The 60,948-nt window shown below is 42.8% G+C and overlaps 1 protein-coding gene and 1 non-coding gene across 3 annotated transcripts; one reads left to right on the top strand and one right to left on the bottom strand.

Moving 5' to 3' along the window:
- Positions 1-4,174: 4,174 nt before the first annotated feature.
- Positions 4,175-51,170, bottom strand: RPF2 (ribosome production factor 2 homolog). 2 transcript variants are annotated; one of them, XM_015448406.4, is made up of 10 exons: positions 50,892-51,170; positions 47,817-47,949; positions 43,892-43,929; positions 40,276-40,315; positions 34,210-34,291; positions 31,557-31,633; positions 23,014-23,113; positions 15,348-15,450; positions 8,138-8,282; positions 4,175-7,049 (listed from the first exon to the last, which is right to left on the bottom strand). In XM_015448406.4, exons 2-10 carry the CDS (start codon positions 47,871-47,873, stop codon positions 6,870-6,872), a joined length of 822 nt encoding a protein of 273 aa, XP_015303892.1. In that variant the 5' UTR covers positions 47,874-47,949; positions 50,892-51,170; the 3' UTR covers positions 4,175-6,869. The 2 variants fall into 2 exon arrangements, with proteins under 2 accessions (XP_015303892.1, XP_005551651.1); XM_005551594.5 differs by having other exon boundaries at positions 51,080-51,170.
- On the top strand, positions 22,782-22,885 carry LOC123573176 (U6 spliceosomal RNA). Its single transcript, XR_006697918.2, has one exon. It is a non-coding gene; the product is annotated as a U6 spliceosomal RNA (small nuclear RNA).
- Positions 51,171-60,948: the final 9,778 nt, after the last annotated feature.

Here is a 60,948-nt window from a genome sequence, read left to right as displayed (position 1 = left end):
ATGGGAGGACTGCTTGAGGCAGAGTTCAACCTGCTTGAGGAACATAGCGAGGCCCCATATCTACCTACAAAAATATTTAAAAATTAGCTGGCCCTGGTGGTGCGCACCTGTAGTTCTAGCTATTTGGGAGGCTGAGTTTGGAGGACTGCTTGAACCCAAAGAGTTCAAGGTTGCAGTGAGCTATAATCACACTGGATGACAGAGCAAGTCCATATCTCAAAAAACAAAAACAAACAGATGTTTTTCAGACTCCGAATTCCAACAAAACAGCTGATGCCAACGAGTTTGAAGATCCCACCAGAGGAAGGGGATCAGCGTGAGAATAGTTTCTTCATCTCCCTGTCCTACGACTTCACTCTGCACTCTTTGATCAATTAACAATCTCTAAAACCCTAAAAAATCCTAACCTCAAATTCCTCAGAGTTGTATCTGAGGTTTCTTCCCATCTCTTTGTTCAAATTTTGCTTTTCTTTTTCTTTTTTTTTTTTCTTGAGACAGGGTCTCACTCTGTCGCCCAGGCTGGAGTGCAGTGGCATGATCTCAGCTCACTGTAACCTCCGCCTCCTAAGTTCGAGCGATTCTCCTGCCTCAGCCTCCTGAGTAGCTGCAATAAAAAGCTTGTACTACCATGCCCAGTTTTCGTATTTTTAGTAGAGATGGGATTTCGCCATGCTGGCCAGGCTGTTCTTGAATTCCTGAGCTTAAGTGATCTGTCCGCCTTGGCCTCCCAAAGTGCTGTGATTACAGGTGTAAGCCATCATGCCCGACTTCCTGGTTCAAATTTCTACGATTCTTCTTTCTCTGTTGCAACCTGGTGTCCCAGCGTATTGACTTGCTGTGTGCCTCAGGCAACAAATTTATTATGGTTACAATTCTTTCTCCCAAGTAAAACAAATTTAGAGATTAGTCTCTACAATTTTGACTTCAATGCTCTATCTACCAGGAAAGTACCTGTTTTAAAAAACGAAATAGCCGGGCGCGGTGGCTCACGCCTGTAATCCCAGCACTTTGGGAGGCCGAGGCGGGCGGATCACAAGGTCAGGAGATCGAGACCATGGTGAAACCCCGTCTCTACTAAAAATAGAAAAAAAATTAGCCGGGCGCAGTGGCGGGCGCCTGTAGTCCCAGCTACTCGGGAGGCTGAGGCAGGAGAATGGCGTGAACCTGGGAGACGGAGCTTGCAGTGAGCCGAGATTCACTGCACTCCAGCCTGGGCGACAGAGCGAGACTCCGTCTCAAAAAAAAAAAAAAAAAAAAAAAAAAACAACACAAAAAACGAAATAGGTTAACATTCTTAGCTCTCAGGGAACCCAGGCTGGCTCCTACAATGACTATTTCCAATTCTAAGTAAGAGCTCATGAGGCACATACCTAATGATTTTTCTTATAATTTTGCCAGAGTCAAAACCAGAAGATATGTGTCACCAGTTCTCTGCCTCATTCTACATCCCCATAGTTCCTTCAAGATTAACTGAATGTGCATGTTTGGAACGCAGACTCAAAGTTATTTCAAGCAGCCTGGTGCTTTCCATGCCATATTTCACCCACCTTGAGGTTAGGATAGAAGTACTTTCTGGAGCCCCACTTCTCAGTCAAGATGGCCACTCCTCTCATTTTCTAAGAATGGAGATAACATGGGAATTTCATTAGCCGGTATTATGCCAGTTGCCTTATCAAGTCCCCTTTTAAAATTCTTTGTCATACTGCTACTACTACTACCACAAAACAAAGCCACATTGATTGTCCTTTGCATTTCTTTAGTCTGCAAACATTTTCACTCTTCTTAGAAAACCGTATTACTAATTGATGCTGCCCATGGTTTTATGCACTGTATCTTTTCATTGTCCGTTTAAATCTCAGCTGAGCTCTCAAGAGTAGCAGGCGAGGGTTGGGTTGGGTTGGTTTCATTTAACGCCACACAGTTTCCCACAACACTGCCCTGTCTGCCACTCCCACATACTCTGCTGCCCGTATGGTGATGCTGCTTTTGAGGAGCTCTCATGCCACTTGAGCTTTGATTTTTCAAGATTCTGTCTAATCCTTCCCCAAGGTGTCCCTTCACGGAGGAAGGTGCTGGGAGTAAAATTCAAAACATATTTGTGGCATTGACTAGCTTTGAGTGAGGAGCCAGATGGATGAAATGGGGCCTCATGGGGACAGTAAAGAATTCTCATGCTCTCCCAGTGCCATAAACCCAGAGCGGCCTCTGAAGGGCTGAGCTGGAGGGGCTAATGCAGGTGGTGTCATCTAAACTGATGTCTCTAATCAGTCAAGTCACTATACTATTTGCTTTGTCAGATAAGTGACTCTGGGGAAATCAGGTCGGAGAGTGGGAAAATAAACTGTTTGCTCAAGCTGATGTGAATCTTCAAAATCTATTTCAAATGCAGAAATTAAATAGGCTGTGCTTTGCCTTTCAGGAACCTCCTTCAGAACTCAACCAGTGAGTGAGAGGGACAGAGGGAGTTACCAGAACACAAGCTCGACTTTAGCTTGGCTCTAACTCTGGTTGCAGGTTCCTCCTCCTACTCGATGATCTAGTGTCCACAGATGGTGCCTGTGCAGTCCTGAGTTCCAGCTGGGTCGGAGGGCATGCCTCACAGAGCCAACATCTGCCACTCTGCGTCTGTCTGAGCCCTCAGAAGGCTGGTTTTCAGTTTGAGGAATCAATCTCAATCCAGGAAAGCACTTACAGCTCAGGGGCTTTGATCTTTGCTTGGCAAATGCCCTAACTGCTGAGTTCTACATACTTTGCCATTTCTCCCTTATCTGCCTTCTTTCATACAAGCTCCAGCTTGTATGAAACCAGAGCCAGAGTTTTCTCCGTGTTTGGAACCCACTTTCTGATTCCTTGAGCATGGGTGAGAGGAATGGGGGTGGGGATGAGATGGGTTGGGGAAGGAAGGACAGAAGTTTAATGGAAAAACAAGAACAGAAATAAAATGCATTTATGGGCTGGGCACTGTGGCTCACGCCTGTGATCTCAATTCTCTGGAAAGCTGCAGTGGGAGGATTCCATGAGGTCAGGAGTTCAAGACCAGCCTGGGCAACATAGTGAAACATCGTCTCTACAAAAAAAAACAAACAAACTAGCCCAGCTGTGGTGGCATCTGCCTGTGGTCCCAAGTACTTGGGAGGCTAAAGCGAGAGGATGGCTTGAACCCAGAGTCTGATGCTGGAGTGAGCTATGACTGCACCACTGCACCCCAGCCTATGCAACAGTGACACCTGATTTCTAATAAACAAAATGTATTTATGCTATATTTAAAAACTTTCTGAGCTGGGTGCGGTGGCACACACCTGTAATCCCAGCATTTTGGGAGACCGAGGTGGGTGGATCACTTGAGGTCAGGACTCCAATTCCAGCCTGGCCAACATGGCAAGACCCTGTCTCTACTAACAATACAAAAATTAGCTGGGCACAGTGCGCATGCCTGTAATCCCACCTACGCGGGAGGCTGAGGCACGAGAATCGCTTGAACTCAGGAGGCGGTGGTTGCAGTAAGCTGAGTTCGCACCACTGCACTCCAGCCTGGGCGACAGAGCAAGACTCTGTCTCCAAAAAAATAAAATAAAAACTTTTTCTCAAAGAGCTCTGAAATGGAAAGAGTGCACAATAGCTTCAATTCAATGATGGCAAAGTTAAAATTCCTAACATGGTCTCCTGGCACACTCTGGATGATACGGGAAACACAGTGACATCCTTGCTGTTTTTAAACTTGAGCAACTCAAGTTGTTAGTATGAGAGGCAAATAATTAACATCTAAATGCAAGCTGACTTTCTTCTTACAGCTAGCATATACCTCAAGTCAGTAAGCCCATTTCATCTTCTTTTTCGAATAGCTTCTGTCAATGAATTCTCTACTATTTCATAATGTATACATGCTAGGATGCATTTGTCTTAAATGCAGTTATGTTTTGACTATTTCTAAGTAAAAGTGCATTCAGAACATAATGAAGCCCGTATTTTTTTGCACTGTCTCTTAATTTTATGGGATAAAGCACCAATTTCTGAAATTCAATAAAAGCAAATCTTCCTTTGTTGTTCAGATCTTAGCAGTGGGTTTAGTAGTTTTAACCTCTTCCATTTTGAAGCTTTCCATTTTTAGCCTGAAGTAGCTAAACATATAAAGGAAGGAGAGATCATCTAAGTAGCTAATCAGATAAAATGAAAATTGACTTGAAGTTAGGCTTTATTCTCCCTTTCTTTTCTTGAATTGGATAATAACAGCTCTACTTTGGATTATGTTCAATAACCAAGAAAACAAACAGCACTTTAAAAAAAAAAAAAAAGAAACCCAAATTCCATGAAAAAATAGCTTGGTAATAGTATTAATATTCCAGAAAAAAAATATAAGAAGTTTGGTATTTAAAACAAAACAAATAACCAAACTGCTTTCCTCATCTACCAAAATCCAACATTAAGTAACACTTAAAACAGGCAATTTACCACCTCCATTGAAATGAATACATAGTCTCCAATTTATATATGTTGTACTCTAAAGTAAGGACAACTGAAAATTAAGATGTGCTTTCCACAGAAAGTGATATAAATGGCAGCTCAAGAGTACCAGATGGTATAACACTACAAGGTGTTCTCAACAAAAAGTCTTTGTTAGACTTCAGCAATACTATTTGGTACTTCTAACAGCAACTAGGAAGCATTCCAATACTTATTAGATCCTCTACCATCAGACACAGAAATTACCTAGAAAATAGAAATGTATTGCCAAATCTCAAACAAGAGGGCTACTGATTAAAACAAACAAAAACACCCTTATGACATCTCACATACAGAAAACATGGCCGTCTTTGGGTTACGATTGGCTGATTTTCCAGTAGTGCTCGGGTAGGTCTTCCTGATAGAGGGGTCCGGGAATGGCAGGGTCCCATAAGCGGCTGGTGAGGAGGACCCACTGCTTTGCCTCCTACCAGTGAGGAGCGAGGATTTGGGGAAGGACTATGCATCCATCGCTCCTGATGTTCTTTTCATGGCTCCCCTTCTCCTCAGTTATTGTCCATCTACCTCCAGATGGCAGCAAACGACTTATTTTAGCCCTTTCTTCTCATTTAGATATAAAGTGCAAATGTCTGATTCAGATACAAGACTGTATGGTCTTCGGTTAAATGTATAATCAAACTAAAAGTATAAATGATACCAGCTCCCTGATTTTTCTGGCAAGAGGGGAGTAACAGCTATCTAGAGAGGACTAGGGAAAGCTAAGGAATGGATTCACAGGAGAACGGAAAGGTAAAAGGTAAAGCTGAGTGAGGCTCGAACTTTTGCTTAGTGCCAGCATTGTTGATCTGCACCTGAGCAATCTTACATAAATGCATGTACACACAGGCACGGAGCTCTCTAACATGGAATTGAGGTGAAACCCTGTCTCTATAAAAAAATACGCCAGGTGTGGTGGTGGGCGCCAGTAATCCCAGCTACTCGGGAGGCTGAGGCAGAAGAATCGCCTGAACCTGGGAGGTGGAGGTTGCAGTGAACTGAAATCGTGCCACTGCACTCCAGCCTGAGCTACAGAGTGAGACTGTCTCAAAAAACAACAAAAACAAAAGCATTGGTACTTCACGTAACAAATTATGATTTGCATATGTCTGTACTTTTACAACATAACTGGCACTTGTATAAAGGAAATTCTTTGTCAAGGACTGAATCAAGGAACTTAACACCCTATTCTGGAAAAACAAGTATGCAATACTAGTAGGAGGAAGTAGAAAGCTGCTTTCTGTTTTCCTAGGCACAGGGCCTGTCTTCAACTTTCAAAACAGGTAGTTAGGCTTTGGCTGGCTTCTACACCATCTGCAAATGCCCAAGGCCTTCATGCAACCTTTAGCTACCTAGGGCTACCCAGTACCCTAAAGTGCCCTGCACCTTAAAACTCACCTGTTTTCTCCTTTTTCATTTCTGCCCCTATCACTGCCTTTCTGCTAGGTGCAGTGGACTAACACCTGTAGCTCCAGCTGCTCAGGAAGGTAAGGTGGGAGCATCACTTGAACCCAGGAGTTTGAGTCCAGCCTGGGCAACACAGCAAGACCTCACTGCTTAAAAAAAAAAAAAAAAAAAAAGTAGGGCTCAGTGACTCATGCCTGTAATCCCAGCTACACAGAAGGCTGAGGCGGGAGGATTACTTGAGCCCAGGAGTTCGAGACTGTAGTTAGCTGTGATTGTGCCACCACACTCCATCCTAGGTGACAGAACAAGACCCCATCTCTTAAAAACAAACAAACCAAAAATCACAGGCTTCCTCTCAGAGAAGGGGGGTGGGGCTCTACTTAGTAGCAGAGTCTCTTAATCAACAGTAGTGTAATGTATCAATAATCAGATACATCACTTTCAGAGATCTATATTTTCAGCCACAAAGCTTAAAATCTCAATTGTCAACTAGTAGGATTTCCGGCAAAATAACAGAAAAGTAGAAAATAAAAATCAGGTTGTAGATCTATGTTGGGAAAGGAGGTTAACTTTCCAGGTAGTTCATATTCAACGTGTCTACACAGCTCCTGCGGGTCATTTCTGCTTTCTATGTCTTCCTTTAGCTAAGGTCATTAATTCAAAAAAATTCAAAAAAATTCCATTGGTTATGGAGATCCCTCTTCACCCACCCATTCACTCAATGAGAAAGAAGAATTTGTGGAAGGCAGGGGATATCACAAGAGAAAATGGCACACCAGAGTGTAATGTCTCAAATAAAAGGCTTACTTTACACTTAATACTAGTATATTACTGTTCATAATATTGTAAAATTATCATGTTATAAAAATATATAATAAGATCTCATAAGAAACTCTGAATGGACTGACACTTGATAATTCTCTTAAGTAGAACACAATGAAACAGTAGTGGCTGGCTAAGTTCCATCAATTTTTTTTAACTCTTTTTGACTTTTTCTCCTGGTCTTCTGTTATCCTTTCTGCAGGTCGCTTCTTCAACCCCTTCATTTTCCTGGTTTGTAGTTTGCTTAGGTCTTGCTTCTGCATATGAATCCTTCCATAAGTTGTACCAAAAGTATCATGGGAGATATTTTTCTTCTTCTTTGGCTACGACAAAAGAATACGTATATATTTAATGGCCTTCTACTATAATGAGCCAGTAAAAACCTAGTCTGTAACAACTATCTTAGTAGCAATTTCCATTAGTGCCTGCCCCTTCAATGACAGAGTATATATAGCCCTATATACTTTTCTTCTCAAACTTAAGTGTACATACAAATCACTTGGGATCTTGCTAAAGCACAGATCCTAATTCAGTATGTCTAGGGTAGGGCCTGATATTCTGCACAATTCCCAGGTAAACTGTCAGGCCACGCTTTGAAAAACAAAACTATAAACTACACTAACCACTGTCAAACATCAAGAAAATATCCTGTGTGTAGCTTAAGGAGTTGTGACTATCATTTCAATTTCTATTGGCATTTTAGGGATTACATTTCTGCTTGTCTTTTAAGACTACTTAAAAAGTCAAAACACATTTTATGCACATATGGTTTACATACCCTGTGCTCTAAATCCTCAGTCTTTACAGCGTCCCAAACAACTCTCTTCCTTTTGTTGAAAACAGCAGTCTTGACTATCAGAAGGCACTCAGCCAAACCTCACGTCTGGGTTGTGCAACTCTTTTTTTTTATTATCCCTTATTGTTGGCTTATTTGGTTCTCTGTCCTTTTCCTGGCTCTGTGAGTCCTAGTTTAATCTATCGTATTGATCTCTTTATGTATGTCCTTGTCTTTTTTTTTTTTTTTTTGAGAGGGAGTCTTGCTCTGTTGCCCAGGCTGGAGTACAGTGGCGCAATCTCGGTTCACTGCAAGCTCCACCTCCCAGGTTCACACCATTCTCCTGCCTCAGCCTCCCAGGTAGCTGGGACTACAGGTGCCCACCACCACGCCCGGCTAATTTTTTGTATTTTTCGTAAAGACGGGGTTTCACTGTGTTAGCCAGGATGGTCTTGATCTCCTGACCTCGTGATTCGCCCGCCTCAGCCTCCCAAAGTGCTGGGATTACAGGTGTGAGCCACCATGCTGGGCCCATCCTTGTCTTTTAATACAATATGCCACAAATCCTTTTTGGAAACAAAAAGGATTAAAGTAGAATATACAAATAAATATGGCACCAAGCTCTAAGTCATATACCTTGAGAGCTTTTGGCATTTTCATAGATAATTTATAAAGGTCATCCGATGCCAGGTGTGTCCTCCTCAGAACGAGATCCAATGAGGGTCCCATCTCTTCCAATTCAATCCGTGGTGTTCTGCAACCAGATTTCTTCAACAGCAACCTTTAGGAAATAGGTAAAAAGAAATGTTGCTATGACTTTCATAAAAGTCCTCTCCACCAAATATTTTTTGTTCAGGGGATTTACAGGTCCATTAAATGACATAAAATGTTTAGAGAGACTTACTTGAATACTTCATACATTCAAGCCAAGCATATCCTTTGGTTCACTTTTTGTTTTATAAATTTTTTTTTTTTTTTTTTGAGATGGAGTCTTGCTCTGTCGCCCAGGCTGGAGTGCAGTGGCGCAATCTCGGTTCACTGCAAGCTCCGCCTCCCAGGTTCACACCATTCTCCTGTCTCAGCCTCCTGAGTAGCTGGGACTACAGGTGCCCACCACCACGCCCAGCTAATTTTTTGTATTTTTAGTAGAGATGGGGTTTCACCTTGTTAGCCAGGATGGTCTTGATCTCCTGACCTCATGATCCACCCGCCTTGGCCTCCCAAAGTGCTGGGATTACAGGCATGAGCCACCGCGCCTGGCTTTTTTTTTTTTTTTTAAGTCTTTTATCCCTTTTTGAGCTAAAGGGTCGCACAAATATCAAATTAAAAAAAAAAATTTTCCCTGAGGTAAAGGACAGTTTGCTTATTTTTAAAAATCAGAAATAAAATTATACAATATTGTTAAGAAACAGCAAGTGAGATACAAAATTCTCAGAAATGAAATAAAATCCTTTGATTTGACTTCATCTTACTCATAGACTTATATATGTATAAAAATAATTTTAATTGGCTTTTTCTTTGAAACAGTATGTTTGTACGATTAACAAGTTCTTATCTAAGACTGTAGGAGTTAAATCAACCCATTTGGAATCAACTTTTCCTCATAGCACAGATATTTACTAACTTCCTTACATTGAAGTGAACTTTAAAATCTTAAAATAACAAAACCACAACTTTCTGAATAGCCTATGACTAAACAACTCTGGATCTGGAAACACTGGTGGAGGGGAACTGGGGAGTACAGGCAGGATAAAGGGATGGTGGAGCAGCCTGGCGCAGTGGCTCACACCTGTAATCCCAGCACTTTGGGAGGCTAAGGCAGGCAGATCACCTGAGGTCAGGAGTTCCAGACCAGCTGGCCAATATGGTGAAACCCCATCTCTACTAAAGACACAAAAAATTAGCTGGGCGTGGTGGCGGGCGCCTGTAGTCCCAGCTACTCGGGAGGCTGAGGCAGGAGAATTGCTTAAACCCGGAAGGCAGAGGTTGTAGTGAGCCGAGATAGCGCCACTGCACTCCAGTCTGGGTGCCAGGGCGAGACTCCATCTCAAAAACAAACAAAAAAGAAATCAAGGACGTGTATTTACATTTTCAACTAAAATTTTTTCTTCCACTTAAAGTGCTAATTTTCAGCTAGTTAGAAAACTTGTGAATTCAAAACAGCTCATGGCATGTCTGATAGATTCAAATCACCCAAGTACTACTATACACTGCCAAAAGCACTTTTGAATTAACTGAAGCCCCTTTTAATTAACTAAAAATAATTTTAAAAATTGATGCATAACAGATGTACACAGCTTCAGGGTATACATAGTAATTTAATATAGTGCCTTTTTATTCACACAAATGTCCTAATGAATTAATTTTTTGAGTGGTACATAAAATTAAGATTTCCAAGTAACTATGTATAACTACCTATGTTGCTGTTTCATTAAAGAGTTAAGTACAATGCCATACTTGTCTGTGTAGATGATGTGATCTTAATCATTTCAGTGAGTATGTTTACTGGAACAGCAAACTGATTTAAGCAAATATTCGCTGGCTTTTAGTTATCTGCAAATAGAACCCAGTTCTTTCTCTCTCAGATGGATTCAAGCTGGTAGATATGCTAACTGGTAATTGCTACATATTTTAAAATATTATTTGCCTATTTCTTGAGGAAGAGTGACATTACTACTACTGTTCAAATTGTAATTTCCTCATTTTTCTCCCTCTCATACACTTTTCTGGCTGAAACTGTGTTTTCATTAAGTAAACTCCTCTATTAGAATGTTGTGTTTGCTTTTCAAAGTACGCTAACACTTTGTTTTGCATATTCCCCCCCATAAGGCCTAACCATTGTGCAAAGGCACATGTGGCATTACTAACATTTTGTTTCATATTCATGGCCCTGACTCTACAGTGAATAGAATTTCCCAAGGGATATCAACAGTCACTCACATATAAGGAATAATTACTACAGGATGTATAGGAACAGTGGTCAGTAACACTATGATTTATTCTCCCAAAAGATCATGTTAAAGGTTATATTAATATAATTTCATGTTTAGAGTTCCTTTCATCCAAAAAGCTCAAAACCATTTTATAAGCCTCATTAATCTTCACAAATAAAGTGTGTGAATATTAAATATTACCATTTTCAAATTGCTTAAGGGCTAATTTGCAGTAAGAGAGAAGGAAAGGGTTCCACAGTATAGCCCAAAGAATGCCTGGGGAGCCGAGTTAAGTCAGACACACTTTCTGGTATATGCCCATCTATGAGTACCTCTTTACTCTTATAAAGCAGTACTGTCAATCTTACGGGGACCTCAGAATTACCTAAACGGTATTGCTATAGTTTGCAGAGGAAGAAACAAAGACCCTGAGAAGTGGTGACCTGCCCATGTCGGGTGGCTGAGCCCAGCTCAGAGCCAGGTCAGTAGGCTCAGATGTGATGCGGAATCCCTGGACCACCCCTTCCTCCCATCCTCAATGCTCCTCAAGTGTGGCACAGCCTCTGGAAGCTAAGCTGATCCACGTGTTTAGTGATTCTTTCAAGTAGCAGCTCACTCTCAATCACACTGTCCATTTATCATTTCAAATTAATAGCTAACAAGTATTACAGGCACATATGGAACATCTAGTGATCAAAATTACATACTGGGGTCTCTGATTTTAAAAATTCAAACTTTTCTTTTTTTCATTATGAAAGATGTCATGCTAGTGTAAAGGTGATTCTAGCAATCGGATTTTTGGTGGATCTATGCATTATAGTTACACTGCTAGTTTTTTGTTTTTGTTTTTGTTTTCATTTTTATTTTTTGAAATGGAGTCTTGCTTCGTCGCCAGGCTGGAGTACTGTGGCACAATCTAGGCTGGCTGCAATCTCCGAATCCCTGGTTCAAGCAATTCTCCTGCCTTGGCCTCCCAAATAGCTGGAATTACAGGCATGCGCCACCATGTACAGCTAATTTTTTGTATTTTTAGTATAGATGATGTTTCACCATGTTGGCCAGGATGGTCTCGATCTCCCAACCTCATAATCTGCCCACATTAGTCTCCCAAAGTGCTGCTGGGATTACAGGCATGAGCCATTGTGTCCGGCCTTACTGCTAGTTTATTCTTTTTTTTTTTTTTTTTTTTGAGATGGAGTCTAGCTGTCACCCAGGCTGGAGTGCAGTGGTGCGATCTTGGCTCACTGCAACATCTGCCTCCCAAGTTCTCCTGCATCAGCCTCCTGAGTAGCTGGGATTACAGGCGCACACCATGTTGCCCAGCTAATTTTTGTGTTTTTAGTAGAGACGGGGTTTTACCATGTTGGCCAGGCTGGTCTCAAACTCCTGACCTGAGGTGATCCACCCACCTCGGCGTCCCAAAGTGCTGGAATTACAGGCATGAGCCACCACGCTGGGCCAGTTTATTCTTGTTCTTTTTTTTTTTTTTTTTTTTTTTTGAGACGGAGTCTCACTCTGTAGCCCAGGCTGGAGTGCAGTGGCCGGATCTCAGCTCACTGCAAGCTCCGCCTCCCGGGTTTACGCCATTCTCCTGCCTCAGCCTCCCGAGTAGCTGGGACTACAGGCGCCCGCCACCTCGCCCGGCTAGTTTTTTGTATTTCTTAGTAGAGACGGGGTTTCACCGTGTCAGCCAGGATGGTCCCGATCTCCTGACCTCGTGATCCACCCGTCTCGGCCTCCCAAAGTGCTGGGATTACAGGCTTGAGCCACCGTGCCCGGCCTATTCTTGTTCTAAAGTCTGACTTGATAATTCTCTATTTTGTTTTTCTCTGTATCCTTCTTTACAAATAAATCCTTTTCACTAAATACAAGCGAATACTTTCTATGAAACTGTTCAACACAGAATAGTTTTAGGCTACTGTTATTATTCATTTCTTATTCTCAACAATTGTTTATTGTTATATTTTTATCTCCCTTGTATCCCCTCTATGTTTAACACAGAGGGCATACATATCCACCTAAGGCAGGAGAATCGCTTGAATGCGGGAGACAGAGGTTGCAGTGAGCTGAGATTATGCCACTGCACTCCAGCCTGGGCAATAGCAAGATCCTGTCTCAAAAAAAGAAGTGTTCCAGGCCGGGCGCAGTGGCTCACGCCTGTAATCTCAGCACTTTGCAAGGCCAAGGCGGGTGGATCATGAGGTCAGGAGATCGAGACCATCCTAACATGGTGAAACCCTGTCTCTACTAAAAATACAAAAAATTAGCCAGGCATGGTGGCAGGCGCCAGTAGTTCCAGCTACTTGGGAGGCTGAGGCAGGAGAATGGCATGAACCCGGGAGGCAGAGGCTGCAGTGAGCTGAGATTGCGTCACTGCATTCCAGCCTGGGCAACAGAGTGAGACTCAGTCTCAAAAAAAAAAAAAAAAGAAAGAAAGAAAAGTGTTCCAGATTTCTGTTTTTTTTCAGATTTTGAAATACTTGCATACACATAATGAGATATCTTGGGGATGAGACCCAAGTCCAAACACAAAATTCATTTATGCTTCATACACAGTTTATACACATAGCTTGAAGGTAATTTTATACAATTTTTATTTTATTATTTTTTATCTGAGACGGAGTTTCTTTCACTCTTGTTGTCCAGGCTGGAGTGCAATGCCGTGATCCAGCTCACTGCAACCTCTGTCTCCCAGGTTCAAGCAATTCTCCAGCCTCAGCCTCCCGAGTAGCTGGGATTACAGGAGTCTACCACCATGCCCGACTAATTTTTGTATCTTTAGTAGAGACGGTATTTTGCCATGTTGGCCAGGCTGGTCTGGAACTCTTGACCTCAGGTGATCCACCCGCCTAGGCCTCCCAAGTGCTGGGATGACAGGTGTCCAGCCAACATAAGGTTTTGTTTTTTTTTCAGACAGTCTTACTGTGTCGCCTAGACTGGAGTGCACTGGCATGATCTCAGCTCATTGCAACCTCTGCCTCCCAAGTTGAAGCAATTCTCGTGCCACAGCCGCCCAAGTAGCCGGGATTATAGGCGTGTGGCCCAGGCTCAAGCAATTCTTGTGCCACAGACTCCTGAGTAGCTGGGGTTACAGGCGTGTGACACCATACCCACTTAATTTTTGTATTTTTTAATAGAGACGGGGTTTCTCCATGTTGGCCAGGCTGGTCTTGAACTCCTCATCTCAAGTGATCCGCCCACTCTCTGCAACCTCTGCGTCCTGGGCTCAATTGTCCTGCCTCAGCCTCCTAAGTAGCTGGGAGGACAGGCGTGTGCCACCATGTCCAGCTAATTTTTGTATTTTTAGTAGAGATGGGTTTTGCTGTGTTGGCCAGGCTGGTCTTGAACTCCTGGCCTCAAGCAATCCACCCACCTCGGCCTCCCAAAGTTCTGGGATTACAGGCGTGAGCCACCATGTCCGGCCTGAGTACCTTTTTATATTAGTGATTTTTCATCTTTTATTTCTTGTTCTCTAAATAACAGTCATCTACTATATAGTATAATATATACTTAGAAGCCCCCAGATCACATATGGAAACTCAAACAGGAGACTTAGGGCTTTCGATCTTAACTAGCTAAAAATTATAAAGTCACTAACTACATCTTATGATCATTGGGTATTTTATTGCATTTTGCCTTATTATTTTATTTTTAGTGAGAGGAAAATAGAAAAACAGAAGTGGTTGTATTAATCATATGGAGAAAACTAAGTGTCTCTGATTTAATACGGTTGAGCCCAAGATGGAAATTACTAGCTGACAAGAGGTGAATATATAAGTTTCATTTGGACATTTCATTGGACATCAGTCATGTATTTCATTGTGAAGGAAAACAAAAACCATGCACGAAATGCTAGATACAAATGGCTGCACAACCAGCACGACTGGACGGAAGACACTGTCAACACCAAGCTGTCAGCTCTCAGGCTGCGGCGCCAGCCACACCATAGCTCAAAATGTACAGCAAAGTCTAAACTCAATGTACAGAGAAAGGCAATTTGTGGGAGTCAGTGTATTCTTTAGGAAACTGTGTGCTCTGTCAGCCAGTACCAACGCCTTAAAAAAGAGAAGTCACACGCTTACCTCAAGAACCACAATTATAGCATGTCATTAATTCTTTAATAAACATAGAATCTGCTTAAGAGGTTATTTTTTTGTTTTTTTTTTTTTTTGAGACAGGGCTCTCACTTTGTTGCCCAGGCTGGAGTGCAGTGGCACAATCATGGCTCACTGCAACTTGCACCTCCCGGGTTCAAGCGATTTTTGTGCCTCAGCCTCCTGAGCAGCTGGAACTACAGGCATGTGCCACCACGCTGGGCTAATTTTTATATTTTTTTAGTAGAGATAGGGTTTTGTCATGTCGGCCAGGCTGCTCTTGAACTCCTGGGCTTGAGTGATCTGCCTGCCTCGGCCTCTCAAAGTGCTGGGATTACAGGTGTGAGCCACCGTGCTCAGCCTGCTTAAGTTATAATATAGTTATACTGTGGTAGGGGTAGAAGGCCTAGGCTAGAGAGACAGGGTGAAATGAATCTAGCCACTGAATCTTCTTATTCCTTTTAGACTCAATTGTTTAGACTTAGGGTTTTGAGATTTGCTTCGGCTGGCCAAGGATTTGTGGCTTAGTGCTGCGAATCCAACCAAGAACAATAAAGAGATGCTGCATAAAGCTAGGAAGAGCTGGTGCACCTGGCTCAGTGACACTGCAGTATCAGATGCTCTGGGGCACTGGAAAAGTAGGGTTTCAGAGGCAAAGGACTGAGGATCAGCAGAGAGCTGGTGCCACTGCTATCCCGCCAACTCTCCAAAACACCTTTTGGCCAGATACCAATTCTAAGTTTGGGCTCTATAAAACAGTCACACAGTTTTAAACGCTAACCCTGAGGATTAAGAAAATATGCGAAGAAATGCTCTTACTTATAGCTTCGAAAGTAAATCTTCCCATTCAGTGCAGTGAAGTGCAGAACATACTCTAATCCAGCCAGGCGGATATTTGATACTGTGGGGCCTCTGAAGAAATCTAAAAGCACATATTAAATTGTTAACAAAACAAAACAAATACTTGCAAAATTCAGTTACAACTGCATTCTAAACAGTTTTGTTCCAATACTTATCTAAAAAAGCATAAAAAACGATTCCTGAAAAATGTCTGAAGGTCTCACCCCTTAAGCATTTAATCTCATGACTTTATTTCTGTGTTCAGTTCACTGAGACATTTAATGTTTCAGTTTTGAAGTTCTTCCTCTGAGTCAGCTCGGCAACAAAAAATCATATCCATTAAAAAAATGTAAATCAAAGCATAAAATTTTAACCTATAGGTAGATGAAGGTAGCAAATTTCTGTAAAAATGATTGTTCAAACTGACTATTAAAATCAAATTAGCTTCAATTTTTTTTTCTATGAGGGAAGTCAACAAGAAAAAAATTCTAAGAAGAAATTTTGATTATATAAGCAAAGGATAAGAAACTTTATAAACTGTTAATGCCAGAAAAGAAACTTGGATATCAGGGATAGGCTTTTTTCTCACAAAGTGGTAATCATACCACTGGTGGCACATGCGAGCATTTTAATGATACAAAGCCAGATATAATTTACTACATATTTATTTTATCCTGTACCATTCTCCATTTATGACAGGGACATAAAGTTTCCTTTTAAAAAGAGTAGTCGGCCAGGCAGTGGCTCATGCCTGTAATCCCAGCACTTTGGGAGACTGAGGTGGGCAAACCGTTTAAGCTCAGGAGTTTGAGGCCAGTCTGGGCAACACGATGAAACCTCATCTCCACTAAAAGTATAAAAATTTAGCCAGGTTGTAGTCCCGGCTACTGGAAGGGCTAAGGTGGGAGGATTGCTGAACCACTGGACTCCAGTGAGGGTGACAGAGCAAAACCCATCTCAAGCAGTAACATAAAAAGAGGAGTAATTAAAAGAAAATCTCCAGTGAACTGCACGCTATAGATACTACACGGACTTGGCTATGAAAGAAGTTTGGAAAACAAGTGTGATACCTTAATTTTACAGCTGAGAAAATCGAACCTCAAGAAGGCTAAATGGAAATTCATGAATAACATTTGACTAAGATAAAATTCTATATAAAAATGTATCCAAGTTTGCTTAGGAAGAGCTGCCCAAGGCAGGTGACGTAGTAAGTAGGAAATTTTATTCTAGTCCCATTCTGTAGCCACCTAGCATTTTCCTTCCCTCTTCCCATTAGCCCATAAGATGCAGATGATCTCCATGTGCACAGATGTACACATCTTTTGTTGTCTGCTTTTCCCTTCTTGTGGTTAACCAAAAGAAAATCACAGGCCGGATGCGGTGGCTCATGCCTGTCATCTTGGGAGGCCGAGGCGGGCGAATCACGAGGTCAGGAGATTGAGACCATCCTGGCTAACACAGTGAAGTCCCGTCTCTACTAAAACTACAAAAAATTAGCGGGGTGTGGTGGCACGTGCCTGTAGTCCCAGCTACTTGCGAGGTTGAGGCAGGAAAATCACTTGAACCTGGGAGGCAGAGATTACAGTGAGCCGAGATCGTGTCACTGTACTCTCCAGCCTGGGTGACAGGGCAAGACTCAGTCTCAAAAAAAAAAAAAAAAAAAAAAAATCAGCATTAATGTGTATAAAACAAACACAAGTGTACAGGCACATTCATATATTACCCTTCTCTACTCCCCCAAACGAGAAAAAAAAACAAAAAACCCTAATGAACATTTTTAATTTAAAAAAAAGTACATATATTACATATATTTATACATATATAGAGATGGGGTCTCACTATGTTGCCCAGGCTGGTTTCGAACTCCTGGACTCAAGCACTCCTCCTGCCTTGGTCTCTCAAAGTGTTGGGATTACAGGCATGAGCCACCATGCGCCTGGCCTGGGACATTTTTATAAAACAAGTTTGTACTTTTCAAGATATTTTAATCTAAATATCATAATAAAGAGCTTTCCCATAATTTTGCCAAAGCCTGGCTCTCCTTTAGTGGCCAAGTTATGCTTCGGTAATGCCACACCAATGCCAAGCCCACTCATTGGTGTGGCATTACAGAAGTCAGAGTAGTTCTGGGGAACAAAATATGTACATTCCAGTCTGCTCCGAAACAACTTTCATAATGCAAAATTTTCAGGGCATCTGTGCTTTTTCCATAAGCTTTGGGAGAAAACTTTAGGAACACAATAAGCACATGGAAAAGTACTCTTTAATAGGTCAAAATTTCTAAGACTATGAATATAAAAGGATTTTCAGTCTGTATCCAATAGTTTGAAGTAGTCATCCTTTTATTACAACATTTCTCTTAACTGCCAAACTGAAATTTCCCTAAAGTTTGCAAATCATCAAGGTAACACAAACAAGTAATGAATGAAAATGGGAGGGCATAAATGGTAGTACTTAGTAACCAAAAGCAAATACAGCTAACAGCATGATATTTTCTGGCTAGAAACAACAGAGTATTGTTTATACATGAATACCATTGGCAAGAATCCATTCACTTAACAAATTCTACCAGAGCACCTATTATGCATAATGATAAATGACATATAGCATCTTTCTACCAGGGGCCCCGCATTCTAGGTAGATATGAATACATACAAACAACTGCAATTTAAAATAGCACATTAAAGGAGAACAGTATAAACCATTCTGGAAGTTCTGAGGAGAGAAAGATCATTTCTAGTTGGGAACGATCCCATGCAAGTGGTACATACATTGTAAGGATTTTGACCAAGAAGTATGATAAACAACTTTATGAACCTGAGAACCTGAAGTATAATAATACTGTATAAATAAAAGCATGGCTGGGCATGGTGGCTCATGCCTATAATCCCAGCACTTTGGGAGGCCAAGATGGGTGGATCACCTGAGGCCAGGAGTTCGAGACCAGCCTGGCCAACGTGGCAAAAACCCATCTCTACAAAAAATACAAAAATTATCCAGGCATGGTGGTGAATGCCTGTAATCCCAGCTACTCAGGAGGCTGGGGCAGAAGAATCGCTTGAACAGCTGATGCAGAGGTTGCAGTGAGCCGAGATTGCACCATTGCACTCCAGCCTGGGCGACAGAGTGAGACTCCATCTCAAAAACTAAACAAATAAGAAATAAAAGCATGTACTATAAAAAGACCTAAATTCAAAACTTTAATATGCCACTTGGTAAATGCATGACCTTAGAAAAGCTACTCACCTCTTCAGGCCTCAGTTTTCTCAATTATATAATGAAAATCAGAATTAAAAATTCCTCTACTCCAAATTTTAAAAAAACCACATAAATAATATGCTACCATTTAAGAAGGGAAGAATAGGCCAGGCACACTGGCTCACAACTCCAACTTTGGGAGGCTGAGGCTGGAGGGCTGCCTGAGTCTAGGACTCTGAGACCAGCCCAAGCAATGTAGCAAGACCTCATGTCTACAAGAAATAAAAAAAAAATTAGCTGGGCGTGATGACATCTACCTGGGATCCTAGCTACTGAGGGGAATGAGGTAGGAGGATCGTTTGAGACCAGGAAGTTGAGGCTACAATGAGCCATGATTGTGCCACTGCACTCCAGCCTGGGCAACAGAGTGAGACCCTGTCTCAAAAAAAAAAAAAAAAAAAAAAAAAAAAAAAAAAAAAAAGATGCAAACAAATTCAGAATGAACAAAATGGGTATCTTGCATGAAAAAAAAGGTCAATTTTTCTTTTTGGTCAAGAAAAAAAAGAAAAGGAGCTTCCTAAATGAAAGCCCTTCATACATTTCTTGCTCCCTACTGATATTTCATTTGAACACACAACATAAACCAAGGAGCAGTTGTTTTACTTCATATTTATACTGAAAACCCAACTTCCCTTAGTGCCCTACAGTCTGAATCTGTTCCTCTTCTACCTTTCTGCTTCTGTACAGATTCCTTTTTGGTTTTCACTCCCTTCCACTCATCACTGCATTATGTGATTATTCCTGCCATCTAGTGGAAGCACAAAATAATGAGAAGGTGGGGCTTATTAAAATACAACAAACATTTAAACAAATGCAAACAAAAGCTCTCTCTGTTATAACAAATTATAAGTATCTGCCTCACTGACAATAAACAATTATATGGGAGACCTAGGGGAAAGAGAAAAAGGCAAAAAATCGGGGTCAATGGAGTACAAGTAATGGAAATCTTAGCTGAAAATCTGGCTGACAGTTTGGTTGGAAAAATATCCTTGGCCAGGCACGGTGGCTCATGTCTATAATCTCAGCATTTTGGGAAGCCAAGGCAGGCAGATCACTTGAGGTCAGGAGTTCAAGACCAGCCTGGCCAACATGGTGAAACCCAGCCTTTACTAAAAATATAAAAAATTAGCTGGGTGTGGTGGTATGTAACCGTGGTCCCAGGTACTAAAGAGGCTAAGGCAGGAGAATTGCTTGAACCTGGGAGGTGGAGGTTGCAGTGAGCTGAGATCACACCAGGGCGACAGAGTGAGACTCCATCTCCAAAAAAAAAAAAAAAAAAAAAAGCCTTGATAATTTGGGATATATAATATTGAGAGAAGGAAATATTGGTCATTGTCTTTCATGTACGAATTCATGGAAAATGTGGATAAGAACCTAGAAAGATTCTAGAAGGGATCATGGGAATATGTTCACCACAGGCAAGATGGACAGTAGGGGAAGAAAAGCTCAGGCTTTGGAAACTTTAGGTTTCAACTCGGCTTTACCTACTTAATAGCTCTCATTTAAGTTCTCAGAGCCCCTGTTTGTTTTCTCATCTGTAAAATGGGAATGCCATTGAACTCAAGAACTTTTGTAAAGATTAAACAGATAATAGTGGTTCTTTAATAAGGGAAATAAGTTCTAATCCCAGCACTTTGGGAGGCCGAGACGGGCGGATCACGAGGTCAGGAGATCGAGACCATCCTGGCTAACACGGTGAAACCCCGTCTCTACTAAAAAATACAAAAAACTAGCCGGGCGAGGTGGTGGGCGCCTGTAGTCCCAGCTACTCGGGAGGCTGAGGCAGGAGAATGGCATAAACCCGGGAGGCGGAGCTTGCAGTGAGCCGAGATCGCGCCACTGCACTCCAGCCTGGGTGACAGAGCCAGACTCCGTCTCAAAAAAAAAAAAAAAAAAAAAAATAAGGGAAATAAGTTCTAAAAATTACAATGCCAAGAATGGGTGACTGGGTTTTTTCCCCTAAAAATTATAATCCTGATAATAAAGACCAAAAATAATCCCAAAAAGAAAAAATGAAAGCAATATGTTTGTCACAAAGTTTTTTTGGTGGGCTCAGATTTGTAAAGCATGTGTATACAACTTAACTTTATATGCCATCAATTTTTCAAAAGTGATCTAGGGCAAAGTACATAAAAATTTAAAAGAAGGGTAACAAAAAGTGTAGCATAAGCCTGTAAGCATGGTGCAAGAAAAGCTCAAATGGAATAACGTAGAAAATGCCACTGAGCATTAGATGGAGGCCTCGTGGCTATCAACACTGAGGTGAAATAGGAACATAAAAGACTGCTGCTTTGAGAGTAACAGTGCACTGTGCAGGAAAAGCTGAATCTCTCAAACCCCATGAGGGAAAAGAAGCAAAAAATTCAGTAAGATTTTCTTAAATTGGAGAGAGCTAGGTGCAGTGGCTCATGCCTGTAATCTCAGCACTTTGGAAAGCTGAGGCAGGTGGATCGCTTGAGCTCAGGAGTTCAAGACCGGCCTGGGCAATATAGAGAGACCCCCATCTCTACAAAAAATTAAAATAAAAACTAGCTGGGCATGGTGGTGTGAACCTGTAGTCCCAGCTGCTCAGGAGGTAGAGGACTGCTTGAGCTCAAAAGGTTGAGGCTGCAGTAAGGCGTGATCACACCAGTACACTCCAGCCTGAATGACAGAGCAAGATGCTGTCTCCAAAAAAAAAAAAAAAATTGAGAGACAGAGACACAGACCCCCTAGACCCTTTAAATTAGTACCAATCTCTTGGAAAATTAAATTACTTTCTAGAGTTATAAAAGAGCTGGCAAATAGATTCGCGGAATGCTAAGTATTAGTAACCTTTTAAAAATCATGGAGGCTGGGTGTAGTGGCTCACACCTGTAATCCCAGCACTCTGAGGGGTTGAGGTGGGAGGATTGCTTAAGTCATGAAGTTCAAGACCAGCCTGGGCAACACAGTGAGACCCCGTCTTAACAAAAAATTTTAAAAATTAGCCAGGTATGGTGGCATATGTCTATGGTCCCAGCTACTTAGGAGGCTGAGGTAGGAGGATCACTTGAGTCCGGGAGGTTGAGGCTGCAGTGAGCCATGATTAAGCTACTGCACTCCAGCCTGGGCATCAGAGCACGACTTGTCTCATAAAGGAGAAAAAAACAGAAAAGGATGTAGTCCTTACATTCATTACACAAATCATTAAGAACTAGCATAGTTCACTAGGTGTGGGTTATCTGTAGAACAACCTCGCGAGGTTCTTGTTAGAATGAAGCAGTGTATATGAAGTGCCTACTATATGCCTGGCACTTAGGATGATGATGGTAATAAAGTAAAAATGAGCCGGGGCCTGTCGCAGTGGCTCATACCTGTAATCCCAGCACTTTGGGAGGCCAAGGAGGGTGGATTACCTGGCGTTAGTAATTCAAGACCAGCCTGGCCAACATGGCAAAACCCCATCTCTACTAAAAATAAAAAAAAATAAAATAAAATTAGCGAGGCATGGTGGCAGGAGCCTGTAATCCCAGCTACCTGGGAGGCTGAGGCAGAACTGCTTGAACCCGGGAGGTGGAGGTTGCAGTGAGCCGAGATCACATCATTGCTCTCCAGCCTGGGCAACAGAGCAAGACTCCATCTTTAAAAAAAAAAAAAAAAAAAAAAAAAAAGGAGCCAGGAAGGTCACTGAGGGCTTCCTAGAGAAGAAAAGAAACTTGACGATCTGACACTGAAATGAATTAGTAGAAACTGGATAAGTAAGAGTAATACCAGAATAGACAACAGAAATGTGAATAATATATTGGCAATAAACCCTTTCTAATGGAAAAAAGAAGTAGGAGATCAAGAAGGCCAAGTTACATTGGTTATATGTTGTGAAAGGCCTTGTATATTCAACTCAGAAAAACTAATTAAGGTTTTTGAGTTGGAAGTCAGTGATACATACAATCTTGAAATTTTAATCCCTCAACTTTCTAAATTTAATTTTAAATGATGCTAGGAATGACAGGAGATGGGTGCAGGAATTTTATAAAACACTATGTAAGTAATACCTAAGTTACTAACACATTGGGAAATAATCATCTGCACAGTACAACAGCTGCTTTAACTCTCCCGAGACACTTAGGTACTTTCTTGCTGCTGGTAAGGGGGAAAAAAAAGAAAAAGGTCCAAAAAAAGGAGGAAAAAGAAGCTGTGCTCACTTCGGCAGCACATATACCAAAACTGGGAGCACACAGAGATTAATATGGCCCCTGTGCAAGGATGGCCCGCAAATTTGTGAAGCACTCCATTATTTTCAGTATATATTATTTTTAAAATAAGAGAAAAAAGAAGTTACAAACCTAAAGTGGCAAACTGCCACCAGTGACAGTCTGAGACTGCCTTCCTGAGCTACTCTGAAGATAATAAATGCTAAAATACTTACCAATAAGAAGACTTTTTAGTCTTCTATAATCTTCTGTTACATCAAAATCATCACCAGCAAATATTAGCATGGGTTTTGTTCCCTCAGGACATTTACTGTTCTTAAAAAAAAAAAAAAATGCAATTATATAATTACCAAAGTCTAAACTGTTTACATACTGATTTATTATTATTATTATTATTTTTGATATGGAGTCTCACTCTGTCATCCAAGCTGGAGTACAGTGGCACAGTCTCAGCTCACTGCAACCTCCACCTCCCGGGTTCAAGCAATTCTCCTGCCTCAGTCTCCCAAGTAGCTGGGACTACAGGTGCATGCCACCATTCCCAGTTAATTTTTTTGTATTTTTCGTACAGACTGGGTTTCATCATGCTGGTTACGCTGGTCTCAAACTCCTGACCTCAAATGATCCACCTGCCTCGGCCTCCCAAAATGCTGGGATTATAGGTGAGAACCACGGTGACTGGCCTATACTGATTTTAAAGTAGTCGGTACTTTACACTAATTTGTTTTCACATTTTAACTGTTCTAAAACTATGTCTGTGAATACTGATATTAGAGGTAAAAACAGAGGTGGGATTTTTTTTTAAAGAGACAGGCTCTCGCTGTGTTGCCTAGTCTGGACTCAAACTCTTGGGCTTAAGACATCCTCCAAGTATCTGGGCTAAAGGTGCAGGCCTGGCTAAGATGACGTTTTTAAGCTTCTAGACTTCTATACTAAAAAAACCATTCTTTGTCCCATTCATTTACATTAGCAAATAAAATATGGCAAAAGAATGATGTAACGGGCTTTTTAAACATTAGTCTATGCAAAGAATAAAATTAAAAGTTACACTTGCAAAAGCAAAACACAACACAACACAATACAACCAACTAACCAAAAGAGCCTTCTGATGGCCAGCATCCCTGAATCAAAATAAATTTAAGGCCAGGTGTGATGGCTCATGCCTATAAACCCAGCACTTTGGGAGGCCAAAGCAGGAAGACGGCCTGAGGCCAGGAGTGAGTTCAAGAGCAGCCTGGGCAACACAGTGAGACCTCATCTCTACAAAAACCTTTGTTTTGAAATGGAGTTTCACTCCTGCTACCCAGGCTGGAGCGCAATGGTGCTATCTTGGCTCACTGCAACCTCTGCCTCCCAAGTAGCTGGGATTACAGGCATGCACCACCACGCCTGGCTAATTTTGTATTTTTAGTAGAGACAGCTCCATGTTGGTCAGGCTGGTCTCGAACTCCCGACCTCAAGTGATCCACTGGTCTTGGCCTCCCAAAGTGGTGGGATTATAGGCATGAGCCACCACACCCGGCCAAAAACAACTTTTAGAAATTAGCTGGGCATGTTGGTGAGTGCCCATGGTCTCAGACACTCGGAACATGAGGTTGGAGGATCGCTTGAGCCCAGAAGGTGGAAGCTGCAGTAAGCCATGATCGTGCCACTGTACTCCAGCCTGGGTGACTGAGCGAGACCTTGTCTCAATGAGTAAATAAATTTAATTATAATTTATTTGTACCACTGTACCTTTCCTACTATATCTTATAAAAAGTATTTTAAAATGAAGGCTATGGACTGGGCACAGTGGTTCACGCCTGTAATCCTAGCACTTCCAGAGGCAGAGACTGGCTGACCACTTGAGGTCAGGAGTTCGAGACCAGCCTGGCCAACATGGTGAAACCCTGTCTCTACTAAAAATAGCAAAAGTTGGCTGGGCGTGGTGGCACACGCCCGTAGTCCCAGCTACTCCAGAAGCTGAGGCAGGAGAATCGCTTGAATCCAGGAAACAGAGCTTGTAGTGAGCCAAGATCATGACACTGCACTCTAGCTTGGGTGATAGAGCAAGATGCTGTCTCAATTAAAAAAAAAAAATGAAGGCTATAGGCTAGGTATGGTGGCTTACACTTGTAATCCCAGCACTTTAGGAGGCCAAGATGGGCAGATCGCTTGAGCCCAGGAGTTTGAGACCAGCCTGGGAAACGCGGTCTCTACAAAAAAATATAAAACAGGCTGGGCACGGTGACTGACCCTTATAATCCCAGCACTTTAGGAGGCCGAGGCAGGCGCATCACTTGAGGTTAGGAGTTTGAGACCAGCCTGGCAAACATGGTGGAACCCTGTCTCTACTAAAAAATATAAAAATTAGCCAGGTGCAGGGGTATGTGCCTATAGTCCCAGCTACTTGAAAGGCTGAGACAGGAAAATCACTTGAACATGGGAGGTGGAGGTTGCAGTGAGCTGAGATAGCGCCACAGCAGTCCAGCCTCGGCGACAGAGACTCCGTCTCAAAAAAAAACAACAAACAAAACACAAAACAATTAGCCAGGCGTGGTGGTGCACATCTATGGTCCCAGCTACTTGGGAGGCTGGGGTGGAAGGATCACCAGAGCCCGGGGAAGTCCAGGCTGCCGTGAGCCATGCTCACGCCACTACACTCCAGCCTGGGACAGAGTGAGACCCTCAAAAACATAAATAAATAAAAATAAAATGAAGGCTAAGTTAAACTACCAACTAGACATTCACATGAGAAGCAATGTAATTTTATATAAGCTATAGAAAGTATAGGCCAATTCTCATCAGCAGTGTTGAAACTCTTACTATAAAAAGTATTTTCACCAGTTATAGATTTTTTACACCAAATAGAATGTGATGTGATTAAAAAGAGGATTTAGAAGCCACCAAAGAGGCAAAAAATGAAAGAATAACAATTCTTTAACTGAGTGAGTAATTTATGGAGGAAGGTGAATGACTTGGTCTGGGCTTCCTATAAATTCTCTGTTCTGACCAAAAATCAAGGGCTATCCAAAATCCAGCAACAAAACAAAACAAAAAACAGTACAAAAACCAAACACCCTCTGCCCTAGGACCAGAGGTCACCTGTTGCTTTGCTGCTCACCATGACCACTCTTGTTGACATTCTCTACTTCCAAACCCGGAACCTCAACGGTCTATACTTAGGAGATGGAGATGTGCCTAACATCTGTCTGTCTGATAGAGAAGCTGAAAGGACATTCCAGATCTAACAGGTCTTCCATGCTCCAGCCATGCCAGTCTGACCCTAGGTCTATAGAGTCTATTTAGGTGTACAGAAGGGAACAAAAAGCACAGCATCATCAACAACTACTTTTGGCTTCCAAACCATCCTGACCACAATGCACAGTAAAAAAAAAAAAAAAAAAATTGAAGTTGTCACCCAGTATACACATCATACAAATACAAATCAAAGTTATGTGAAACAGTAATTGGCTGGGCACGGTGGCTCACACCTGTAATCCCAGCACTTTGGAAGGCTGAGGTGGGTAGATCACTTGAGGTGAGAAGTTTGAGACCAACCTGGCCAACATGGTGAAACCCCATCTCTATTAAAGCTACAAAAATTAGCCGGGCGTGGTGGCGCATGCCTGTAATCCCAGCTACTTGGGAGGCTGAGGCAAGAGAATCGCTTGAACCTTGGGGTGGAGGTTGCAGTGAGCTGAGATAGCACCATTGCACTCCAGTCTGGGGGACAAAGCAAGACCCTGTCTCAAAAACAAAAAAAAAAAACAAAAAAACCCACCAATACTTAATACATACAGCACTGATATTTTTTACTCTATTCCATTTTTAAAAAACACTAGTCACGGCCAGGCACAGTGGCTCATGCCTCTAATCCTAGCACTCTAAGAGGCCAAGGCAGGTGGATCACGAGGTCAGAAGTTCGAGACCAGTCTGGCCAACATAGTGAAACTCCATCTCTACTAAAAATACAAAAAATTAGCCGGGGATGGTAGTGTGCGCCTGTAATCCCAGCTACTTGGGAGGCTGAGGCAGGAGAATCGCGTGAATCCAGGAGGTGGAGGTTGCAGTGAGGCAAGATCACGCCATTGCACTCCAGCCTGGGCGACAGTGTGAGACTCCATTTCCAAAAAAAAAAAAAAATGCTAGTCACATGCACATCATGAACACCCTGAACTAGGTAGGAGTCTACAACAGATGAGCTGGCTGGGGGCGGTGGCTCACATCTATAATTCCAGCACTTTGGGAGGCCAAAAGTGGGTGGATCACCTGAGGTCAGGAGTTCAAGACTAGCCTGACTAACACGGTGAAACTCCGTCTCTACTAAAAATTCAAAAATCAGCTGGGTGTGGTGGCACACACCTGTAATCCCGCTACTCAGGAGGCTGAGGCAGGAGAATCTCCTTAACCCGGAAGGCGGAGGTTGCAGTGAGCCGAAATTGGGCTGCTGCACTCCAGCCTGGCCAACAAGAGTGAAACTCTGTCGGTGAGGGAGACGTGATGCCTCACTCTGTTACTCAGGCTAGAGTGCAGTGGAGCGATCATAGCTCCCAGCAACCTTAAACTCCTGGGCTCAAGCGATCCTCTCACCTCAGCCTCTCAAGTAGATGGGACTGCAGGCACATGCCACCATGCAAGGCTAATTTGTCTCACTATGTTGTCCAGGCTAGTCTTATTTCATTCAATATAATCATCCTTCGATGTATGGCCATCTTGAGAAAACAGGCTCCTAGAATACTCAATTTCCTGGTAGAGTCTAATATTAAATATTCTCATTGAGTTTGTTTAAAGAGTTAAATATTCTTATTGTATCTGCTAAAAATACAAAAAAATTAGCCGGGCATGGTGGCAGGCACCTGTAATCCCAACTACTTGGGAGGCTGAGGAAGGAGAATTGCTTGAACCAGGGAGGCGGATGTTGCAGTGAGACGAGATCGTGCCACTGCACTCTAGCCTGGGTGACAGAGCAAGACTCTGTCTGGTGGGGATGGTGGAGGAGACGGACAAGTTAACGGAGGAAAGAGGGTTGGCAACAAAAGTAGGTAGGTGAGGTAAGAAATACCTAGCAAAACATCTTAAAAACAAAGGAGAAGTAAAGGGAAGATAAGGGAAAGTGTACCAAAACAAATTAAAAATATAAACCTGTAATCAATAATGGGGTATTGGTGACACCGGTGTTAGAAAATTAAAAAAAAAAAAAAAAAAAAGAGGTAAAAAGTGAAAGACTAGGGCCGGGTACGGTGGCTTACGCCTGTAATCCCAGCACTCTGGGAGGCTGAGGCAGGTGGATCACCTGAGATCAGGAGTTCAAGACTAGCCTGGCCAACATGGTAAAACTCCGTCTCTACTAAAAATACAAAAATTAGCCAGGCGTGGTGGTGGGCGCCTGTAATCCCAGCAACTTGGGAGGCTGAGGCAGGAGAATTGCTTGAACCTGGGAGGCAGAGGTTGTAGTGAGCCAAGATCATGCCACTCTGCACTCCAGCCTAGGCCACAAGAGCAAAACTCCATCTCAAAAAAAAAAAGGACTGCCTAATAAGTCTGAGTACACATAAGAATTGCCAATGTAAGCACATTCTCAATTAATAAAATTTATAGTTATATATATACTCCATGAGTGAAAATGTAGTGTTCAATTTAAACGGTTCTTGTTTAGAATGAGACCTGGGCTGGGTGCAGTGGTTTATGTCTGTAATCCCAGTGGTTGGGGAGGCCAAGGCGGAAGGATCGCTTGAACTCAGGAGTTTGAGACCAGCCAGGGCAACATGGTGAGACCCCATTTCTTAAAAAAAAAAAAAAAAAGGCCGGGCGCGGTGGCTCAAGCCTGTAATCCCAGCACTTTGGGAGGCCGAGACGGGCGGATCACGAGGTCAGGAGATCGAGACCATCCTGGCTAACACGGTGAAACCCCGTCTCTACTAAAAAATACAAAAAAAACTAGCCGGGCGAGGTGGCCGGCGCCTGTAGTCCCAGCTACTCGGGAGGCTGAGGCAGGAGAATGGCGTAAACCCGGGAGGCGGAGCTTGCAGTGAGCCGAGATCGCGCCACTGCACTCCAGCCTGGGTGACAGAGCCAGACTCCGTCTCAAAAAAAAAAAAAAAATTTTGGCGGGGCTGGGTGGCACACACCTACAGTCCTAGCTACTCAGGAGACTGAGGCAGGATAATAGCCTGAGCCCAGAATTCAAGGCTGCAGTGAGTGGTGATCCCACCACTGTACTCCAACCTGGGCAACAGAGTGAGACCTTGCCTCTAGAAAACAAAAAAAGAAATGAAACCTGGTAATAATGGTTTTGTGGTCCAGTTTACTTTTTTATTTTCTTTTTTTTAGACAAAGTCTTGCTCCGTCGCCCAGGCTGGAGTGCAGTGGCATGATCTCGGCTCACTGCAACCTCCACCTCCCGGGTTCAAGAGATTCTCATGCTTCAGCCTCCCAAGTAGCTGGGATTACAGGCATGCACCACCATGCCTGGCTAATTTTTTTATTTTTAGTAGAGATGGGGCTTCGCCATGTTGGCCAGGCTGGTCTCGAACTCCTGAGCTCAGGTGATCTGCCTGCCTTGGCCTCCCAAACTACTGGGATTACAGGTGTGAGCCACTGCGCCTAGCCGGTTTACTTTATACATATACGAGACAAGGTCTCGCTATGTTGCCCAGGCTTGTCTCAAATTCCTGGCCTCAAGTAATCCTCCTGCCAGGGCCTCCCAAAGTGATGGGCTTACAGGCATGAGAGCCTGGACTGTGGTCCAGTTTAGAAGCTGCACAGTGAATGAAATATTTCATTGCTTTGGAAGTGAAATGGAAAGACTAGAGGGGCTGGCATGTGCTCATTAGCCAGTGCTCCCTCCCACTAAGCTGGTGATAAGCTAGTAGCAGTGGTAAAGGTGAAATGGGGTTACGCTGGTCATCTCCAGAGATTTGTGCATGCTCCCAAAGAGACACTATAATAATATGACAGCTGGGCACCCCAGCACTTCGGGAGGCTGAGGCAGGAAGATCTCCTGAGTCCAGGAGTTTGGGACCAGTCTGGGCAACACTGTGAGAGCTTGTCTTTACAAAAAAAAAAAATTAGCCAGGTGAAGTGGCACACACCTATAGTCCCAGGTACCTGGGAGGCTGAGGTAGGAGGATTGCTTAAGCCCAGGAGGTCAAGGGTGCAGTGAACTGAGATCGCACTACTACACCCCAGCCTAGGTGACAGAGCGAGACCCTGTCTCCAAAGAAAAAAAACAGAAAGAAAATAATATGAGGGCTTCCACCATAATCAAGCATCACAGTTTATATACTTTACAAAATACTTCCCAAAATATTATCTTTACTGATAAGCACTTTCACATATATTATCTCATTTGATGTTGTTATACTTATTTTATATGTGATTGCAATTGAAGGTTAAGGAAGCCATTAACTTGTCAGGTCACAAATGTCATCTAAATAGCCAAGACAGGCCTCAAATCCAAGTGTTCTGCCTCTAAATCCAATTTCAGACCACTGTTCCACCTGTACCTGAGGAAACTGGGGTGACTGACTAAATGGGGATCTGGTAAGAACCTTTTTTTTCCAAACTCATGGGATAAAGTTGCTTAGTACAGGAATTCTACCCAAACCTGGAAAGCATGTCCTCTCTTAAAGTCAGGCAGGGAAAAGAGTAATTATATATTTTTGCTACAATTCTTCCGACTAGACCATGAGCCTCAAAAACCCATAAACTGCCAGTAGTTACATAACTTTCTATTACCAACAATAATATCACTTCTCCCAAAGCCCTGGAGTCCTAATCTTGGTTATACTGACTATATGTGTGATTCTAGTTCACCAGTGAAACCCCTACGGGCCACAATCTCCAAATCTATACAAAAAAGAAAATTACTTAGGCCTTACCCAGATTGCTATGAGGTCTAGGTGAAATAATGTATTTGCTAAGATAGATTAAGCCTGAAGCAGAGTTCTGAGGGAACAGTAGCCCAATTTGTACCTAAGAGCCGAGTTAGAACACTCTATTTCATACTATCATTAAAACAAAGATGACACAAAAGATACAACTCCCCAAGGGTGAACTGAGCTGCCATTTGGTGGTTAGTAACCAAAATACTATAGAATCAGCCAGAGCTTCCTGGGTTTACAAGAGGACTCAATTTGAAAATTCTACAGGTTTTTCTAAGGTTCCATAAAATAGATGCTGTGATAATTGAGAGGAAGAGGACAGCATTTAAACTATAGGCCTACAGGTGCTTTGGCTCACACCATGGCAGGGGGAGCCCTTGAGCTCAGGGATTTGAGACCAGCTTGGGCAACATGACAACACCCTGTCTCTACAAAAAAAAATACAAAACAATTAGCTGGGCGTGCTGGCACGCCCCTGTGGGGGCTTGCTTGAGCCCGGGAAGTCGAGACTGAGTAAGCCATGTTCATGCCACTGGTCTCCAGCCTGGGTGACAGAGTGAGACCCTGTTTCAAAAAAATAAAATAAAACAAACAAACAAAAAAAAATAAATTCAAACTATGAAAAAAGCAAAAAAAAAAAAATTAAACTATGGCCTAGACAAGAATTAGTAACCACAGTCTGAAGTCTAACAGCCACAAGGTCCACATATGTTGCTACGCACTACAAATATATTCCTCTTTTTAAAAGAAAGGTAAAATAAAATTGCATTTTTATCCTAGAGCATGTCAAAATAAAAACACAAAGTTCTTGATCTACTCTTCACCACAAGATGTCACTACTGGCCAAGAGAAGCATTACAAAATACTTTTCATTTCTATGATGAGTATCTTACCTTAATGTCTTTTAGAGAGACGAAATTCTCAATACCTAATTCAATCATATCCAGCACATGGTGGTCATACATACGACCTGGAAGGAAAATGTATTTTTAAGTATGTATTTTTCCCAAAGAGCCACCTTACATATCCCCACATGAGCTGTGTATTCAAAATGTCCTAATATCTGCCTCTTTTCTTTCTCCCTATAATCCCGCAAACATATCCCACTTTCTTACATTTTCAACTCTACTTATTGTTATGATATTAGTCATTGAAAGGATCTTAGACATTACCTAGCCCAACTCCTTTATTTTATACTAGAATAAATGATGGCCCACAAAAGGTAAAGGGCTTGCCTAAGCCAGTAAGCATGCCAGACTCAATCTCAATACACTGAGGCAAAGGTTCATTTTCAAATCTACTTACTCAATAGATATTAGAGCAAGGTTAATTTACATGGGTCGATACACTAACTCTAATATTGATTTAGTACATATATATATATATATATATATATCATACTAAAAAAAAAATCTACAGCTTCGGATAATTTTTTTCCCCCAATTCCAATGGATCCATGCTACGTGGGAGCTCAGAGACACTCAATGCAAGTATAAAGTAATCATGTTGCATCTACAACCCAGTAGGCAGGGATGCTGAGAGCCCGAAGAGACCACGGTTCCTGTTTAAATCAGAATTTGATTCCAACAGAGACAGAAGGCAATGGCATTCTAAGTAACATGAATTACCAGGAAATCTTTTCATATTCTTTCTTACTTGTGGCACTTCACTGTATCGGTAGGGTCATATTTATTTATATGCCCCATTCTTTACTTGCAGACTGACATAATTTTTTTTTTTTTTTTTTTTTTTTTTGAGACGAAGTCTTGCTGTGTCACCCAGGCTAGAATGCAATAAATAGCATGATCTCAGCTCACTGCAACCTCCGCCTCCCTGGTTCAAACAATTCTCCTCCCTCAGCCTCCCGTGTAACTAGGATTACAGGTGTGTGCTACCATGCCTGGCTATTTTTTTGCATTTTTAGTGGAGACAGGGTTTCACCATATTAGTCAGGCTGGTCTCAAATTCCTGACCTCAAGTGATCCACCCACCTCAGCCTCCCAAAGGGCTGGATTTACAGGCGTGAGCCATCGTGCCTGGCATGATCTAAAAATTTTTTATTCAATGTCACAAGGTGAAAACAAAACCAAAAAACCCCACCAAACTAGTTTACAGCTTATTGATTACTCCTGATCCCTCAATACCATCAGTTAATCTGAGTCACAGAGCTTGTTACAGTAGATAGGCAGACATGCACGGGACAGGAGAGGCTGCCCACTCACCCCACCCCAACCAGGAATGTCAGGCAACCATCAGGTGATGGTCAGGTGGCTGTTTAACTGTCTCTCTAAAATAATAATTGGTTGCAGCCAGTGCCAAGGAGAGGCATGCTCCCAAGAAATAGATAACACCTGAGGCTAGTAATCAGCAGCTTCCCAATAAGATCTCAGGAGTTGGGTGGGTGGGCTCAAGCACGCACACTAGGAGGCAAAATGGCAGACTTTAACTGGTATATGACCTTGCTCTATGCTTCAAATGAGCATATGTATAACTCCAATAAACACACTGTGCATGTGGCCCCTCCCAAGTGCTGGCAGGCCACTGCACAGGCAGACAGCTCATCCCAAGGAAAAATCAAGGTAGGAGAGGCATGCTGGCTCATGCCTGTAATCCCAGCACTTCAGGAAGCCAAGGTGGGCAGATCACTTGAGGTCAGGAGTTCAAGACCAGCCTGGTCAACATGGTGAGACCCCCATCTCTACGAAAAATACAAAAATTAGCTGGGCATGGTGGTGGGCACCTATAGTCCCAACTACTCAGGAGGCTGAGGCAGGAGAATTGCTTGAACTTGGGAGGTGGAGGTTGCAGTGAGCTGAGACTGAGCCATTGCACTCCAGTCTGGGCGATGGAGCAGACCAAGACTCCGTCTCAGAAAACAAAGAAAAGAAGAAAAGAAAAACCAAGGGAGAAGAGACGCCAAACCCCTGAAGCATACCAACGTATAAAGCCCCCAAGTCAAAGGTCAAACAGCACACTTGAATCTTTCAAGTTGCCTGCTTGGCGCTGCAAGGGTACTTTACTTCCTTTTACTTTCTTTTGTTTCTGCTCTATAACTTTTTTTTTTCCCTTGAGACAGGGTCTCACTCCGTCGCCCAGTCTGGAGAACAGTGGCGCCATCTTGGCTCACTACTACCTCCACCTTCTAGGTTCAAGCAATTCTCATGCCTCAGCCTCCCCAGTAGTTGGGACTACCGGCATGCACTACCATGCCTGGCTAATTTTTGTATTTTTAGTAGAGACAGGGTTTCACCACGTTGGCCAGGCTGGTCTCGAACTCCTGGCCTCAAATGATCCACCCACCTCAGCCTCCCAAACGGCTGGGATTACAGGCATGAACCACCATGCCAGGCCCCTGCTCTAAAACTTTTTAATAAACTTTCACTCCTGTTCAAATAATTCCCTCAGTCTCTTACTCTGCCTATGCCCCCTGGATGAATTATTTCCTCTGAAGAGGCAAGAACCAAGTTGCTCCAGACCCATATGAATTTGCTGCTGCTAACAAGTTGACTCTAACAGTGAAAACATTAAAAAGTAAATTATACTTACCTATTACTAGATTATTTGGCCGCTTCTTATTATGGGAGCCAAACATGAATAAAGAACAATCTGACTTCTTTGAAAAGAATTCCTATAAAACCAAATAAATCCCATTTAGTCAACGCATAAATTTAAGAACTTTAAGAATCTTACCTTTAAACTCAGGCCAGGCACGGTGGCTCACACCTGTAATCCCAGCACTTGGGAGGCCGAGGCGAGTGGATTGCTTGAGATCAGAAGTTTGAGACCAGCCTGGACAACAAGATAAGACCCTGTCTCTACTAAAAATACAAAAGACAGCCAGGTGTGACGGCACACGCCTGTAATCCCAGCTACCTTAGTGGCTGAGGCACGAGAATCGCTTGAACCCAGAAGGCAGAGGTTGCAGTGAGCTGAGAATACAACACCGTCCTCCAACCTGGGGGACAGAGTAAGACTGTCTCAAAAAAATAAAACAAAACAAAACAAAAAACTATACCAGTTTTTTTTTTTTTTTTTTCCCCCAGTGGAAGTTAATGAAGACTTAATGAACCAGAAAGGAAAATACAGGGGAAAAGTATTTCTAGCTTTTTACTTCAAGTTTTCTGATTTGGGGTACTTAGGGAAAAGATGTACATTTCAAGACTAAGAATACATGAAAACTATTCAGTTAATAAATAAAATGAAACCATTTATTTTGTTATGCTGTCATTTTGGAATAGCACACCAAGTGTTCATTTGCTGAACAAATCCCTTTAACTCATAGGATATCACTACTATCATTGCATACATTTAAAACACATGAGGCCCAGTAAGGTGGCTCATGCCTGTAATCCCAGCACTTTGGGAGGCTGAGGCAGCTGGATCACCTGAGGTCATCTGATGTCAGGAGTTTGAGACCAGCCTAGCCAACATGGTGAAACCTTGTCTCTACTAAAAATAAAAAAAATTAGCCAGGCGTGGTGGTGCATGCCTGTAATCCCAGCTACTCAGGAGGCTTAGGCAGGAGAATTCATTGAACTTGGGAGGCAGAGGTTGCAGTGAGCCGAGATCACGCCATTGCACTCCAGCCTGGGTGACAAGAGCACTGCACTCCAGTTTAGGTGACAAGAGTGAGACTGTCTTTAAAAAAAAAAAAAATTATCTGGCTGGGTGCAGTGGCTCACGCCTGTAATCCCAGTACTTTGGAAGGCTGAGGTAGGTGGATGGCTTGAGATCTGGAGTTTGAAACCAGTCTGAGTAACATAGTGAAACCCTGTCTTTATGAAAAATACAAAAAATTAGCTGGGTATGGTGGTGAGCACCTATAGTCCCACCTACTTGGGAGGCTGAGGTGAGAGGAAGGATCACTCGAGCCCAGGAGATTAAGGCTACATGCAGTGAGCTGTGATAACACCACTGCACTCCAGCCTGGGTGACACAGTGACAACATCTTGGAAAAAAGAAAGAGAGAGATCTTATCCATTTGGTTCTCAGAGGTATAGACTTCCATTACAGATTTCAGAGTAGTAAAAAATCTAAGTGTGGGGTTCTAATCCTAGACAGCTCTTTTTACACTATGCCTATAGTCTCCACATCCCACATGCTTTGATTCAGTTTACTGAGATCACCACTCTTAGCACAAAAATTAGAATCAACATGTTTTAGTCCAAAAATCAATTGGAAAGCCTCTTATTAAGAAAAAAAAAAAAAAAAGGCCGGGCGCAGTGGCTCACATCTGTAGTCCCAGCACTTTGGGAGGCCGAGGTGGGCGGATCACCTAAGGTCAGAGTTCGAGACCAGCCTGACCAACATGGTGAAACCCTGTCTCTACTAAAAATACAAAATTAGCCAAGCGTGGTGGTGCATGCCTGTAATCCCAGCTACTCGGGAGGCTGAGGCAGGAGAATCACTTGAACCCAGGAGGCGGAGGTTGTGGTGAGCTGAGATCACGCCATTGCACTCCAACCTGGGCAACAAGAGCAAAAACTCTGTCTCAAAAAAAAAAAAAAAAAAAAGAAAACAGATGAAAGAGTCATAACCCTCAATTTTTCTTTACTCCTTACAAGACTCTCTGAGGTATGAGCCCCTAGTTTGGTTATCATTCATTCTAGTCTCTAAACAGAAGCATAAAGGACAAACAACTACCCAGCTGGCCTGTCCACAACCAGTATGGGGGATGCAGAGTCAGAAAGTCCAAGAATTCAGGCTCTGCCACTAAGTATCTGGACAAATAATCTTTTCTGAGAATTAACTTTATCAGCAGGGATAATACCACCTCCTGCAAAAACTTGCAAAGGCCACATGCGATGTCACGTGAACGCACCTTGTACAATGTTGTACAATGTCCTGAACAAAGTAGGTGTCCAGAAAATACTTTTTATGGCCAGGTGTGGTGGCTCTTGCCAGTCACCCCAGCACTTTGGGAGGCTGAGGTGGGTGGATCGCACGAGCTTAGAAGTTGGAGACCAGCCCAGGCAACATGGCAAAATCCTGTCTCTAGTAAAAATAGAAAAAAATGTCCGGGTGTGGTGGTATGCACCTGTGGTCCCAGCTACTTAGGAGACTGAGGTGGGAGGATCACTTTAACCCAGGAGGCGGAGGGTGCAGTGAGCCGAGATGGTGCCATAGCACTCAAGCCTGGGTGATAGAGCGAGACCCTGTCTCAATTAAAATATATATATTTATTTTGTATGTCTAAATCAATGGAATTACTTTCTTAAAATTTCTTAAACATTCTCATGGTATGACTAACATCCCAAAGCTTTCCACAAAACACCCTTCATATATACTTGAGTGTTTTATATATATACCCACACACGTGTGTGTGAATGTGTGTGTGTATACGTGTATATACGTATATATAATCTCATCCCATTCTCCACAAAGTCTACTTTTTATTTCTTAAAATTCTAGAACAGGGGTAGTCAAATTACCTGCAAAAAGCCATATAATAAGTATTTTAGGCTCATCCTTTTGTGTTGTCTTTAACCAACTCTTCTTTTTTGTGTGAGACAGGGTCTCACTCTGCTGCCCAGGCTAAAAGTGCTATGGTGCAGTCATGGCTCACTATAACCTCAAACTCCTGCACTCAGCAGATCCTCCTGCCTCAGTCTCCCAGACAGTTAGTACTTGGGCTCCCACCACCATTTCCTGCCAATTTTTTACTTTTTTAAGAGATGGAATCTCAATATGCTGCTTAGGCTGGTCTAGAAATCCTGGCCTCACGCAATCCTCCCACTTCATCCTACCAAAACAATGGAATTAGAGGTATGAACCACGGTGCCCAACCTAACCAACTCTTTTTTTTTTTTTTTAATTGAGACGGAATTTCACTCTTGTTGCCCAGGCTAGAGTGCAATGGCACGATCTCGGCTCACTGCAACCTCCGCCTCCCGGGTTCAAGTGCTTCTCCTGCCTCACCTCCCAAGTAGCTGGGATTACAGGCATGCGCCACCACGCCTGGCTAATTTTGTATTTTTAATAGAGACGGGGTTTATCCATGTTGGTCAGGCTGGTCTCGAACTCCTAACCTTAGGTGATCCACAGGCCTTGGCCTCCCAAAGCGCTGGAATTACAGGCATGAGCCACCACGCCCAGCCTAACCAACTCTTTAAAAATGTAAAAACCATTCTTAGCTCATGAGCCTCACACAAAGAGGGATTTGGTTTGCAAGCAGTGTATTTTTGCCAACCAACCCCTGTTCTAAAGCAGCAAAACTCATGTCTCCAAGATCGTAGTGAAAAAAATGTGTGGAGAGGGTCAGGAGGAGAAAATTGACCACTATTTCCAACACAACCACTCCTTCCATAGCCATTTTGAGCTCTGTAGGTCTGGGATTCAGATAGCTAATAAATATATCCTATATCTGGAGATAGGAGATCAAAGAGAGGGAATGTCACAAACTTAAGAGTAAGAAAAGCTGTTTTATCAACACTAGACTAAAAAAGCTCAAGTGCTGCAGCTTTCACTATGGAACACTGCCACAAAGTGGTCATGCAACTAAAAGCATTATGGTGTCACAAAACAAAGCCAGGCCTTGATTAAGTGGTATATGAAACAGAGAATTCTGAGATAAATCTTTTATTTTTACTTCCAGGATCTCTTCAACAAATGACTGTAAAAAATACGAGACAAGGCCGGGCGCGGTGGCTCACGCCTGTAATCCCAGCACTTTGGGAGGCCGAGGCGGGTGGATCACAAGGTCAGGAGATCGAGACCACGGTGAAACCCCGTCTCTACTAAAAATACAAAAAATTAGCCGGGCGCGGTTGTGGGCGCCTGTAGTCCCAGCTACTCGGGAGGCTGAGGCAGGAGAATGGCGTGAACCCGGGAGGCGGAGCTTGCAGTGAGCCGAGATCGCGCCACTGCACTCCAGCCTGGGCGACAGAGCGAGACTCCGTCTCAAAAAAAAAAAAAAATAAAAATAAAAATAAAAAAAAATAAAAGTAATTTGAAAAAAACTGAGTAAAATGCATTTTATCGATACTATCTTAATTTTCACTGCAGTTAGTTACAATAAGATTATTTGATTTTAATCTAATTAATCATTAATTTCTTTCTTTTAAATTCGCTAATTAAAAGAAAAAAAATTACAAAAGTCAAATGAGCTTAAGGAAAAAACAACAAATAATGGGTTCCTGGTTGGGTGCGATAGCTCACACCCATAATCCCAGCACTTTAGGAGGCCAAGGCAGGCAGATCATTTGAGCTCAGGAGTTTAAGACTAGATTGGGCAATATGACAAAGCCCTGTCTCTACAAAAATTAGCCAGGCATCGTGTCGTGCACCTGTAGTGCCCGCTTCTGAGGTGGGAGAATGGCTTGAGTCTGGGAGGTGGAGACTGCAGCAAGCAGAGATCATTCCAACGCACTCCAACCTAGGCAGCAGAGCCAGACCCTATTTCAAAATAAACAATGGGTTCCTATCAAGAAAACATAATCATATTAAGTTTTTAAAATTTTTTTAAATAGAGACGGGGTCTCACTATGTTTTCCAGGCTGGTCTCGAACTCCTGGGCTCAAGCAGTCCTCCTGCCTTGGCCTCCCAAAGTGCTGGGATTACAGGCGTGAGCTACTGTGTCTGGCCCAACTCTTAAGGAAGAAACTAATTTTCTTAAGGAAGAAACTAATATCATCACATACTGAAATCCATTCATCATTCCCCATTTACTATAAACAATCTTTGATTTCACTTCCTAGTTTTTTCATTTAGTTTTGGTTGACTATATACTCAAACAAGAATTTGATTAACTCTAAGAAAACAACTGACATCTGTTACCAATAATTCAAGTAGCGTTTCTTGTTTTAAAAGTATCCACGCTAGTTGTGGTGGTGCACACCTGTAGTCCCATCTACTTGGGAGACTGAGGCAGGAGGATTGCTTGAGCTCAGGAGTTTGAAACCAGCCTGGGCAACATAGCAAGACCCAATCTTAAAAAGAAAAAAAAAAGTAAAGGCATCGGAAGGAAGAATCATATTTTTAGAACTCAAACTTGCTTTATAAAAATAGGTCTATAATAAACTTCCTTTTGAAAATTCATTATGTCCTTTAAATGCAACTCAAGTTTTACTTTTTTTTTTTTTTTTTTTTTTGGCTCTGGAGTTTCACTCTTGTTGCCCAGGCTGGAGTGCAATGGCGCAACCTTGGCTCACTTAAACCTCTGCCTCCCGTATTCAAGTGATTATCCTGCCTCAGCCTCCTGAGTAGCTGGGATTACAGGCATGTGCTACCACGCTCGGCTAATTTTTTTTGTATTTTTAGTAGAGATGGGGTTTCTCCATTGGTCAGGCTCGTCTTGAACTCCTAATCTCAGGTGATCCACCCGGCTTGGCCTCCCAAAGTTCTGGGATTACAGGCGTGAGCCACCACGCCCGGCCAAGTTTTAAAAATTTTATCAATGTATTTGCAGGCAATGAATAACACATTTCCCAGCCATAGTGAAAAGAAAGATCTATAGATATTTTTAAAAGTATTTCCTCTCCATTTTACATCAAAATTCCCTCACATAGGATGACCTCTAATTTAAAAAAAATCACAAATTTGGAGTACAAATGAATTAATCTGAATCATTACTACTTATATGTTCTCTTAAATCATAAAGATTATTGTACTTACCAGTGATGTCTGATCCTCAAAAGGTCTTGTAATATTTTTCCTAAGAATATAAAAAAAGTGACTGCAATTTTAATAACCTCAATAAGTATATACAATGAATGTATTAAGGTAATTTTATATTCAGATGATAAAAAAATTGAAAGGATATTCATTCATTCAAATATTTATTCAATGCCAATTATATGCCAGGCCACCATTCTAGGAGCTAGTGATACTATACTACTACATCAAACAAAATGCTTGCTTTCATGGAGTTTACAGGCTTGTGGAAAATAAAGTCTTCTGTATATATGGATTCTGCATCCTTCCGCATCCTTCTGCATCCATGGATTGATTTGACCAACCACAGACTGCTAGTATTCAATAGACAAAGAAAGTGTGTTTTTAAAAAAAAGGTGGGGGGGCTGGGCACAGTGGCTCACAACAGTGAGCTATGATCATGCCACTGCACTCCAGCCTGGGTGACAGTGAGACCCCGTCTCTAAAAAAAAGTTAATCAAGAAATAAAAAGAAAGAACAATAAAAAGCAGGATAAACCAGAAAATACAGCATTATAACGATTTACATAGTATTACATTATATTAGATATTATAAGTAATCGAGAGACGATTTAAAGTATATGTGACTTACTTTTATGGGAAGCATTTTTTAAAAAAAGTACACAGGAGGATGTGCGTGGGTTATATGCAAATACTAGGCCATTTTATGTAAGAGACGAGCATACCTAGATTTTAGTATCTAAGGGGAGGTTTCTGGAACCATTGCCCACAGATACTGAGGGATGACTGTAGCTTATTCCAGGGCTGTGGTAAGGAAAAAGACAAGATGAATCCAGAGAATTTTGTGATGTTAGAAAGTAAGGAAGTGCTCAAAAACAGGAGGCATGTTGAAAGGTCATAGGAACCAAACCAAAAGAGTTCCCAACTTTGGGAGGCCGAGGCGGGCAGATCACGTGGTCAGGAGATTGAGACCATCGCTACTAAAAAAAAAAAAAAGACAAAAAAATCAGCCGGGCGTGGTGGGCACCTGTGTAGTCCCAGCTACTAGGGAGGCTGAGGCAGGAGAATGGTGTGAACCCGGGAGGCGGAGCTTGCAGTTAGCCAAGATTGCGCCACTGCACTCCAGCCTGGGCGACAGAGCGAGACTCCACCAAGAGCTCCCAGCTGGGAGTGGTGGCTCACGTCTGTAATCCCAGCACTTTGGGAGGCTGAGGCTGGTGGATTACCTGAGGTCAGAAGTTCAAGACCAGACTGGCCAACATGGTGAAACCCTGCCTCTACTAAAAATACAAAAATTCGCTGGGCGTGATGGTGGGCACCTGTAATCCCAGTTACTCAGGAGGCTGAGGCAGGATAATCGCTTGAACCCAGGAGCTGGAGGTTGTGGTGAGCTGAGATTGCACCACTGCACTCCATCCTGGGTGACAGAGACTCTGTCTCAAATTAAAACAAACAAATAAACAAACAAAAAAACGGGGGGTTCCCAATTGCCAAACAGAACAATTTAAGCAATTAAATTAAGAACACTGGATTAGGCCGGGCGCGGTGGCTCAAGCCTGTAATCCCAGCACTTTGGGAGGCCGAGACGGGCGGATCACGAGGTCAGGAGATCGAGACCATCCTGGCTAACACGGTGAAACCCCATCTCTACTAAAAAAATACAAAAAACTAGCCGGGCGAAGTGGCGAGCGCCTGTGGTCCCAGCTACTCGGGAGGCTGAGGCAGGAGAATGGCGTAAACCCGGGAGGCAGAGCTTGCAGTGAGCTGAGATCCGGCCACTGTACTCCAGCCTGGGCGACAGAGCCAGACTCAGTCTCAAAAAAAAAAAAAAAAAAAAAGAACACTGGATTAGAATCCAGAAGAATATATGAGGAAAGTGCAACATTTTTGTAGTGTTCTTGACAAACATGCATAACCTCAAGCAATTCATGAGAAAATTTAAACCCAAATTGAGGGATAATTTACAAAATAACTGACAAGTACTTGTCAAAAATGTCAAGGTCATCAAAGACAAGGAAAGACTAAGGAACTGTCACAAATTGGAGAAGACTAAGGAGGCATGAAAACTAAATGCAACATGGGATGCTACAAGAGAAAAAGTATTAAAAGGAAAACTAGAGCCGGGCGCAGTGGCTCATGCCTGTAATCCCAGCACTTTGGAAGGCTGAGATGGGTGGATCACCTGAGGTTGGGAGTTCGAGACCAGCCTGACCAACATGGAGAATTCCGTCTCTACTAAAAATACAAAATTAGCCGGGCATGGTGGCACATGCCCATAATCCCAGCTACTTGGGAGGCTGAGGCAAGAGAATTGCTTGAACCCAGGAGGCAGAAGTTGCGGTGAGACCAGATCGCGCCACTGCACTCCAACCTGGTCAACAAGAGTGAAACTCCGTCTCGAAAAAAAAAAAAAAGAAAAGAAAGAAAAAAAAACTGGGCCGGGTGTGGTGGCGGCTCACGCCTGTAATCCCAGCACTTCGGGAGGCCGAGGTGCAGAGATCACCTAAGGTCAGAAGTTTGAGACCAGCCTGACCAACATGGCGAAACCCCGTCTTGACTAAAAATACAAAAATGAGCTGGGCGTGAAGGCATGTGCCTGTAATCCCAATTCGGGAGGCTGAGGGAGGAGAATCACTTGAACCAGGGAATCGGAGGTGGCAGTAAGCTGAGATCGTGCCACTGTACTCCAGCCCGGCAACAGAGCTAGACTCCGTCTCAAACAAAACAAAACAAAACAAAACAAAAAAACCACAAAAAAATTAGCCAGGCATGGTGGCATGTGCCTATAATGCCAGCTACATGGGAGGCCAAGGCAGAAGAGTGGAAGTTGTAGTGAGCAGAGATCACGCCACTGCACTCCAGTTGGGCGACAACAGGCCTCCGTCTCAAAAAAAGGAAAAAAGAAAAACTGATGCTAATCAAATGTCTGTCATTTGATTAACATTAGTGAATCAGTGTTAATCTGTTAGTTTTGATCACTGCGTTATGGTTATGCAAGATGTAACATTAGGCGAAGCCAGGTGAAGGGTATATGGGAATTTCGCATTATTTTTGTACTTTTCTGTAAATCTGTAAGTATTTCAAAATAAAATACATATGCTATGGTCACAACTATGCAAGGACATTCAATACAAATGAAAAAATAGAACAAAAGAAAGAAATTATAATATTAATAACAATAAGGAATTTTAGTATCTTTAAAAAATTTTTTTGTGGCCGGGCGCGGTGGCTCAAGCCTGTAATCCCAGCACTTTGGGAGGCCGAGACGGGCGGATCACGAAGTCAGGAGATCGAGACCATCCTGGCTAACACGGTGAAACCCCGTCTCTACTAAAAAATACAAAAAACTAGCCGGGCGAGATGGCGAGCGCCTGTAGTCCCAGCTACTCGGGAGGCTGAGGCAGGAGAATGGCGTAAACCCAGGAGGCGGAGCTTGCAGTGAGCTGAGATCCGGCCACTGCACTCCAGCCTGGGCGACAGAGCGAGACTCTGTCTCAAAAAAAAAAACAAAAAAAAAAAACAAAAAAATTTTTTTGTTTTCCAAATCTTCCATAAAGTAGTTACTTTTATAACGAAACAAAATCATTTAAAATACAGTAAAAGAAATCATGACTTACTTTTTATACAGGACACCATATGGTTTTTTCAGTGCATACTGTAAAACAAAATTTATAGCTTTTAAAACAAACACATTCTGAAAAGCAGAAATAAAAATAAAACATCATAACAGTCACTCTCCAAGACTGCTCTGGGGCCTCAATCTTGTCCTGAGGCCTTCTTCCTGACTCCCTTTTCATCACTTACAGTAACTTGAAACATAAACTTAATATTCTTGGACTAGACTTTCCTATTTAAAAGTTTCTATGCCCTTTCAATAGTCTATCAAACTTAAACCATTTCCTTCATGTCTTTAAACTCGACTTAGTCCAGTCTCTCTCTGGGGAAACAATGCCAGGTACAGTGGCTCACGCCTGTAATCCCAACACTTTGGGAGGACAAGGCAGATCACTCGAGCCCAGGAGTTCGAGACCAGCCTAGGCAACATGGCAAAACCCTGTCTCTACAAAAAACTGCAAAAATTAGCCAGACATGGTGGTGCATGCCCGCAGTCTCAGCTACTTGGGAGGCTGAGGTGGGAGGATCACCTGAGCCTAGGAATTTGAGGCTGTGGTAAGCCTTGATCGCACCACTGCACTCCAGCTCTGGTGATAGTGTGAGACCCTGTCTCGGAAAAAAAAAAAAGTAGTAGATAAAAACAGAAAAAATAAATTCTATCAGGAAAGGTTGATGTTGTGTGGAGATAAGAAAACTCAGAAACAGTCACAATGATGACAACTAGAATACTAGCCAGGGATAAACACAGCTCTTTAAAAAATGCCTATTATTCAATGTTCTTCATTTTTTTCCCTACTTCTACCCATCCACTAATAATCATTCATTTTATTTTATTTATGTATTTTGAGACAGGGTCTCACTCTGTTGCCCAGGCTGGAGTGTAATGGTGCGATTAAAGCTGACTGCAGCCTCAAACTCCTGGGCTCAGGTGATCCTCCCATCTCAGCCTCCCAAGTACAGACACATGTACCACACCCAGCTAATTTTTGTATTTTGAGTGGAGATGGGGTTTCACCATGTTGTCCAGGCTGTATTTTACTATTTTTAAAAATTTAATTTAAAGAGATGGGGTCTCACTTTGTTGTCCAGGCTGTTGTACTGGGCTTAAGCAATCCTCCCACCTCAGCCTCCCAAAGTGCTGGGATTACAGGTGTCAGCCACCACACCTGGCCTATAATCACTTATTACTTGTATGGCCAGTACTGCTCTACCACAGAGAATAACAAAGATGTCATCAGGTACTACCTTGCATTAGAGAAATGGGTAAATGAGGGAAACAATGAAAAATAAGGTATAATAATCATTCATCAACTATCAGAGTTGGTGAACAAAGAAAATGCAACAGTAAAATCTGCCTTTTTAAGTATAAAACTTTTGATGATTCGTGGCCAACTATTTCCCTGTTTCCGTGTAATAAACATTGCCACCTCTTCTTTCTTGATAACTCAGATGAATTTTGATAATCATGATGAATTTTAATTATTGTAGTAATCTGTAATATTGTGCTGCTTTTAAAGCTTACTTAAATATGTAGGATCATTGTGCTGATGGATATACTAGGAGAGGGGCAGTGTCCCGTCAGCACAATGACATTCAGACAAACATTTCAAAAAAGGGATGGGCCTATATAAGGCATTCAGACATCTGAATTGACTATGCTTATCAGGCATAGAGTTTGGCAAGTTTAAAAATGTATTCAACGCCAGGTGTGGTGGCTCACTCCTGTAATCTCAGCACTTTGGGAGGCTGAGGCAGACAGATCACTTCAGGCCAGGAGTTTGTGACCAGCCTGGCCAACATGGTGAAACCCTGTCTGTACTAAAAGAACACAGAAATTAGCCGGGTGTGGTAGCATGAGCCTGTAGTTCCAGCTATTCGGGAGGCAGAGGCAGGAGAATCGCCTGAACCCGGGAGGCAGAGGTTGCAGTGAGCCAAGATGACACCACCGCACTTCAGCCCGGGTGACAAAGTGAGACGCCATCTCAATAACAACAAAAATGTATTCAATTACTTAATTGATTTAATTCAAAGACCTATTAGCTGTACTGAAGGCCTAATTAGTCAAATAACCTACTAGATATCTCCACATACTATGCCTTTTTTTTGAGATGGAGTCTTGCTCTATTGCCCAGGCTGGAGTAAGTGCAATGGCGTGGTCTCAGCTCACTGCAATCTCCACCTCCCAGGTCCAAGCAGACTCTCCTGCCTCAGTCTCCTGAGTAGCTGGGATTACAGGCGTCCACCACCAAGCCCGGCTAATTTTTGTATTTTTAGTAGAGATGGAATTTCACCATGTTAGCCAGGCTGTCTTGAACTCCGGACCCCGTGATCTGCCCGCCTCGGCCTCCCAAAGTGCCGGGATTACAGGTGTGAGCCACTGCGCCTGGCCTTTCTTTCATTGATTACCTATATATTGAGTACCTACTATGTACAGACACTGGGCTGGACACTACGCTACAGAGGTAGAAAAAACAAAGCTTTTATTTTCATTACTTAAATCACATGTCCCAAACTGAATCTTTCACCTTTCCCTCCAAACCTGCTCCACTTGACACATTTTCTAATTGGCATTATTGCCCATCAGGCACTCAAGCCAAAAACCTGGGAAGTCATACTTTTCACTAGTTCCCAACTCTTCTACCCTCAACATCTATTTTTTTCTGGTCATTTCTCATTTTCATTGCCACCACTGGACTCCAGATGCTCTTCACCTAGCTGGCAGCAATGGTTTAGTTTCCTACATTTGCTCTCAACCCTCTCTAGTCAAGCCAATTAAAAAGACTGGTGGTCCTTTTAATTCTCTTGCTTATTATCTTTCAATGACTACATGGAGCTTTCAGATTAAAATTCAAACTCCATTTTACTATATGACCCATGCCTCTTCTTCTAGCCTCATCTAGCCCACTCTCCTTTGGCCATGCCCCATTATTTATAGTTCTCCAAATGCATCAACGCTCCTTCATACTCCCTTTTGCACAAACTTCTTTCTCAGTCTCAGAGGGTCTTCTCTTTCTCTCCCACTTCTTGCACCAACTTCTCCTTCAAAATGAAGCTGAAGTGTTATCTCTGGGGGGACCTACCCTGTGTGGGGGTCCCCCATGTGATTTTCTTTTTTTTTTTTTTGAGATGGAGTCTTTGTCACCCAGGTTGGAGTGCAATGGTGCGATCTCGGCTGACTGCAACCTCTACCTCCCCGGTTCAGACCATTCTCCTACCTCAGCCTCTGAGTAGCTGGGACTACAGACATGTGCCACCACACCCAGCTAATCTTTTTATTTTTAGTTTTCACCATGTTTCACCATGTTGGCCAGGCTGGTCTCGAACTTCTGACTTTGTGATTCTCCTGCCTCGGCCTCCCAAAGTGCTGGGATTACAGGCGTGAACCACTGTGCCCGGCCTCCCTTATGTGATTTTAACTGTTTCCCACCCTACCCTGTCCATGCCTCCAACACAGCACAATGTGAGAACTTTTTACATGTCTATCTCTCTAAGCTCACTGAAAGAACTGTGTCTCACGTATTAACTCCCAGCAGAGGCACAGTAACTGGTGTTGTTGAATGACTAAATATATAGCAATATGCAGTTATTTCTCTTTACAAATTAAATTTTTTCCTAAAATGTGAGTAAGCCAAATTCTAGTAATTGAAAACAGCTTAAATTTACTAAGGGAGACCTTCACCCTACCAGACCCATCTGTGCTCCTAAAAGATAATAATAAAATTTACTAACAGAACTAGTTGCTTTAAGAAAAACTAGTAGTTGGTGCCTCGCAGGGTAAAGAACCCCCCAACTTTAGCTCTTCTCTAAGATTAGTAGTTCTTATGGTAAGGCAAGCTTATCTATGTATTTCTCCGGCAGCCCAACCTAGCATGCTGAAAATTCCAAAATGACTTCAATACCTTTTAAAGATTAAGTATATATACTCACCACATCTTTAAGTACTTGTGTCACTGTTGCATTTGCATTTCCCCCTTTAATCAGCATGGCATTTTTAATATTTTCATTGAGTTTCGGCTCTCTCTTCTCAAGGAATCTCTTGGCTCTTTTCGTTTTGGGCTTTCTGTTCAGAAAAGCACAATTCATAACTATTTAAACATTTTCCTCACATTGCAAAGGCATGACTTAACTAATATGCAAATTCTTAAAAACACATTTGTCATTTAGGACTCCACCCTTAAACAAAATCTCACTTTTTTTTTTTTTTTTTGAGATGGAATCTCACTCTTGCCCAGGCTGGACACAATCTGGACGCAATGGCACAATCTTGGCTCACTGCAACCTCCATCTCCTGGGTTCAAGCAATTCTCCTGCCTCAGCCTCCTAAGTAGCTAGGATTACAGGCACACACCACCACACCTGGGTGATTTTTGTATTTTTAGCAGAGACAGGGTTTCACCATGTTGGTCAGGCTATTCTCGAACTACTGACCTCAGGTGATCTGCCTGCCTCAGCCTCCCAAAGTGCTGGGATTACAGGTGTGAGTCACAAGGCCCAGCCAAAATCTCACTTTTTTGGGAGATATCAGTAAAAGATATTTCCTTATGATTGTTAAATAAGTGTTTTGTTAGCTTTTAAAAAAAAAGCTTTCATTTTTATATTTCCACCATTCTTTTACTACTGCTTTTTTTTTTTTTTTTTTTTGAGACGGAGTCTCGCTCTGTCGCCCAGGCTGGAGTGCAGTGGCCGGATCTCAGCTCACTGCAAGCTCCGCCTCCCGGGTTTACGCCATTCTCCTGCCTCAGCCTCCCGAGTAGCTGGGACTACAGGCGCCCGCCACCTCGCCCGGCTAGTTTTTTGTATTTTTTAGTAGAGACGGGGTTTCACCGTGTTAGCCAGGATGGTCTCGATCTCCTGACCTCGTGATCCGCCCGTCTCGGCCTCCCAAAGTGCTGGGATTACAGGCTTGAGCCACCGCGCCCGGCCTACTACTGCTTTTTCAAATCTTTTTTTTAAGTAAAAAATAAAAGGCTCAAGTAAATACTGTCGCTATTTTTACTCTTCTTTTTTCTTCAAGCCTTAAGTAGTCAAACTGTATCCTGTACCCTAATACAAAGAATTGAGCATCAACTGCTGATCAACCTGTGGGCATTTACTAAACATGAGACTAATGACTGCTTACCTTTCTTTTAGGTTTAAGACCACAATGCCTGCCAGGAAGTATACACTGTTGCACTCCAAAATCATTGCTGAGAATGTCAATATTATTGCCAACAATGGGGAATAATAAGGTTGATGTTTACCTGGAGTCACTCTATTAAGGCTTAATCTTCACCACAATCCTGAGAGTTACAATTCTTTTTTATTTATTTATTTTTTTTGAGACGAGTCTCTCTGTCTCCCAGGTTGGAGTGCAGTGGCGCGACCTCAGCTCACTGCAAGCTCCGCCTCCCGGGTTCACGCCATTCTACTGCAGGCGCCCGCCACCATGCCCGGCTAATTTTTTGTATTTTTAGTAGAGGCAGGGTTTCACCGTGTTAGCCCAGGATGGTCTCGACCTCTTGACCTCGTGATCCGCCCGCCTCAGCCTCCAAAAGTGCTGGGATTACAGGTGTGAGCCTCCACACCCGGCAAGTTACAATTCTTATCTTCACTTTACAGATGAGGCAACTGAACAGACAGGTAATGTGCCCAAGATCACACAGCAAGTAAACAGGCCAATTTTCAAAATGAGCTAGGGCTGGGCGGCCACAGCCTGTAATAAAAACACTCTAGGAGGCCAAGATGGACGGATCACTGAGCCCAGAAGTTCAAGACCAGCCTGGGCAACATCGCAAAACCCTGTCTGTACAAAAAAAATACAAAAATTAGCTGTGGTGGTGCATGCCTATAGTCCCAGTTACACGGCAGGCTGAGGTAGGAGGGCTGCTTGATTCCGGGGAGGTCGAGGCTGCAGTGAGCTGTGATCGGGCTACTGCACTCCAGCCTGGGTGTCAGAGCCATACCCTGTCTCAAAAAAAAAAATGTTTTTTAAGCCAGATTTAAAAATTCATGTAGACCAATTACCCTGTAAACTATTAAGGGAAAATAAATTCATTATTCTGACTTTATGATGTGACAGTAGGAATGGCGTATTTTTATACATTTCTGTTCAAAAAAGGGGCTTCACCTCTGCTTCCTCTACAATGAGCGCCCTGATTTTTCAGACAGTTCTCTGTCATCTACTGAAAGAATTCTCCTCCCAAACAATTATGACCCTCCCTCGTCCAGTCCCATGGACACTTTGGGAAGAAAGAGACTATACATGCACTTTAGTTTCCCATGTAGATTTTAAAAATCCTCCTCCAGAGATAATGTCACATATAAAGCTTCTAATCATTTACTGGTTGATAAAGATACAAATTATTCTATCTTCTGTAACTCATTAAACAGCAACAAATGCAAATAGCGATTAACATGTTTTATTAGCTGCCTGGCTCCCAATTAATGTGTAAACTAGTCCCAATACCTAGTAAACGACTCTTCTTTGTAGTCCAAACAGCTAGAGGCATAGCAGGTGTGCAAAATCTCTGAATGACTAAAACTGTCGTTTTGGATACATACTAACCTACGTAAATAGCAAGAAAACCACAGCAAATAACAGCAGGGCTGTTTAGCACAATAAATATTCTTGAACAAATTTAAAACAGGTATTATTCAAGGATAACTCAGAGGAGTGTACAAAGTCGGAAAGAAAAAAAACCAAAACTAATGAACATTTCTACGTGCTGCAGCAAAGGCTCTACATACATTCGCAAAACTAACCCTCACAGCTCTAAGAAGTATGACTATGATGAGTGCTATTTTACAGAGTAAACTGAGATTTAGAGACATTTAATGACCCAAAGTCACAAAGCTTTAAGTGAACACGCCAGACTGTCACCCAGATCTGTCGGATTCCGAGGGCTGTGCTCTTAACCCCACTCTAACTAATCTGTCTCATACTTCGGAAGTCAGATGTTTTTCAACTGACTAGGATAAAAGCGGCCAACGCTTCAATCCCACATCCCATCCCGCGACTCCCACCTGAGAGCTTCCCCACTGTCTCCTGGCAAGTAGCTCGCGCTGAGGAAAACCCCGGCTGGTGATCGATCGGCTCCCACCCAGGCAAGAAGAGGGGTAACCAGGAAGAGTGAGAGGCCGAGACAATACCACCCTCATCACGGGACCCTTTCACCCCAACGATCCCCGGGGCGGAGAACCAGCGAACTTACACAACTCGATCCAGAGTGTCCATCGCTACTGCTCCCTGCAACTCTTAACTAAGTGGATGCACGTGCACCCGGCGATTACGTGCGCCGGAACAGGCAGAACCGGAAGCTGAGCGCAACGCCACTTCCGGGGACGCCCTCGCCGACGGTGCCTGGAGGTGTTGGCGGCCATTTTGATTGGAATCGCGCCCTGTTCCCTTGGTTACGGATTTTTGCCCTGGCTCTTTCCCGGAATTACAGGTGCGAGGTAATACTTTTAAGTAACATTGGCCGGGTGTGGTGGCTCACGCCTGTAATTCCAGGATTTTGGGAGGCCTAGACGGGCGGATCACCTGATACCAGGAGTTCGAGACCAGCCTGGCCAACATGGCGAAACCCCGTCTCTACTAAAAATACAAAAATTAGCCGGTCGTGGTGGCGGGCGCCTGTAACCCCAGCTACTCGGGAGGCTGAGGCAGGGAGAATTGCTTGAACCCGGGAGGGGGAGGTTGCAGTGAGCCGAGATCGCGCCACTGCAAAATCCGGCCTGGGCGACAGAGCGAGACTCCTTCTCAAAAAAAAAAAAAAAAGTAACATAGACTCTCACAGTTTGATGTACACGCTAGTTGTATACTTGGAGTCAGGTATTCAGAAGCCAGATTTTATTCTTCAGGGAATCCCAGGATGCTAGAAAGGTTGATTGCACGGTAGGTACTCACATAATCACTAAAAACATTAATGTGAAATGGGCACTATTGACAACTGTGCGATCAGCGTGACAGAGTTTGTCTATCACGGTTGCCCAGTACATAAAATATGCGCAGAAAAGGTACTGCTGATCGTGATTTTTTCCCCAGTTTTTAAGTTACCACATAATTCACATACCATAAAATTTACCCCTTTAAAGTGTACAATTCATTGGTTTTTCGTGTATTCACAAAGGTGTGCAAACATCACCACTAATTCCAGAATATTTAATCACCTCAAAAAGAACCCCCTCTGGCCGGGCGCGGTGGCTCACGCCTGTAATCCCAACACTTTGGGAGGCCGAGACGGGCGGATCACGAGGTCAGGAGATCGAGACCATCCTGGCTAAAACGGTGAAACCCCGTCTCTACTAAAAAATACAAAAAACTAGCCGGGCGAGGTGGCGGGCGCCTGTAGTCCCAGCTACTCGGGAGGCTGAGGCAGGAGAATGGCGTGAACCCGGGAGGCGGAGCTTGCAGTGAGCTGAGATCCGGCCACTGCACCCCAGCCTGGGCGACAGAGCGAGACTCCGTCTCAAAAAAAAAAAAAAAAAAAACAAAAAAAAAGAACCCCCTCGACACACAAACCCAGTAGCGGTCCAAGCCCCACTTCCCCCTCCTGCCAGCCCTTGGCAACCAATAATCTACTTTATGTTCAGTGGATTTGCGTATTCTGAACATACATAAGTGAATTCGTGCAACGTATGGCCTTTTGTGTCTGACTTCTTTCACTATCTGTTTTTGAGATTCATACATGTTGTAGCGTGGATCAGTACTTCCATTTTGTTAGCACTGAATAATATTGCTTTGTATGGATATACCACATTTTCTTTATCTGTTCGTCAACCTAGGTACTTTTTTTTTTTTCCGACGTAGTCTTGCTCTGTCGCCCAGGCTGAAGTGCAGTGGTGCGATCTTGGCTCACTGCACCCACCACCTCCCAGGTTCAAGCAGTTCTGCCTCAGTCTCCCAAGTAGCTGGGATTACATGCACGCACCACCACACCTTGCTAATTTTTGTATTTTTTAGTAGAGACAAGGTTTCACCATGTTGGCCAGGCTGGTCTTACCTGAACTCCTGAGCTCAGGTAATCCACCCGCCTCAGCCTCTCAAAGTGCTAGGAATACAGGCGTGAGCTACTGTGCCCGGCCAGCTTATGTACATTTGAGTGGTTCCCATTTTTTGGCTACTGTGGATTATGCTGCTTTGTGTTTTTTTGTTTTGCTTTGCTTTGTTTTGTTTCTGAGACAGTCTCGCTCTGTCACACAAGCTGGAGTGCGGTGGTGCAATCTCAGCTTACTGCAACCTCCGTCTCCCGGGTTCAAGCTATTCTAGTGCCTCAGCCTCCCAAGTAGCTGGGACCACAAGCGCGTGCCACCCCACCCAGCTGCTTTGAATATTATTTTCCAAATTTTGTGTGGACATATGTTTTCAGTTCTCTAGGAGTAAAATTGCTGGGTCATATGCTAACTCTTAAGTGTAACATTTTGAGGCACTGGTAAACTGTTTTCCAAAGCACCTGCACCACTTACATTTCCCATGAGCAATGTAAGAGGGTTTGGTATTAGTTTCCTATTTCTGTTGTAACAAATTACCACACATTTATTATTTTATTCTTCAGGAAGTCAGAAGTCTGAAATAGTTTTGCAGGTCTAAAACGAAGGCCAGGAGCCGTGGCTCATGCCTGTAATCCCAGCACTTTCCGAGGCTGAGGTGGGCGGATCACGAGGTCAGGACATCAAGACTATCCTGGCTAACATGGTGAAACTCCATCTCTACTAAAAATACAAAAAATTAGCCAGGTGTGGTGGCACACCTGTAGTCCCAGCTACTTGGGAGGCTGGGGCAGGAGAATCACTTGAACGCGGGAGGTGGAGGTTGTGATAAGCCGAGATCACACCACTGTACTCCAGCCTGGACAACAGAGTGAGACTCTGTCTCTTAAGTAAGTAAGTAAATAAATAAATAAATAAATAAAATAAATCGAAGAAGTCAGTAGGACTACCTTCCACCTGGAGGCTTCAGGGTAGAATAGGTTTCTTGGCTCTTTCCAGCTTCTAGAGACTGTCTGCATATTTTGGCATTTCTCCATCTTCAGAGGTCATCAGTTGAACTTCTGCTTCCATTGTCACATCTTTTTCTGTGATGCTCTGACACTTCTAACTCCCTCTTAATAAAACGCTTGTGATTACATGGGCATCACCTGGATAATCCATGATAATCTGAAGATCCTTAATTGTATAGCAAATTCCTTCTGGGCATGTAAAGTAACATATTCACAGATACTTGGGGTTCTCAACATCTTTGGGCTGGGAGTTGAAGGAAGCATTATTCTATCTACCAAAAGTTCCAATTTCTCCACTCCTCACCAAAACTTAGCATTGTCCATCTGTTTTATTAAGCCATCCTAATGGATATGAGTGCTGTCTCATTGTGATTTTCATTTCCCTGATGGCAAATAATGGTGAGCATGTTTTCATGTGCTGATTGATTACCCATTTTTATATCTTCTTTGGGAAAATGCCTATCCAAATCCTTTGCCCAGTTTTTAAATTGGGTTGTCCTTTTATTGTTGAGTTCTAATATTTTCTCATGTATTCTAGATATAAGTCCCTTACCTGATATATAATTTACAAATATTTTCTCCAATTTAGTAGGTTTTTTCATTCTCTTGTTAATGTCCTTTTGAGCACAGATCTTTTGAACTTTGTTCAAGCCCAGTTTACCTATTTTTTTTCTTTTGTTGCTTGTGCAGGTATGCATTTTTTCCTTTTGTTGCCTGTGCCTATGGTATTGTGTCTAAGAAGCCATTCCCTATTCCAACATCACAAAGATTTGCCCCATGTCTTCTTTCAAACATTTTTAATTGTAGCTCTTATATTTAAGCCTTTGGTCCATTTTAATTTTGATATATGGTGTGAGATAGGGGTTCAACTTTATTCTTTTGTACGTGGATATCCAGTTGTCCCAGCATCATTTGTTGAAAAGATTATTCTTTCTCCATTGAATTGTCTTAGCATCCTTTTGCAATATCAGTTGACCATAATTGTAAGGATTTATTTCTGGACCCACAATTCTATTTAATTGATCTCTCTGGTTTTCATTATGCTAGTTCCACAACTTTGATTACCATATAGCATTGTAGTAAGTTTTGAAACTAAGAAATGTGACTTCTATGATTTTGCTCTTTTGCAAGATTGAATTTCCATATGAATTTTAGGGTCAATTTCTCAATTTCTGCAACAAAGGCAGCTTGGATTTTTCTTTTTTTTTTTTTTTCTTTTTTTTTTTTTTTTGAGATAGGGTCTCCCTTTGTCGCCCAGACTGGAGTGCAGTGGTGTGAACACAGCTCACTGCAGCCTTGACCTGCGCTCAAGCGGTCCTCTCACCTCAGCCTTCTGAGTAGCTGAGACCACAGGCATGCACCACCATGCCTGTGGTCTCACAGCCCAAAAATTTAAGAATTAACACCTTGCTAATTCTTAAACTTTTTGTAGAGATGGGGTCTCACGTTGCCCAGGCTAATCTCAAACTGCTGGGCTCAAGCAATCCCCTTGCCTCAGCCTCTCAAAGTGTTGGGATTATATACGTAAGCCACAGCACCCAGCCTGACTTATTTGCCTAGTTTGTTGAATGCTTTTTATGCTTTTTATCATGCAAGTGTGTTGGATTTTGTGTGTACTTTTTCTGCATCTATTGAGATGATCATGTGGTTTTGTCCTTTATTCTATTAACATTTTATATTACACTGATTTTCATATGTCCAACCAACCTTACATTCCTGGAATCAATCCTATTTGGTCATGGTGTATGATCCTTTTTATATGTCGGTGCGTTCGGTCTGTTGATATTTTGCTGAGGATTTTTGTGTCTATATTCATCATATTGGCCTGTAGTTTTCTAGTGGGAATCTTTGTTTGGCTTCGGTATTGGATTAGTACCGGCCTAATAGATTGAGATGGGATGTGTTCCCTCCTCTTCAGTTTTTTGGAAAAGTTTGTGATGTCTGCTGTTAAGTGGCAAGAATGGTGGTGATGTTAGTGGGATTTTGCAGATGTTATTGAGGAATTTTTTTTTTTTTTTTTGAGATGGAGTCTCACTCTGTCGCCCAGGCGACAGTGTGCAGTGGTATGATCTCGGCTCACTGCAACCTCTGCCTCCCAGATTCAAGCGATTCTCCTGCCTCAGCCTCCCTAGTAGCTGAGACTGCAGGTGCCCACCACAACGCCTGGCTAATTTTTGTATTTTTAGTAGAGACGGGGTTTCATCATATTGGCCAGGCTGGTCTCAAATTCCTGACCTTGTGATCCACCTGCCTCGGCCCCCCAAAGCCTGCACTGCACCCGGCTAAGAATCTTTTTTTTTTTCAGTAAACTTTATTAACCACTCATTATTATCAGAATACAAATAGGAGTACACTGCACAGTGAAGAATTTGCATAGCAAATGAATGACATGAACAAAATATTCAGAAGTGTCACACACTTAAATGGATTAATTCAAGTAATTGTTTTCGTGAAAATAATTTGTGAATGGCATGGTCCCTATCATTCTCCCCTTAATAACTTTTCAGTAACATGTTGTAAGATAAGTTAATACAATTGTATTTCATTTATCCTTAAATTGTAGTTGTTTTGATATATACATGTAATTTGGACTGGCCTCTCATGAAAAAATTAGTATTTAACAGTACACAATTACTAATCACCATTTTAAAAAATGTACGATACAGCTGAGTAAAAGTATAGAAAATATTATATTTTATAAATCTAAATATAGGTCAAGTTATTCTTGACAAATTCTTTGGAAAGAAGCTAATGCAAACAAATACTAGAGCAGCACCCCCTATAAGAAAGTACATGGTCCCTAGCACTTTGGGAGGCTGAGGCAGGCAGATCTCCTGAGGTCAGGAGTCCAAGACCAGCCTGGTCACCATGGTGAAACCCCGCCTCCACCAAAAACGCAAAAATCAGCCGAGCATGCTAGCAGAAGCCTGTAACCCCAGCCACCCAGGAGGCTGCAGCAGGACGGGCTAAGATTCTTCAAAATAGGGAGATTATCCTGGATTTTCCAGATGAGCACCAATCTAATGACAATGGACTTTATAAGAGGGAGGTAGAAGTTTAAGAGTCAGAGAAGGAAATGTGATAATGGAAGCAGAGGTCGGAGTGAGAGAGATAAGAGGTAATGCAGCTGGCTTTGAATATGGAGGAAGGAGCTACAAACCAAGGAATTCAGGCAGCCTCTAGAACCTGGAAAAAGCAAGGAAAGAGATTCTCTCCTGGAGCTGCCTGGAGCCCTACTAACATCTTGATTTTAGCCCCATAAGACTCGAACTTTTTTTTTTTTTTTGAGATGGAGTCTTGCTCTGTTGCCTAGGCTGGAGTGTGCAATGGCATGATCTCAGCTCACTGCAACCTCTGCCTCCTGGGTTCAAGCAATCCTCCCACCTCAGCCTCCCAAGTAGCTAGGATTACAGGAATGGACAACCATGCCCAGCTAAATTTTTTTGTATTTTTAGTAGAGATGGGGTTTCACCATGTTGGCCAGGCCGGTCTCAAACTCCTGACCTCAAGTGATCTGCCTGCCTTGGCCTCCCAAAGTGCTGGGATTACAGGCGTTAGCCACCACGCCCAGCCTTGAACTAAGAATTTGACCTCCAGAACTGTAAGATAATAAATTGATGTTGGTTTAAGCCACTAAGTTTGTGGTGATTTGTTAACAGCAATAGTGGAAAATAATACAGTGCCCAAATGGGAGCATGAAATATGAGTACAAAATGAAATTTTCAAGACATGATAGTAAAAGAGATCTTATTTGGGATCTGAGAAAAGTAGAACCTCTACTATTTTGACCTTCTTATTAATGATACACAAGTATGGCCGGGCTCCGTGGATCACCCCCGTAATCCCAGCACTGGAAGGCCGAGGCAGGTGGATCTCCTAAGCTCAGGAATTCAAAACCAGCCTGAGCAACATGGTGCAACCCTGTCTCTACCAAAAAATACAAAACATTAGCTGGGTGTCGTGGCATGTGCCTGTGGTTCCAGCCACTTGGGAGGCTATGGTAGGAGGATCACTTTAGCCTGGGAGGCGGAGGTTGCAGTGAGCAGAGATCGTGCCACTGCAGTCCAACCTTGGTGACAGTGTGAGACTGTCTCAAAAAAAAAAAAAAGCAGGTGTATGGCTGCCTTGAACCCATGTACTATCAGTAACTACCAGCTACAAATTGACATTAACAAAGGTGTATATTTACTTTGTACTGTATTAATAAAGTAAAATGTACTTGTAGACAATTTTATAAACAGCATTTTCTCATTCCACAAGGAAATAATGGTCAAAGTCATAAAATGTAGCAAATTCATCTCCAAAATCAATACAAACATTTCTGGAAGATAATTCCATGTAAACCTTAGACATATTAGGAAAGTTGAATATTTTCACTTAAGCTGTTGGAACAAGAGGAAATAAAAACAGATTCTAAAAAATTAAAAACTGCTGCTATACGAATAGAAAAGTATATATCGTCAATAGTTTCACTGAGCTGGCTGTCCACAAATTTATGATCTGCCATGCAGTACATAATGAATAAATAAGTGAACTTGCAAACATTTTGAGACAGAGTCTCGCTCTGTTGCCCAGGTTAGAGTGCAGTGGCACGATCTTGGCTCACTGCAACCTCCACCTCCTGGGTTCAAGCGATTTTCCTGCCTCAGCCTCCCAAGTAGCTGGGACTACAGGCGTGTATCACCACGCCTGGCTAATGTTTTTGTATTTGTAGTATAGACGGGGTTTCACCTTGTTAGCCAGGATGGTCTCGATCTCCTGACCTCATGATCCACCTGCCTTGACCTCCCAAAGTGCTGGGATTACAGGTGTGAGCCACCGTGCCCAGCCGCAAACATATTTTGTAATGGGCTTAAGGAATAATTCTCGGCCGGGCGCGGTGGCTCACGCCTGTAATCCCAGAACTTTGGGAGGCCGAGGCGGGCGGATCACAAGGTCAGGAGATCGAGACCACAGTGAAACCCCGTTTCTACTAAAAATACAAAAAATTAGCCGGGCGCGGTTGTGGGCGCCTGTAGTCCCAGCTACTCGGGAGGCTGAGGCAGGAGAATGGCGTAAACCCGGGAGGCGGAGCTTGCAGTGAGCCGAGATCGCGCCACTGCACTCCAGCCTGGGCGACAGAGCGAGACTCCGTCTCAAAAAAAAAAAAAAAAAAAGGAATAATTCTCCATGATGCACCTTAACAATACAGTCTTTTTTTTTTTTTTTTTTTTTTTTTTTTGAGACAGGGTTTTGCTCTATTGCCCAGGCTGGAATGTAGTGGTATAGTCACAGCTCATTGCAGCCTTGACTTCCCTGGGCTCAGGTGGTCCTCCTACCTCAGCCTCCTGAGTAGCTGCAACTACAGGTGTGCAACACCACACCCAGCTAATTTTTATATTTTTTGTAGAGATGGGGTTTTGCCATGTTGTCCAGGCTGGTCTCAAACTCCTGGCCTCAAGGAATCTGCCTACCTCGACCTCGACCTCCCAAAGTGTTGGGATTACAGGCGTGAGCCACCGCGCCCAGGCAACAATATGATCCTTCTAAATTGAAAAGTATTATTTGTCAACAAAAGCAATCCACTGTATTTAGTGTCAAAAGTAGTACTTAGTGGGAGGCCGAGGCAAGCAGACGGCTTGAGCCCAGGAGCTCAAGACCAGCCTAGGCAACTGGCAAAACCCCTTCTCTATTTTTAAAAAATAATATTATTAATTTTTTAAAAAAGTAGTACTTAGTGTGATAACTATGCAGGGATTCTGGTTCTTTTTGTTTTGTTTTGTTTTTTTGTTTTTTGAGACGGAGTCTCGCTCTGTCGCCCAGGCTGGAGTGCAGTGGTGCGATCTCGGCTCACTGCAAGCTCCGCCTCCTGGGTTTACGCCATTCTCCTGCCTCAGCCTCCTGAGTAGCTGGGACTACAGGCGCCCGCCACCGCGCCCGGCTAATTTTTTGTATTTTTAGTAGAGACGGGGTTTCACCGTGGTCTCGATCTCCTGACCTTGTGATCCGCCCGCCTCGGCCTCCCAAAGTGCTGGGATTACAGGCGTGAGCCACCGCGCCCGGCCGGGATTCTGGTTCTTACATTAGCTTTTAGGTAATCCTAGTGAGTTACTAAGGCAATTAATGGCAAAGAAATTCATAAATGAAATTCTAGTCTCACAAAATATTATATAGTTAAAAAATAAGACTATTTTACTAAATTTGAAACACTTATAAATAGGTAAGGAGCTTAACACGTATGTTTTCATCAGAATTTAAGATTTTATTTTCCTCTCAACTTAAGGTAGAACTACACTATAGTGTAGATCAGTTTCTTTGGCAAGATTACAAATCTCGGGAATATTTTATTTCTTTATACTTTTTTAATAGAGATGAGGTCTTGCTCTCTTGCCCAGGCTGGTCTTGAACTCCTAGTTTAAGCAGTCCTCCTGCTTTGGCCTCCCGAAGTGCTGGGATTACAGGCATGAGCCACCGTGCCTGGCCTACTCTTTAATATTTTTCATGTTTTCTAAAATACATATGTATCAGGCCGGGTGCGGTGGCTTATGCCTGTAATCCCAGCACTTTGGGAGGCCAAGGCAGGTGGATCACTTGAGGTCAGGAGTTGGAGACCAGCCTGGCCAACATGGCGAAACCCTGTCTTTCCTAAAAATACAAAAAATTAGCCAGGCATGGTGGTTCACGCCTGTAATTCCAGCTACATGGGAGGCTGAGGCAGGAGAATTGCTTGAACCCAGGAGGCAGAAGTTGCACTGAGCTGAGATCGTGCCACCGCACTCCAGTCTCGGCGACAGAGTGAAGACTGTCTCAAAAAATAAAAAAATAAAATACATATGTATCAATTAGTATTATGTTTGGCTATTACAGAGTGACCTAACAGAGAGCAGCTAATTTCCCTCTTTATGTAAAAGAAGTCCAGAGGTAGAAAATGGCAATGCCTCAATGCCTTCTCTGCCTAAACATCAGCAATAGCTACAGGTTTGGAATGACACAATCACAGGACCCCAGTAAGCCTTGTGGAACGCAATCTGGCACCCAGCTCACTTAGTATTCCAGGATACAGAACAAAGGACAGCACAGCAACACAGCAGCATGAGACTTAT

Source organism: Macaca fascicularis, chromosome 4 (assembly GCF_037993035.2).
Source record: "Macaca fascicularis isolate 582-1 chromosome 4, T2T-MFA8v1.1".
Lineage (NCBI taxonomy): Eukaryota > Metazoa > Chordata > Mammalia > Primates > Cercopithecidae > Macaca > Macaca fascicularis.
This window is presented reverse-complemented; position numbering and strand designations above follow the sequence as displayed.

Excerpts from the sequence above, each read along its gene's own strand:
- RPF2 (XM_005551594.5), bottom strand. The coding sequence starts at position 51,102 with ATGGACACTCTGGATCGAGTTGT. Across the intron at positions 40,316-43,891 it reads TATGGTGTCCTGTATAAAAA|GAAAAATATTACAAGACCTT; the intron begins GTAAGTCATGAT and ends TTATATTCTTAG. Across the intron at positions 15,451-23,013 it reads ACTAAAAAGTCTTCTTATTG|ATTTCTTCAGAGGCCCCACA; the intron begins GTAAGTATTTTA and ends ATGTGCTTTTAG.